This window comes from Lethenteron reissneri, chromosome 55 (genome assembly GCF_015708825.2).
Source record: "Lethenteron reissneri isolate LAM-NWPU_2019-01 chromosome 55, ASM1570882v1, whole genome shotgun sequence".
In the NCBI taxonomy this organism is placed as follows: domain Eukaryota; kingdom Metazoa; phylum Chordata; class Hyperoartia; order Petromyzontiformes; family Petromyzontidae; genus Lethenteron; species Lethenteron reissneri.
In genome coordinates, this window is record NC_083833.1 from 8,608,936 (window position 1) to 8,673,004 (window position 64,069).

The following is a 64,069-nucleotide window of genomic DNA, read 5'->3' on the forward strand; positions in this document are numbered from 1 at the left end:
ACGGAGCCAGAGGGAGCCAGAGGGAGAGCACGGAGCCATAGAGAGAGAGAGAGAGCAGAGCACGGAGCCATAGAGAGAGAGAGAGAGCAGAGCACGGAGCCATAGAGAGAGGGCAGAGCACGGAGCCATAGAGAGAGAGAGAGAGCAGAGCACGGAGCCATAGAGAGAGAGCAGAGCACGGAGCCATAGAGAGAGAGCAGAGCACGGAGCCATAGAGAGAGAGAGAGAGCAGAGCACGGAGCCATAGAGAGAGGGCAGAGCACGGAGCCATAGAGAGAGAGCAGAGCACGGAGCCATAGAGAGAGAGCAGAGCACGGAGCCATAGAGAGAGAGCAGAGCACGGAGCCATAGAGAGAGGGCAGAGCACGGAGCCATAGAGAGAGAGCAGAGCACGGAGCCATAGAGAGAGAGCAGAGCACGGAGCCATAGAGAGAGAGCAGAGCACGGAGCCATAGAGAGATAGAGCAGAGCACGGAGCCATAGAGAGAGAGCAGAGCACGGAGCCATAGAGAGAGAGCAGAGCACGGAGCCATAGAGAGATAGAGCAGAGCACGGAGCCAGAGGGAGCCAGAGAGCAGAGCACGAAGCCAGAGGGAGAGAGAGGGCAGAGCACGGAGCCATAGAGAGAGAGCAGAGCACGGAGCCAGAGGGAGCAGAGCACGGAGCCAGAGGGAGCCAGAGAGGGAGAGCACAGAGCGAGAGCTTCTCCCTGGGACGTCGTCGTCGTCGTCATCCACGTCCATGGCCGTCTCGGTGGCGGTGGCGGAACGCGCCAATGGACTTCTCGTGACGGGGCGATTCGAGGATCTGTGGGCGCTGTGCGAGGAGAACGCGAGGGGAGATGGAGCAGGAGGAGGCTGCTGTGGGTGAGACGGTCTGCACGGATCTCTTCTCTCGCCGGCAACACGAGGCGGACCTCGCTGCTGCTGCTGCTGTTGTTGGCGCAAGGATGTAGCCTTGGAGTCAACATGGGGGGGGTGGGGGGGGGTCAAATTTAATTTTTTAATTTTTTTACAATAATGTCTTATAGTGTATTGTGTTACATTGCTCGGGTTTTTTTTATTTTTATTTCTTTTTTTACAATAATGTCTAATAGTGTATTGTGTTACATTGCTATGGTTTTCTTATTTTTTTTACAATAATGTCTAATAGTGTATTGTATTATATTGCTGGGGTTTTCTTTTTTTTTTACAACAATGTCTAATAGTATATTGTATTACATTGCTCGGGTTTTCTTATTTTAATTTTATTTTTTACAATAACGTCTAATAGTGTATTGTGTTTACATTGCTTTGGTTTTATTTTTTACAATGTCTAATAGTGTATTCTATTACATTGCTATGTTTTTATTTTATTTTTTACAATAATGTCCAATAGTGTATTGTGTTACATTTCTATGTTTTTTTTTTACCTTTTCTTGTGTCATTGTAACTAATGGCAGAGATTAGGGATTAATAAAGTACAAGCATAACCACAATCATATAAACAGAAATATATTTTATAGCAATGTATTGGGGGGGGGAGGGGGCATTTTGAGCATATTTGAATATTTGGAATTTAAATCCGACTTGACTATGAATGTCGAAACCGGCCCAGGGTTTAAGACTATATATAACTATTTTTTTTGTATTTTATCAGGTAAGGCCCACTGCGCTATAACGTATAGATATTTTTGTTCAGAAGCGACATCTCATAGCCACCGTGATGATGATCATAATAGACAAATTCCAAATATTCAGGCGTTCAGGGTCGGGTTCAAACCCACGACATCCTGTATACCAGGCGAGGTAGTTAACATCTCATAGCCACCGTGACCCCACAGTTTTGAACGATAAATATTTACATACCTAGGAGAGCCCCGCTGAGTCGTAGGTGTCTCGCCTTTTTATGGCAAGTGTTGTTGACGAATGTGTCCAGTTATAACAGTTGCAGCAGCGCAGTTGACTGAATTTACACCAAACTTAATTTGGAGCTTTCGTGACTGCAGGAATTACTCTTTGGTTCTTTCGGTAAAGTCACGTATAAAGATAAATAAATAAATTAAATAATAGCATTTAAAGAGGAAAACATAAAATAAATAATAGCATACAGTATGCTATTATTTAATTTATTATTTTCACTTTAAATAATAGCATACAGTATGCTATTATTTAATTTATAATTTTCTCTGTATACGTGACTTTACCGAAAAAACCAAAGAGTGAATTTACACCGTCAATAGCGCTTGCCATGAATTACTACCAGCGCAACGAACAATGACGATTGTAACCGGCGCTCGCTGTGCCGCGGTTGGTGCCGGTCGGCGCAGGCCCCGCGCCGCGCTCTGTGCCCTGGGCGTGCAGGCCCTGGCGGAGATGGAGCGCTGGGCCGAGGTGCTGCCCTGGGTGCTGGCGCAGTACGGGTCAGCGGGGAACCTGCCGGCGCAGGTGCTCCAGCTGTGGTGAGCAGCGAGGCGCTAACAGCTTTCGGGAGGAGCCCGTGTCTGCGCGACGTCTCCCGCATCCGCCAGTAGCTTGCCCCGACTGTTTGCGGAGACGCTTGATCGTGCCTTCCGCCTCACACCCCGACTCAACGAATGCAACTCTCTCGCCTCTCCATCCGTCTCGAGACGCTTATCCGCACCTTCGTAACATTGGGCGCCGTCAAAGCCCTGATGTCCAAATGTCGTGACCAGAGTCCTCACCCGCAACCCACAAATGAGGAAACACCCACGCTGCTCAACTCTGGAACGCATAACCGTTCAGCTTGGTACCCTGTGCCGCTCAACCACGGAACTCATCACCACCTTCCACCTTCACACAATGTGCTGTTCAACTCTGGAACGCATCACCTTCCCGCCCTCACACCGTGTGCTATCTACTTGACTTTACCGAAAGTCCCAAAGAATATGAATTCCTTTCGATTTAAAGCTTTCGTGACTGCAGGGATTCATCTTCTTGGTTCTTTCTGACTCAGTCAGACTCTGTCTTCTCGACAGACCTGTTCTTCACCTGAGGATTGCTGCTTGCGTTGTGGCCGAAACGTCGTGAGAATTATTTTATTATGTTTTATTTTTATTATTTCCATTCTACGTGACTTTACCGAAATAACCAAGAAGAATATGAATTCCTGCAGTCACGAAAGCTTTAAGTCAAGATTTACCCTGTACTTGCTATACCGTGGAAGATCTCATCATCCTACTCACTCACACTTATCGTTTTTCTTTCCCTCCCACCACCACCACCCTTTCCTAACTCCGGCCACCCTCCAGCATCCTGCTCATGAGCCGGGTGGGGAAGCCCGAGATGGTGCTGGACGTGGCGCGGGCCTGGCTACACGAGCGCGTCGCCCCCCGGCGAGCCACACCGGACCCCACGGCAGATGGCGGCGGCCACAGGGCAACCCCGATGGGAGAAGGCGAGGATAATGATAACAATCTATATTTTACACCATTGGAACCTCATTTGCCAGTAAAAAATATAATTGTTTTTTTACCCTTTTATCTGGCAACAAAACTGACACCTTTTTTACGAGGAGTCATGTTTGCATTGACCACAATACCTGCAGTCATAATGCAAACAAAAAACATAACTCTGATAATGTATGCACTGCCCTAGAAGTTGGAAGCTGTCTAGGGTGTGGACCAATCAAAAAACTATACTCACAAATATAGATAGATTCTAAGCGAAGTAGAAAGCTGATAATAGCAATATCAATGACTACTCTCGAAATGCAAATTAAATTAATAACTGATAAAAGCAACTAATAATAATTGCAGAGTAATCCAATCAGACAACAGAATTGCTTTTCGAATCCTTTATATTAAGTTCGCTTGCGTGCTTGCTTACAACCGTGCAAACCTTTCGGTCGTTTTTTAACCCACTTCCCGTGATCCAATCGAGCTGACATTTTGCACACAGACTCGTTGTGCGAGACAACTGATGTTCATGAATTTTTTTTTCAAAAATTTTACACTGTTTAGGGAAAACAAATTAAATATTTAATTACCAATTGTTTAATACTGCAGACAATCATGTGACCCATAGGTGGCAGCCATCTCAAGCCAGAGGACGAGAGGACTCTAGCCGCCACGCATATAAAGGATTTATAGTGAAAAACTTTGTTTTTACGGGTTATACTTTTTACATCTCACGTTACGGATAAAGCCTGTCCAAATAGGTGAGTTTTAAGACGTGATTTAAAAAGTGACAGGTACTCGGAAATCTCAAATGGCCCAAGGAAGGGGATTCCACAATCCCGGGAGCCCTGGCTGCAGAACAGAGGTCGCAACCGGGTACCCGATACCCGTACCCTACCCGATACCCGTACCCTACCCGATACCCGTACCCTACCCGTACCCGTACCCTACCCGATACCCGTACCCTACCCGATACCCGTACCCTACCCGATACCCGTACCCTACCCGATACCCGTACCCTACCCGATACCCGTACCCTACCCGATACCCGTACCTACCCGATACCGTACCCTACCCGATACCCTACCCTACCCGATACCCGTACCCTACCCGATACCCGTACCCTCCCGATCCGATACCCGTACCCTACCGATACCCGTACCCTACCGATACCCGTACCCTACCCGATACCCGTACCCTACCCGATACCCGTACCCTACCCGATACCCGTACCCTACCCGATACCCGTACCCTACCCGATACCCGTACCCTACCCGATACCCGTACCCTACCCGATACCGTACCCTACCCGATACCCGTACCCTACCCGATACCGTACCCTACCCGATACCCGTACCCTACCCGATACCCGTACCCTACCCGATACCCGTACCCTACCCGATACCCGTACCCTACCCGATACCCGTACCCTACCCGATACCCGTACCCTACCCGATACCCGTACCCTACCCGATACCCGTACCCTACCCGATACCCGTACCCTACCCGATACCCGTACCCTACCCGATACCCGTACCCTACCCGATACCCGTACCCTACCCGATACCCGTACCCTACCCGATACCCGTACCCTACCCGATACCCGTACCCTACCCGATACCCGTACCCTACCCGATACCCGTACCCTACCCGATACCCGTACCCTACCCGATACCCGTACCCTACCCGATACCCGTACCCTACCCGATACCCGTACCCTACCCGATACCCGTACCCTACCCGATACCCGTACCCTACCCGATACCCGTACCCTACCCGATACCCGTACCCTACCCGATACCTGGCTACCCTTACCCGGCTGGGTACGGGTACCCGTTTGCGACCCTGGTGCGGCCGGGTACGGGTAGGCCGTGAGTCACTGGTGAGTAACCGTTTGTCACTCATTTCGGGTAGGGTACGGACCCTGGTGCGGCCGGGTACGGGTAAGGAATCAAAACCCGTTTGCGACCTATGGGAGACGGAGCCAGAAGGCTCCGTCTCCCATAGAACGCTATCATCACAGTCTTGTCTTTGGAATGTTGCGTAGACCAGACGCAGGATGGGTCGGCCCTCGTGGCGGAGCTTCACCTGATGTACGTGCTGCTTCCCCTGCGGCGGTGGGGAGAGGCGGAGGGGCTTTTAAGCAGGTGAGCCGATTCGGGAAAACTGTGGCGGCGAGCCAGCGCGCAACGCTGCGTGCGAGAGAGAACGGCCCGTGAATGACGTTGGATGTTGCGAGGCTACCCTGGACGTGACTTTGATTGACATCTCTATTTTTAACTCGAGGGGCACGTTTCGTGTATGCACGTATGTTGAACGTCTTTCGCACCGTACGTAGCCAACCGTGCTAATCGGAGGTGCGGGGGAAGGACAACAAACTGTGTTGAACTTCTTTCGCACCGTACGTAGCCAACCGTGCTGATCGGAGGTGCCCTGCTGCCCAGAGTCCGTCGCACGGCAAGAAAACTGCAGCAGAAATTTAGTAGAATTAAGTTAAAACTAATGCTTCTGTGTTTGTGGCATGCTTGCTATGTGTACATGGTGTGGTGTATGTCTTTGTATCTACGTGCTGTGGGGATTGGTGGGCCAGTGGTTAGTTTACTGCGCTCCGCGCCTGGCGAGCTGGGTTCCATTCCCGCTCACTGCAACGACGGTCACAAATATCTAAGCCAGTCGGGGGCATCCCTTGGGTCGGCTCGGTCTTAAGCGCATACCTGGTGCGATGTGTAAAGATCACCACTGGGGAGACAAAGGCGTCCGGGCGTGGTGCCATGGTGGCCTTAATAGTTGACGGTTAACAGATCATGCCCAACCAGTCTGTTAACGGCCATACGGGGGATCTTTTGCCTTCGTATCTGCAACGGTTGGACAAATATGTAGGATGGACAACAGGACATTTTAAAAGCGTGTTGTTCGGGGAAAAAATGGAAGGAAACAGGAAAGAGAGGAGGAAGACCTCGCAGAGAACGGCTTGACGACGACATCATAAGAGATCGGTGCCAGAAAGATGTGGTCACTACTTGAGCATGTTGGCACAAGACAGAGAGGAAAGTAGAAACAAATGACGAAATGTGCATTGGACACCTACGGGCTACCTGCCCATAGATCGTGACGATGATCTGCGTGTATGCGTTGATCTGCATGCGTTTATGCATGTCTCATCGTATGCATGTAAAGGTCTGTACGCCTGTGTGTGTTTGTTATGGTTGGTGTGTGTGCGTGTGTCTGCATGTGCGCTTGCAGCATGACCGAGGTGTGGGAGAGCTGGCGGGGAGACCGGGCCCAGGTCTTGCTGCAGGAAGCAAGAGAGAGGGCGGCTTCTATGCCCAAACAGGAGCCATGTGACCAGCAGCAGCCACCACTGCCCGCCCAGACAAATGGTACCAGCTCACCTTCCCACAACAGTGCAGAGTTATGCTTCACCGTCAAGTCGATTTCAATCGGGATAGACCATTATATTATTGCTGCCGAGGTAAAACAGGTAACACATTCCCGCGGAGGGAGCTGGTAGGAACGTTGGGTTGCTCAGTCAATGGCCAGGGTCAACGGCGGCGTGGTGTATTCCGCAAATATGCCCGACTGTGAGGGCGGGCACAAGCCGGCGTGAGTAGGTTAAACGTTGAGTTTTATAAGGGCACCACGGGGTGACCAGCCCCTCCCCACCCAGCCCCACCCCCTCCCCACCCAGCCCCACCCTTCCCACCCAGCCCCTCCTCACCCTCCCCACCCAGCCCCTCCCCACCCCACCCAGCCCCACCCTCCCCACCCAACCCCACCCTCCCCACCCAGCCCCTCCCCACCCTTCCCTCCCTCCCTCCCCACTCAGCCCCTCCCTCCCCACCCTCCCCTCCCTCCCTAGCCAGCCCCTCCCTGCATGACGGACACAATAATCCCATGTGGGCTGGTGTAACCAGGAGGTTCCTACCAGTATTATTGTGCACAGCTCTTTATCAATCCACCGCTGGATGGTCTCCGATGTTGGCGGTCGTGGGGATTGTTTGACCGTACTTGACGCCGATCAGTGCGGTTTGGTGGTGGTAGAGGTGGTGGCGCGGGGCACTCAGGACCAGTGGGGCCCACCGAAGGTCCGATTCTGCTCTCGCTCAGGAAAAGGTTTCCCCCATACCTGGCCTAGAGGATGCGATTGCAGTGACCACACAAATCAAGGAGTGGAAGACGTTCATCGTGCCTCGTCGTCGGCCGCCATGCCACAACCGATGGAATGGAGCGCGACTCTTGCTTGTTTGCTGCTCGCAGCGAGATTACGACACCCTCGGCACTCGAGGTGTCGTGGTGGTGGTGGCGGCAGTAGTGATGGTGGGGTCATCGAGGTGCGATGATGTTGGTGGCGGTGTGTTCATAATTGGGACTTGCCGATGATTACCGGTACCAGCGGGTGTCAAGGTCGGCCTTTGTGGAGGTTCGTCAAGGACGCTGCTGCTGGGGAGTTGGAGGCAGTGGCCCTCCAGCAACAACGGAGGGCACAGGAGTGACACAACAACGAGCGGCGCGCCGGGCAGATAACAGAGTTGGCACAGTGGGAAGTACAGTTGGTGCATCTGCCAGCCATCTCAGTCAGTCAACCCATGCTGCCTGGGTCTGTTCTGTGACCGCCTGCCAACGGGCCTTTCGACACTTCGCGTGGCCTCAAAGTCCACCTAGCCCGGCACAAGCGCCGTGGTGACGTTCACCGCCACTCGGTGACGGACAGCAGCTGTAAATGTTAATAACTTTGGCGGTGTTGTTCCAGGCGATGGCATTAGCAGCAGCAGCAGCATTAGCAGCAGCAGACCCGGTAACGAGCGTTGGGGCCGCGTGTGCCGGACCCTTTTGGCCGTGATGTCGGTGGCCGGAGCCCCCGTTCGCCAAGCCGCCCTCTTCCTCTTCCTCCTCTCCATGCTGCTCTTCCAACTCGACCCCGGTGAGGATTTTAACTGTCCCAACACAGGCTTCAGGGGGCAGTCGAGCCCGCGTTTCAAAGCCACTGAGTAACATTGCCTCCGAATGAAAAACCATTCCCATATGCAGTAGGGCTGCTTGCCACTGGGGATCCCCTAGGCCAGTGTTCTTCACTCATTTTCAGAGGGGGGGCCACTTTCGCCAATAAGACATCGTCAGTGTGAGGGCCGCCATACAATTGAAACCATTGGGGTTTGACAGCAGCACGATGACGATTGTTTTCACATTTTTATATTGTCGTGGGCCGCAGTAAAGGCCACCAGTGCTAACCTAAAAGTGAATTTTCTGATCAAATAAGCAATGAAGTTGTGCTCATCTCTCAACAGGCCTAAGTCAATTGTGGAAACTCAACATTGCTATGGTAGGTGCCAGTCTATCCATAGCAGAGGTCGCAACCGGGTACCCGATACCCGTACCCTACCCGATACCCGTACCCTACCCGATACCCGGCTACCCGTACCCGGCCGGGTACGGGTAGCCGTTTGCGACCCTGGTGCGGCCGGGTACGAGTAGGCGGTGAGTCACTGGTGAGTAACCGTTTGTCACTCATTTCCCAACGTCTTGTCTCTTCTCACAATTCAAGTTCCTAGAATCAACCCACCCGCGCCTGCAACATGGCTTCATCCCAGAGGTCGCAATCGGTTACCCGTACCCTACCCGATACCCGGCCGGGTACGGATAGCCGGGTATCGGGTAGGGTACGGGTATCAGGTACCCGTTTTCAACAATGGTGCGGCCGGGTACGGGTAAGGAATTAAAACCCGTTTGCGACCTCTGATCCATAGGACCACTGTTGACGTCCCCACAAAGTGGTAAATATTTTATTGGCCCCCGGAGGGATGATGTGTCGAGCGAACTCCTTGACCAGGATTTGAATTCGCAACCTTACCGCTCACCGAGTCACCTGGCCCGACTGCCACAGGGCGACGGATGCGTCGAGACGAGACGCATTGCACCGGTACCAAAGCATTCCCCAACAGCCCAATGATAAACACAATCCCTTAACCCCCTTAACGTCACGTCTGCAACGGGAGACGTTGGTTATAATTTCGAGCGTTCCGGTTTTTCCGTCGCAGCATCACCTGCCGCCCTGCGCCCCACTTCGGCCCTGGTGAGGATGCTGGTGCGGGCCTGGAGAGCCACGATGGGGCGGCTGTACCCCACGCACTGATCCCACACGCCGCGGCCGTTTAAGGACAGAGCAGCCCGCACAGTGGAGTGGCGAAGAGGCAACAATATCACCCCACCACCTAAGATAATCGTCCGCCGGATTTGGGGGAAAGCGTGACCTGGCCAATACTTTTGTCGTCGTTTCGTGCGTTGAACTTCTTTCGCACCGTACATAGCCAACCGTGCTAAATGGGAAGTGCGTGATCTATCCACGACTAGATGAAGGCTTCCCCCAAACCGTCGCCGTCGCACTCGCGGTCTCGTGAAGCATGAACACGCGAAAAGGGGGGGGGGGTCACAATTCGATACGAGCACTTCATCTCCGTTGTACATCTCGCAAGTTTTAATCTGCCGAGTTCATTCCATCTAAAGTGAATTCCTGCTACGAGCGAATGAAGCATTGCGGTGTTGCTCATTCTCATGTTTACAACCCGAGCTGGGCAGTGGTGTAAATTCCACGTTCCCAAGCCGGATGAAAACTCACAATATTCCGACTGTGAGACACTCGCTCTCCCCGACCGACGTGGCCAGCTACCCTAGATTTAATCCGGTATGTCACAATACAACTCAAGATTAAAGTGGATTATTTTGCTAATAAAACACCAAATAATAATTATCCGCGATTTACGCAATCACATTTTGCTCCTCCAGTTGAACGGGACAGACCACGCCGTACAAAAACACCGATTGCAAGATCCCGGTATTGAATCGTGAGCCAGAAGCGTGAAAATGTATCGAATCGGCAGGCGATTAAACACGCAACTGTAAATAATTTCCAAAGAGCTGTAAATAAATGCCTCTTTGCCAAAGGAACAAGCATTGGTTGTTGTCGATTAATCCTGCATTTGGCAGCCATGCCTGAAAGGTGGGTAGGGGCAACTACGGACGCCTGTAATCACCAGCACAGATGGCAGCGAGGGTTTGTAGATCACAAAACTCCCTTCCCATGAGTGTTGTGGTACAGCAAAATGTGGACTCCGCCTGTTCCATCTCTACAAGCTTGCCTCTCACACGCTTGGGTTTCCGCCATGTAACTCATTGGCTCAATACACACAAGTACATCGTGCTTAACCTTTACAGCAGCCTCACACCCTTTGGTTCTGGATTTTTAAAAAATGTGATAGGTTTGATCAAACAAAGTAGTTGTACTTACGTGCCCGTGTTCAATTTGTTTCGATGATTTACCTTCTAAACAGAATCCGGCACCCCCAGAAAGGACATCTCGCACCCCAGGTTACGAACCATTGCCCTTGTATATAGAGGACCGCAAACCTTTGGCAATTGTTGGTGCCGACTCCGTAGCTTCTGCCTTCCCCCTTACCTGTGTGTTCCTCGAGCCTCCGAGTTGCTCTCTTGAAGAGTACGAGTTGGAATGACTAAATATCGCCCGTTTTTCCAGACCGCCAGGGAAAGTGCTGTTCGCGAGCACCTATTAAGGTCAACACGGCAAACAGTAGGGTGGTGTGGCGTTCACAACGCCTGGTTCCCAACGTCTTCCCAGCTAAATTTCGATTTAAGGCTTTCGTGACTGCAGGGATTCATCTTCTTGGTTCTTTCGGTAAAGTCACGTAGAAGGGAAATAATACAAATAAAACATAATAAAATAACGACGTTTCTTTTGGTAAAGTCACGTAGAAGGTGAAATAATAAAATAAAACAATACAATAATTCTCACGTTTCAGCCACAACGCAAGCAGCCGTCCTCAGGTGAAGAACAGGTCTGTCGGAAAGACAGCTTCTGAATGACGCTGTCTTTCTGAAAGACAGCGTTATGTTTTATTTATTTTATTTTATTATTTCCCTTCTACGTGACTTTACCAAAAGAACCAAGATGTCTTCCCAGCTGTTTGCACACCGCACCAGGCCTGGTTCAGTTATTTGCACGGACATGCAACTCTTTACCTATGGGCACGGCATGGGAAGAGAGGGAGCGAGGTCAAGGATTTAACGGTTGGAATAAAAATGAATGCGAGGGATCAATGGGTACTTATAGAAAAACGAAAGACCATATGACTGGGCCAAATTGTCGGGGAAGAGGGGAGCACACAGAAGTGAGCGTGCCTTTTCAGAGGTGGTGAGGGAAGGGATTTAAAAGTGGGGGTGGGTCACACGTGACAACTTATTACAGGCGGCTAGAGCTAATTTAGACATGGTTTTTGTAGCAATCACCATTTGAAATTCAATGGATGGCTTTCGGAGACCCGGTGTATACTGGGGCTGAACGATTAAATCGATTTCAAATTGCAATTTGAAACAATGCGATTAGCAAATCACAAAGGCTGCGATTTTTAGCGATTTAAAAAGTCCTATTACTTTATTGGAATCGTTTTATTTTTTCTTATAACTTTATTTAACTTAACAATTGTTCTATGTTTGATTGTTCTATTTCGATTAGAACATTTTAAATACATTTTGGAAGCAATTCATATCTTTTAAGTGCTCATCCTTGCATTAGCATATAGAGCAGTTCATATTTTGATGGTATCATGTGGTAATGCTTCACGTTTTAAATCTATTACACAGTGAATATTGAACTGAAGCTTCAGTTTAATTTTTTTTATCGCAAATCAAATCGCAATGTCAGAAAAATCGCAGATATTTTCCCCAAAACGTTCAGCCCTTGTGTATACCGCTCGGATGCCATGTCGGTCCGGTTCTTGTCAATGAACGTGAGCTTTCGGCGCGTTCCAGCGTTGTTCACAATTTTCCGGAAGACGGTTCTCCACAGCGGTATGCGACCACCACACGGAGCGGACAGGCGACACCACCAGCCATGCAGAACAATCGTCCAGGAACAATCTTGCCAACAAGCCCACGCCATGCCCGACAGATTTGAGCAGCTTTCTCTGCTTCACCCAAAAACAGGCTCATCCTCCAGAAGACCGATTTTAAAGCAGCACGCTCCAAATAAATACCGCTTCTCGCTCAATGAGCACACGCATACGCCGTTGGAATTCATCTTCTTGGTTATTTCGGTAAAGTCACGTAGAAGGGAAATAATAAAATAAAATACAATTCTCACGACGTTTCGGGCCACAAGGCAAGCAGCCGTCCTCGGGTGAAGAACAGGTCTGTCGGAAAGACAGCGTCTGAATGAACACCAAGCTTGGCAGTGTATATTTAAGCTGGGTTAGGGGGGGAAGGGTGCCTTGACAAAGGAATTTGCATATCAGAGGAATTTAGCATATTTATGGAAAATTGAATTCTTATTAAAGATCGCCCGTATTGCCAGACTTTCTCCCGATTATAAAAGACTTCATGAAAAATACCCCAAAATGTAAGGTGTGCCTGAACAATCCGGAGAATATGGTGTCAAATTCACTGCCGGCGTGATTCACGGCCAAGAGTAGAACTCGAGTCACCAGGTTCCAATAGCAGAGCACAAACCACTGCCGTCACCCACGCAAACTCAAAAATATTAACCCGTAAAAACAAAGTTTTTCACTATAAATCCTTTATATGCGTGGCATCGGTTTTATTTTATTATTCATTTCTGTTTTTCTTGAGTAGGAGTTTCATTTTTATCACATTGGTATTTGAAACGGGCGGCTAGAGTCCTCTCGTCCTCTGGCTTGAGATGGCTGCCACCTATGGGTCAGATGATTGTCTGCCACCATTAAGCAATTGGTAATTAAATATAAAAAATAATTCCTATAAAGTGTAAAATGTAGGAAAAAATTTTTCACGAAAATAAATTGTCACGCACAACGAGTCTGTGTGCAAAATGTCAGCTCGATTGGATCACGGGAAGTGGGTTAAAAAACGACCGAAAGATTTGCACGGTCGTAAGCAAGCGAACTTAATATAAAGGATTTAAAACAAGTATAACCCGTAAAACAAAGTTTTTCACTATAAATCCTTTATATGCGTGGCGGCTCGAGTCCTCTCGTCCTCTGGCTTGAGATGGCTGCCACCTATGGGTCAGATGATTGCATTGCACCATTAAGCAATTGGTAATTAAATATATTTTTGTCCTAAAAAGTGTAAAATTTTGGAAAAAAAATGTCACAAACATTGTCACGCACAACGAGTCTGTGTGGAAATTGTCAGCTCGATTGGATCAAGGGAAGTGAGTTAAAAAACGACCGAAAGATTTGCACGGTCGTAAGCAAGTGAACTTAATATAAAGGATTTAAAAAATGGACGCGCATGCGAGTGCACCAAATCCCCTTCCTCCTGCAGTTTTATTGACAAGTACAGTTCAAATAAAGCGCTACAAACAAGGAACTAGTCTTTTATACTTAACTCATCATTCGTTTAAAAAAAGTTTTCCCCTCTTCTCAATTTGCCATGATGTAACCAAAGCTAAGTTGTTCCTTATGGAGGTTCCAAATAATACAAAATGTCCGAGGCAATTAAATATTTCATTTCTGGGACACTTTTTTTTCCAGGGGTGTACTTAACTCCGTGACTGGGGGTACCAATCAATCCGAAATCGGTGCTACTCAGCGATGTCGAAATGCAGCGAGGACGATTGCGCTGAAACCCTGAACGTTCACACGCACCATCGTGCACGTCTCGTCGAGATGAGTCGATTGCCGCATCGCCGACCGTCGACAGCCTAAAAATGACTGCATCACGGACATTATGCGAGAGCCGGGGTACCGCCATAAGGTTCAGTTGTACAAAAATAACGCTCGCCGAACTTCGGCGAAGTGATCGAATCGATACGACACCACCACTGGCACAAGTGAGGCCCACGCTTCGCGGTGTTCGTGTGCGCGCGGTGCACCGCCACCCATCGCTGTGATGCCTCCTCCCGGTTTGGAGCTGCTTGCTCTGGAAGCTGATAAAGTAACATTGTGTACCTTTGTAAAAAAAAGCTTGTTTCTCTGGTCCATGCTGCCATCCAATGGTCACTTGGTTCACGTCGCAACAGTTAGGAATTGCCTTTGGGGCCAAAGAACGTTCCGCATGTTGAACTTCTTTCGCTCCGTGCCAAGCGGAGGTATGCAGAGTTGAAAAGGATTTGAACTTCCAAGGGGAGGGCAGTTAAAACGGTCTCTGAGCTGGACGCATTTGGTTCCTTTTTGCCAAATAACTCTATGACTCCCCCCCCCCGCTGCCACCCTCTGCGAGGTGGTTGCCCAGCCGATCCCTCCCTTCCCGTGTCGATGGTTGTCCCCTTTGGCTGCACCGTTGAGCTGAACGCCGTCATCGGCAGTGCAGAGGTCACGGAGCCGCTCCATCGTCTCAATTGTACTACCCCATCCCCCCACGGTCATCTTGATAAACGTGGCGTGCTCAACCGCCGGCGCGATTGCAACGCAAAAGCCTTAACTGGCAAAACACAGCAATCGCTCGCTGCGGCCGCGACCGTAAAGAGGCAAAGCACACCTTGGCTCGCGCTGAAACACGTGGCACAAACGTGAATCGTCATCGCTCGCCGGGCCCGCGATCCACGTCGCCAAGTGATTTTTTTCCCACCACGCTAGTGTCGCTTACGTACAGCGTCCTGTGCAAAAGCACGAGGAGCGGGGGAGCCTAACCCCGAGACTTTCACATGCGGGATTATAACCACGAGGTGTACGGCAATATATTTATCGCGCTCGTTAAGGAGCATAACACTAAAAAAAGGTATGTTACTTGCCTGGAGGCTCAAACTCATTTTTCTTAATTTTAGGCGGTGGATAAAACGATTTTTCAACTCGCTCCCAAGATGCAGAAAAAACCGTGAGGCTCATGGGTAGTGGGCGGGGGAAGTTGGGTGGCAGGGGTGGGCAATATCCAAACCTCTCTGCATCGCGTTCCGTGGCCCCAACGGGAATTGTCAAGATAAAACCAAGTGACCAGTGGCGTGGACGCAGAGAAAACTCCTGCTGTAGTCTGCACCGCCCACTCCAGCCAGATCGTACGCATAAACCGCACACCACCCCTCTCTTCTGTGGGATCCTAACCCATCCCACAGTTTCTGCTCAGAACCCACATCTGGTATGGTCACAATTCTGGATAAAAACCGATATGGTTGAGGATCCACGTCTGGTATGAATGTGCATCCACTGCAAATCATTTTAACATGTGAACCCATGTTCTGTTTAGAACCTACATCAGGAATAGCGGACACTCCAAGGTCAAAACCTATTTGGCTGGAAGCCCCGTCCCTATCTGAAACCACATCTGTTCAGAATCCCACTCCACATCATCAGGACCCTATGTATCCTGAACCTATTTAGCCACATCCGTTCAGAACTGACATTCGTTCAGAACCGACATCTGTTTCAGTACGCAACGCCTGGTCAAAAACCAGTTTGGCGTTAAACCCAAATCCATTCTGAACCCATGCCTGGTCAGAGCCTCGTTGGCCTGAACCCAGATCCATTTTGAACTGCCATCCGTTCAGAACTTTCTGATCTGAAACCACATCTGTCCAGAACTTCCATGATCTGAACCCACATCTGTTCAGAGCCCACGCCTGGTCAGGACCCATCTTGGCCCGAACCCACGCCCTAGCTTGGTTCTACGGCGTGGCCGGGCCTGCAAGCACAACCCGCGCTCCCCGTTACTGCTGCTGCTGCTGCTGCTCCAATGGAGACCTGTGTGAGAAAAAGACGGAGAGGTGCCCGCCCGCTGACGGCGCTTCTCTGGTTGAGACGGCACCAAAGTGGTGGGGAGGGACGGAGGGAGGGAGGGAGGGAGGGAGGGGGCCCACGAGCAGGGAGCCGAAGCGAGGGAGGGGCGCGTCACACGGGGTTAACCACATCGTCTCCCATCTCCCTGCTGATCCCTCGAATAGACACCCACGCCACCTCCCGAGAGACACATCAAACACAACCATTAAAGCCCCAGAAAGGAGGAAAAGGGAGTGGGGGTGGGGAGGGGGGTCTTACGCTTTCGTAATTGTTTTTTCATCGTTGAAGTAAATTTAATATAGCACACACCTCTACCAAGCTAAACAAAGGGGGGGGGGTTAGGGCCGGTAAACTCGGTGGGAAAAAGAAAGAAAAGCTCAAAAACAGCAGCCCGTTCCTCCTCCTCCTCCTCCGCGCGGTTTATCCACTGGCGGCGACACTTGCGTGCGCCCCCCTCCCCCCCGAACTCTTTCCCCCGCCTCGTTGGGGGCGAGAGAGTGGGGGCGGGGGCGGGCGGGACGGGAGGGGCGGCCCCGGCTGCTCTTCTCAGGCCGTGGCCTCGATGGAGCAGTCCCGCGCCAGGTGTCCCGCCTCTCCACAGCGGTAGCAGTTCACCTCGCTCGCCTTGCTGCAGTTGATGGCCACGTGGCCAGTCTCGCCGCACCTGACACAGACAGAGATCGCAACCCGCACACCGTACACTTCAACAGGCTGTCGTCGTTGGGGGAAGTTCTGTACGCGAGCAGCACCTATGAATATTCTTAGGTTTTTTCGGTAAAGTCACGTAGGTTAAAAATTAAAATTAATAAAAGTAAAATAAATAAAATTAATTTATTTTACTTTTATTAATTTAAAATTTTAATAAAAGTTAAATAAAAATAAAATTATTTTATTTTTATTTTACTTTTATTAATTTTATTTTTTTACCTAGGTGACTTTATCGAAAAAAACCTAAGAATATGAATCCTTGCAGTCACGAAAGCTTCAAATCTAGAAGCACCTATAAAGGCCGGTACGGCGCACGAGCTAGTGGGGGGGGGAGTGTGTGGCCGGCACGAACCCCGGCCGCCTTTGTCTCCCCAGTTGCTGATGTTTACACACCGTGCCAGGTACTCATTTTAAGGCCGTCAATCCAAGGGCAGTGGTTCTCAACCGGGGGATACGTGAACCCAGGGGGGTACGTGAAGCAATTTATGTGTGAAATTATATTGCACATAATAGTCATTGATTTTTAAATAATCACATATGAATCTGCCAATATAAAAAAACTATGATAGATTTTACATCCATATGTTGGGTCAAGCAAGGGGGTACTCGGCTGAAACAAGGTACTCATTTGAAGGCCGTCAATCCAAGGGCAGTGGTTCTCAACCGGGGGATACGTGGACCCAGGGGGGGTACGTGAAGCAATTTGTAAATGTGTGAAATTATATCGCACATAAGTCATTGATTGGTAAATAATCACGTATGAATCTGCCAATATAGAATAACTGATACATTTTACATCCATATGGTTAACCTAGAACCATGTTGGGTCAAGCAAGGGGGTACTCGGTTGAAACAAATCAATAGAAGGGGAACAGTAGCAACAACAACAAAAAGTATGAGAACCACGAATCTCGGGGAGGTCCAGCACCAGTTCAGATAATGGCCGTCACGTTGATGTTGGCTGCGAGCTGGAATCGAACTCTGCTCGCCTGGTTCGTGGCCCAACGCGGAACAAAAAAATCGGTGCACCGCCGCTCCCCACACACGCGTACGTGAACAAGCACCGATGAATACACGCGCAAATGTGGACACACGATGCGGTGTGTGTGACCTTCCAGCGGTGCAGAAAACCCTACAAGTGGAGTCCCGCACCTAAATAACTGGTTGGTTACCCGCAATCGAATCGCACGGATGTCTCCACAACCGGTTGTGAGCAGCTGCGCAACTCGGTGCTCACAGTAGAGACCGACTCGACTTCTCAAACTTCGAGATGCTCAGCGATTTGTAGCAGAGGTAGTCCGTCACCACGCAAAACATTTGCTCAGCTACGATCGGCCGTTCCGATCCCGTGGGTCGCGGGGTGGCGCTACTATAGAGGGGCTGTCTGGCCAGACACCGACAGTTCTCCTTCTTGGTTCTTTCGGTAAAGTCACGTAGAAGGGAAGTAATAAAATAATAAAAATAAAACATAATAAAATAATTCTCACGACGTTTCGGCCACAACGCAAGCAGCCGTCCTCAGGTGAAGACCAGGTCTGTCGGGGAGACAGCGTCTGAATCCCTGCAGTCACGAAAGCTTTAAAACGACGGTCATCGTCGTACAACTACTCACTCGGATGCTAACAAAGCGGTCGCAAGCGACGACGAAAGCCGCGGTGACGGTTTCGGGAAAGTATTCCTCCGGCGCACGTCCCGGTCTGGGGCCGCGACCCCGCGACCCCGCGCCCCAACCTACCGGTAGCACTTGACCTTGGTGCACTCCTTCTGGATGTGGCCGAAGCCACCACAGGTGTAGCACTTGTGCTCGTCGGCGTGTTCGCAGTCACGTGCCAGGTGGCCCGGCTTGCCGCAGTTGTAGCAGCACTGCTCGCGCTCCTTGCGCGGAGCGCTGCAGTCCTTGGCGATGTGGCCGCTCTTGCCGCAGTTGTAGCAAGCTGGGGGGGTTAGGGGTGGCAGGCGGGAGAGGCGGGAGGGGGGTGGGGAACAAAGATGAGGGTGACTGCTTGCTGCTGCTGCTCGTCGCAGAAGATGCGAGTCTCCCTAGCCAATGGCGGAGCCAGGATTGTCAGGTAGGAGGGCAAACCCTCCAGCAATGAAAAGCGATAGTTGTTAGTAAATAAGGACTGGTCCCTTGGTTTTTATTCGACGCGTGTGCGGCGATGGCGCAGCCATCGATCGAGGCTCGAATTCGAACCGCGTTGTGTGATCGGCATCGCCCTCCCTGAAGGTGTTTGCTTTCAGGGAAGTCGTGTGGACTGTATACGCAACTGCGCACAATTACGTGAACCAATTATAACTGCTGCTTTGCCGTTACTTATTGCTAATTATGGACTCAGACTATTGTTCGATCATCTCAAGAGTCCCTGGCACGTAATAATATGCTACACAGTGGCAGTGGGGGTCGCAAAACGCCGATTTATCTATTACTGATAAACCCCAATGATCCGATCGAAATTAGGGATTTTGATCAGATCATTGGGGGGGCATGTGCCACCCCACCTCCCCCCCCATTGGCTCCGCCAGTGTCCCTCGCCCCTCTTACAATGAAATAAGTTCAACATACATACGTGTATACACTAACATTGCTCATAGACTAGGTTTGCCTATTTACTAACATTGCCCATAGGCTACCATTTCCCACCGACTTACATTGCTCAAAGACTAACCAACTCAAAGACTACTTACATTTCCCAAAGACTAATATTGCCCATAAACTAAGTTTGCCCATAGAGTAACATTGCCCATATCGATTTGGCTCGTATGCATGCTGAACTTCTTTCACACCGTACTTAGCCAACCGTGTTCATCGGAGGTGTGGGGAAAGGACAAACTAAACACAAATGAGTTTTAAATCTAGATTTAAAAGTACGTACAGTCTGCCACTCCAAGGTAATACTGGGGATCATTACCTCGTGTGTTCAATCAAGACTGGCCAATGTGGAGGAGGCTCGTGAAAGATTTTACTGGGCAGGTGGAGGCATTCGCCACCCTCCAAAAACAAAAGACAGAAGTGACGTTCACGAGTGGAGCGCCGGGTGGCTAAGACGCAGCAAGGTGGCACAGTGCATTTGCCGGTTATCTCAGTTAACCTCGAGCAGCACCTCGGCCTGTCACATGACCTCCTACGACATTTCACATGGCCTCACAGGGCACTTAGTGTGACACAAGCTCCGTAGTGGCTAACGGCGGCTGTAGCTGCTGCTGTTGCGTGCAGTTGTATGCATGCGTGTGCATGATTGTACCATCTTCCTGCAGCTCGCAGTCCTTCGCCAGGTGGCCCGACTCTCCACAGCGGTAGCAGTTATCTGCGAGCACAGGTGAACGAAGTCAGTCAAGAGACACCGCCAACCCAAACACCGCACGCATTTCCACAGGGACCAAGAGACCCTCCCCCCACACCAGTACCGAACACTGGGCCCCCTACACAGAAAAAAAAAACAGAGATTATGCCACCCATAAGAATACAGTAAAACCTTGGATTGCGAGCATAATTAGTTCTGGAAACGTGTTTGTAATCCAAAGCACTCGTATATCAAAGCACTCGGAGATCAGTTGTGATCACGTGACGCTCGGCAGACAAAGCGTATGCACGCACTACTCGTATTGCAAGACCTCGCTCGTTTATCAAATTAATATTTATTTAAAAAATTTGCTCGTCTTGCAAAACACTCGTAGACCAAGATAATTGGTTCTTTACCCTTCTATCTGGCAACAAAACTGACACCTTTTTGCAAGGAGTCATGTTTGCATAGACCGCAATACCTGCAGTCATAAATACAAACAAAAGACATAACTCTGATAATGTGCACTGTCCTTGAAGTTGATCGGTCCACACCCGAGACAGCTTTCCTTCGAGCCTAGTCTCATATGGGTTGGACCAGATGACGCCGAAAGGCGCACAACTATGGGGTCCCCATAGTGTAGATGCTTGCCCCGAGCTCTCATACTCTGATGGTGCATTGTCCTTGAGTTGTGCGCCTTTTGGCGTCATCTGGTCCAACCCATATGAGACTAGGCTCGAAGGAAAGCTGTCTCGGGTGTGGACCAATCAACTTCAAGGACAGTGCACATTATCAGAGTTATGTCTTTTGTTTGTATTTATGACTGCAGGTATTGCGGTCTATGCAAACATGACTCCTTGCAAAAAGGTGTCAGTTTTGTTGCCAGATAGAAGGGTAAAGAACCAATTATCATATTTTTTACTGGCAAATGAGGTCCCCATAGTGTACTCGTAGACCAAGTTGCTCGCAATCCAAGGTTTTACTGTATGGCTGCTGGGTGGATTGTGACATCGCAGGATCGTGTGAGGTGGTGGCGGCCAGAAGTGGCGGCCTGGGGAAGCCTTCATCCTGCAGTGGATCAACCATGGCCCATGTCGGGAATCGGATTAGGACTTGCGGCTGGTGAAAAACTGTAACCAGGTGTATAATAGCACACACACACATATATAATTAATTTACATGCGTATAATTAACACGTTCCTTCGGAGTGGGCAGGTAGGAACTTAGTTGGACGGCGCATTCGTGCAATCCGTGTAACGCGGCGCAAGCTGCGTGGGGCGGCGCGTCACGTGGTGCTGAGCCAGCCCGAAGCGCTCTATCAAATACAAATCGAGAGCGTGGCTATGCACGACAGACAAATAATCCCTGGTGGGCAGTGTGGAACTGTTGTTCCTACCTGTATTACACACATAAATATAAATACGATAGATATTATTGAGAAAGTATTTCTCCATTATGTTCAGGAATACGTATGATTAGAACAATCCAAAAAAGTCAAACTATGCGGTTAGGGTACATTCTCCGCAAATAAGAATGTGAGAAGTTCTAGAAGGATGATGGTCATGATGCTGTGTGTGACGACAACCGATGATGGTGTGATGATGCTTCGGAACGGTCAAGAGATGTGGTTAGTGGACACATCCTCCGAAGATGACAGCTTGATGCAGGAAGTTCTGGAAGGAAGCTGGGATTAAGCCCAAGAGACGGAAAAAGATGCTGCTTGACAATATAAAACAATGGAAACTCACATCAATGACGTTTCAGGCAATGATCCGTCCTCATATCAGATCAATAACGGTTGGAACGGAGCAGTCCGAGCCAAGGACCTGCTATTAGGCCGAGGACGACAGAAGAACACGCTCGTTCTAGATTTGAAGCTTTCGTGACTGCAAGGATTCATACTCTTTGGTTTTGTCGGTAACGACACGTAGGTAAAACAATAAATAAAATAAAACTAAATGAAATCACGACGTTTCGGATGAAGGAAGTTTGTGTTGCCTCCGAAACGTCGTGATTTAATTTAGTTATTTTATTTATTGTTTTACCTACGTGACTTTACCGAAAAAACCAAAGAGTATTACAGACAAAGACCCCCCATATAGCCTTAACAGACTGTAGGGGCAAGTGCTGTTAGCGAGCACCTATGAAGGCCGCAACGGTACACGAGGGGGTGGGTGGCCAGCACCACGCCCGACCGCCTTTGTCTCCCTAGTGGCGATGTTTACACACCGCACAAGGTACTCATTTGAGGCTGAGTCTACCTAGGGGAGGCCCAGGACCGGTTCGGATAATCGCCACTGGTGTTGGCCGTGAGCGGGAATCGAACTCGGGTCGCCGGGTTCATAGCGCAGCGCGCTGACTGCTACACTACCGCTCCTCAGTATAACACACACTCGCTCGCACACAGCAAGACCATCGCCCGCAAGTTCTCACCTCGTCCGCCAGCGAAGCCTCCTCTCCCGCCACGATTCCTCCCACGTCCACGGCCCCCCCCAATGGGGCCCGGCCCGGGTGCCCCGGGTCCCCCGGCAACCCCGGTACCCCCGGTACCCCCGGCTGTGGGACACTCACGGGCCCAGTGGCCTGTGCGGCCACATTTGAAACACTCGTTACTGCTCATGCCCCTCGCCTGCCGCTCTCCCTTCACTCCCGCTCCTCTCCTCACCGCCCCTCACCACTCCTCCTCCTCCTCCCCTCACCACTCCTCTCCACTCCTCCTCCCCTCACCACTCCTCCGCCCGCACCTGCCCTGTGTGGGGAGCGATAGTAGCAATGTCACACTCGCAATATTCCGCACGTGCGCTTGCGACTCTAAGCCGATACATGCAGCCACTCGCACAACACTCCACGTGTGTACCCAGGCACACGTGCGCCACTCTTAAACACTTCATGCGCACACCTCGGTACAGATACTACACCAGTTACACACAACTTCACTACACATTCAGCCACACCAGCACCACGCATGCAAACAACACATACATCACCCACTCACACAGTACAATGCAGACATCCAGATAACGCATATACAAGTAGCACTAACACATGTGTAGGGGTGTTACGGAGGGCCTGTTATACATAGGATCACACGGGAAACAAACACAGTGGGCGGGGCTACGTGAGTGCACGGGGGGGTGCTCTCAACGACGTCCGCACCGGGCAGCCTGGCCCCACCCCTCAGTGGGGGGTTTTGGTATATAAGGAGATGAGCCGGAGGGCTCGGGGAGATAATGTTAAAGCTAAACCAGTGAAGACCGAAGACCGTCTAGATAGGGCCCTGGACTCCCCTGGATCGCCGCCCTTATCAGGGCCGAACAGTGTCGGGCTAGATAGCCTCCCCTAGCCCGATAGTGGAGGACGAGGAGGTAGGCTAGACGTAGCTAGCAAGTGTATCCCCAGCTAGACGGGTGAGGGGGCCGATACCCCCTCCAGTGTTGTATGCCCCCGATTGTGCTGTGCTGAATAAATACGTGTGCCTCCAACTCCGGCGTCCAAGAGTCAAGTATATTACACATGCAACACACACCAGCCCCATTCGTTCAGCCACACTTACACCAATCATTCACGAAGCCACACAAACACCACTCCAGGCACACTCGCTAAACACTGCCCATACCACCAGCCATTACACACACCACTTCCACACAGAAAAGTCGGCTACAACCACTCGTACACTCAGCAAAATAGACCACTTCACACACACACCGAACACGCGCGCACACTCTCCACCCCACAAATACAACTGGCAAATACGCACACTCCACTCAGCCACAGATACACCACTCAATCACGCCCACACCACTCCACGCTTACACGCAGCTTCATGTGTAGCGCATACGGATAGGGTTGACTAGTACTAACTGTACGTATAAAATGGTCTGCATGTACTGTGTACTATATTTAGGTAATGCACAGTGCATCGTCTGTATGCGCATGGTTTATATACTGTCTCTAATGCATGTCTACAGTATGTACTCAATATAATTGTATACTATAGATACCTATATACTGTATGTCTATAGTATATGTGTATGGATGTCTGTGTACTGTACGTCTATTTTATGTGTATATTTACGTACGATGTGTCTATGTACTGTTTGTATCGATGTGATGTTTATGTATAGGTAGTGTGTACGCAATGTGTATGTTGATGTACGTGTCTACGTAATGGATTTATGTATGGTGCCTATGTATTGTGTATCTATGTAATGTATGTTTATAAACAGCAAAACCTTGGATTGCGAGTAACTTGGTCTGCGAGTGTTTTGCAAGACGAGCAAAATGTTTAAGTAAATATTAATTTGATAAACGAGCGAGGTCTTGCAATACGTACGTATACGCTTTGTCTGCCGAGCGTCACGTGATCACAACTGATATACGAGTGCTTGATATACGAGTGCTTTGGATTACAAACACGTTTCCGGAACAAATTATGCTCGCAATCAAAGGTTTTACTGTACTGTGTCTGTGTGTATTACAGTTCATTAATTGACCAATCTGGAGATCTGTGAAATACTGGAGATCTGTGAAAAAGAGCTTAATAGCTCAGCAGATCCCTCCGGTATAAATACGGATTCTGATTCAAACACCCCAATGGAGCTGGACCCTCATGCAAGAGCCTTGAGCCTCAGGTTGTTCATGGGCATCATTATTACGATCAATGGGCCAGTAGAGGGTATAGCAGAGGTCGCAACCGGGTACCCGATACCCGTACCCTACCCGATACCCGGCTACCCGTACCCAGCCGGGTACGGGTACCCGTTTGCGACCCTGGTGCGGCCGGGTACGGGTAGACCGTGAGTCACTGGTCAGTAACTGGTTGTCACTCATTTCCCAACGTCTTGTCTCTTCTCACAATTCAAGTTCCTAGAATCAACCCACCCACGCCTGCAACATGGCTTCATCCCAGAGGTCGCAATCAGGTACCCGATACCCGTACCCTACCCGGCCGGGTACGGGTAGGGTACGTGTACGGCCGGGTACGGGTACCCGTTTGCGACCCTGGTGCGGCCGGGTATGGGTAAGGAATCAAAACCTGTTTGAGACCTCTGGGGTATGGCAATGGGGTGAAGGTGGTTAGGTGATGATGCGAGTGATGCGGTGAATGACGGTGATTGTGACGCGGGTCATGATCGCGTTATGTTGATGTGATGAGTGTGATGAGGGGTCAGATGTGATGAAGTGATGGAGACGAGACGAATAGACGATAACGATGGGATGGGTGAGTGATGAGGTGAATGACGGTGAGTGTGACAGGGGGGTTATGATCGCGCGATGTTGATGTAATGAAATATTATCAGAGCATGTTTAATATTTGCATGTTCACCACAAGTACGTGTGGTTAATGCAGACAGGATTCCTTGAAAAAGGATTCGGTTTGGCGTTTTGATATCTAAACACCTGTTTTGCTGCCAGAACGGGTAAAACCTATTGTTATATTTTGATGTAATGAGTGTGATGAGGGTGAGGAGTGATGAGATGAAGTTACGGAGGCGAGACGAATCGACAATAACGATGGCATGGGCGAGTGATGAGGTGAATGACGGCGATTGTGACAGAGGGTTATGATCGCGTTGTGTCGATGCAAATGAGTGTGATGAGGGTGAGGAGTGATTAGATCGATAAGACGAGGTTATGATCGCGTTATGTTGATGCAAATGAGTGTGGTGAGGGTGAGGAGTGATTATATCGATGAGGCGATGTTATGATCGCGTTGTGTTGATGCAAATGAGTGTGATGAGTGAGGAGTGATTAGATCGACGAGGCGATGTTATGATCGCGTTGTGTTGATGCAAATGAGTGAGATGATGGTGAGGAGTGATTAGATCGATAAGACGAGGTTATGATCGCGTTGTGTTGATGCAAATCAGTGTGATGAGGGTGAGGAGTGATTATATCGATGAGACGAGGTTATAATCGCGTTATGTTGATGCAAATGAGTGTGGTGAGGGTGAGGAGTGATGAGATCGATGAGACGAATCGACAATAACGATGGGAATGAGGGGAACGCGATTATTAGATGGCACGGCGCCGAGCCAAATCGTTCCAACGAAGAGGAGGGAATGGGCGACTGTGGGAAACACACGACGAATCGAAGAGGACGCCGAGTAAGATCATTACATGGCAGGGAGCCGTGGCGATGTTTACCTGCGTTAATCAAGGCTGCGTTGCTGTACTGTACTGACGGTACAGTATTGGGTTCGGTCACGTGGTTCCGAGCGTGCCCCCCCCCCCGCGCCCCCCTCACGGAAATCTCGCGAGATCTTGGCCGAGGGCTCGCGGCTTCATCAAAAGAGCGGCCGCCGCGGCCTTCCAAGTCTCGCGAGATTTCACGCCTTTTCCGACTGCGCCACAACCGGACACCCTAGAGACCCCTCTCGAATTCAGGGACCCAAAGTTACTCCAAGACCCCGACACGGGGACCCATAGACCCCCTTGAATACAGGGGCCCAAAGTTACTCCAAGACCCCTACACGGGGACCCATAGACCCCCTCAAATTCAGGGGCCCAAAGTTACTCCAAGACCCCTACACGGGGACCCATAGACCCCCTCGAATTCAGGGACCCAAAGTTACTCCAAGACCCCTACACGGGGACCCATAGACCCCCTTGAATACAGGGACCCAAAGTTACTCCAAGACCCCTACACGGGGACCCATAGACCCCCTCAAATTCAGGGGCCCAAAGTTACTCCAAGACCCCTACAGGGGGACCCATAGACCCCCTCGAATTCAGGGACCCAAAGTTACTCCAAGACCCCTACACGGGGACCCATAGACCCCCTTGAATACAGGGACCCAAAGTTACTCCAAGACCCCTACACGGGGACCCATAGACCCCCTCGAATTCAGGGACCCAAAGTTACTCCAAGACCCCTACATGGGGACCCATAGACCCCCTTGAATACAGGGACCCAAAGTTACTCCAAGACCCCTACACGGGGACCCATAGATCCCCTTGAATTCAGGGACCCAAAGTTTCTCCAAGACCCCTACATGGGGACCCATAGACCCCCTTGAATACAGGGACCCAAAGTTACTCCAAGACCCCTACACGGGGACCCATAGACCCCCTCGAATTCAGGGACCCAAAGTTACTCCAAGACCCCTACATGGGGACCCATAGACCCCCTTGAATACAGGGACCCAAAGTTACTCCAAGACCCCTACACGGGGACCCATAGACCCCCTCGAATTCAGGGACCCAAAGTTACTCCAAGACCCCTACACGGGGACCCATAGACCCCCTTGAATACAGGGACCCAAAGTTACTCCAAGACCCCTACACGGGGACCCATAGACCCCCTTGAATACAGGGGCCCAAAGTTACTCCAAGACCCCTACACGGGGACCCATAGATCCCCTTGAATTCAGGGACCCAAAGTTTCTCCAAGACCCCTACATGGGGACCCATAGACCCCCTTGAATACAGGGACCCAAAGTTACTCCAAGACCCGTTCACATTAACCCATAACCCCCCCCCCCAGTCCCGAACACCGGCCCCCCTACACAGACGATGCCTCTTACACGTGAACGCTTCCCAACAGGGGCCCAAAGACCCCTACACAGGGAACCCTTTTGAACCCCCATACACAGGGGACCCACGCGACACCCATACACGGATCCCTCAGTCCTTGCACGGGGACCCAGTAGGGCATCCACAGTTACCGAGAACCCCAGTGACCCGATATACAGAACCCATTAGCAGGTAGCTCGGAATCCCTCGGCACCTACACAGGGAACCACACTACAGCATCCCGAGACCCCCTTACAAAGAACAAGGCCACCTGGACCCCCCCCCCCTAAGCGACCACTTCATAGACGCCCATCCCTAGATGCCCAAGACCCATAACGCAGTGGGGACTATGGGACCAGGCGAACCACCAGGGTCCATGGACTCAAAAAGTATCCCCCCCTCTCGCTTCCTCGCCGGGATTCGGTCACCACCCACCACATTCGCACCTCCGATTAGCACGGATGTCTACGTGCGGTGCGAAAGAAGTTCAACAGATACACACACACAAGTCAGTCATTCCCCCTTGGCCCCACTCCCCCCCTGTCTCTCCACGCCGCTGGTCTATTTTTAGCCCGGGGCAGCAATCCACGCCCTGTGAAGGCTCGCAAGGGGAGGGGTGGAGAAAGGGGACCCCCCCCCCAAGGGGAGGGGTGGAGAAAGGGGACCCCCCCCTCTCTCAAGGGGAGGGGTGGAGAAAGGGACCCCCCCCCTCTCAAGGGGAGGGGTGGAGAAAGGGGACCCCCCCCTCTCAAGGGGAGGGGTGGAGAAAGGGGACCCCCCCCCTCTCAAGGGGAGGGGTGGAGAAAGGAGACCCCCCCCCAAGGGGAGGGGTGGAGAAAGGGGACCCCCCCCCCCTCTCAAGGGGAGGGGTGGAGAAAGGGGACCCCCCCCTCTCAAGGGGAGGGGTGGAGAAAGGGGACCCCCCCCCCAGGGGAGGGGTGGAGAAAGGGGACCCCCCCTCTCAAGGGGAGGGGTGGAGAAAGGGGACCCCCCCTCGCAAGGGGAGGGGTGGAGAAAGGGGACCCCCCCCAAGGGGAGGGGTGGAGAAAGGGGACCCCCCCCCTCTCAAGGGGAGGGGTGGAGAAAGGGGACCCCCCCCCTCTCAAGGGGAGGGGTGGAGAAAGGGGAGGGGTGGAGAAAGGGGACCCCCCCCCTCTCAAGGGGAGGGGTGGAGAAAGGGGAGGGGTGGAGAAAGGGGACCCCCCCCTCTCAAGGGGAGGGGTGGAGAAAGGGGACCCCCCCCTCTCAAGGGGAGGGGTGGAGAAAGAGGGGTGGAGAAAGGGGACCCCCCCCTCTCAAGGGGTGGAGAAAGGGGAGGGGTGGAGAAAGGGGACCCCCCCCCCCTCTCAAGGGGAGGGGTGGAGAAAGAGGAGGGATGGAGAAAGGGGACCCCCCCCCCTCTCAAGGGGAGGGGTGGAGAAAGGGGAGGGGTGGAGAAAGGGGACCCCCCCTCTCTCAAGGGGAGGGGTGGAGAAAGGGGACCCCCCCCCCTCTCAAGGGGAGGGGTGGAGAAAGGGGAGGGGGAGGGATGGAGAAAGGGGAGGGGTGGAGAAAGGGGACCCCCCCCCCTCTCAAGGGGAGGGGTGGAGAAAGGGGAGGGGTGGAGAAAGGGGACCCCCCCTCTCAAGGGGAGGGGTGGAGAAAGGGGAGGGGTGGAGAAAGGGGAGGGATGGAGAAAGGGGACCCCCCCCCCCTCTCAAGGGGAGGGGTGGAGAAAGGGGACCCCCCCTCCCACGACTAAAGACGGCGCGTTAACATCGAAAGCGGTCCTGGGTTAAGTGCATAGAAAGCAACGGCAAAATCCCCACGATTAAGTCAGCTGTAGTAGCAGCAGCTGCAACACTGGGACACCTCCAACCCGGTTCCTCCCCACCCCCTCCGCGAACCCCTGTAGCTCGAACCCCTGCAGCTCGAACCCTGTAGCTCGAACCCCTGTATCTCGAACCACTGAATCTCGAACCCCTGTAGCTCGAACCCCCGTATCTCGAACCCCCGTATCTCGAACCCCTGTATCTCGAACCCCTATAGCTCGAACCCCTGTAGCTCGAACCCCCACCCCCGGCAGGAGGCCCAGACACTGCAGGGCCACTTACGCGGCGGAGACAGCCGCCTCTGCATAGCTGCACAGGGACACCCCGGACCCCTAGCGTAAGGAACCACGAGACCCACCCACCCACACACCTCCCCCCTAACGCCCAGGAACCTAGAAACGCCACACACCCGAGCCCCCGACAAGGGGAACCCACAGACGAGGCGACCCAATGCCATATCAGAAAGCCCGAGGCCTAGGATACCCCCACGTGCTGTCAAGGGATCCGGGCCTGCAGGCCTCAGCGAGGGTAAGCACGGCGTGGTAAGAGGGTAACACAGCGGTGGTGTGGAACGCCCCCACCCCAAGTCCGAGGGGGGGTCCATCTACTCCCACCAAGACCTGCTGCCCCCTTCAGAGCCCCCCACCACCACCTGGAGGTGAGACCCCCTTAAAGAACCCCCGTTTTGGACCCCTACGCGGGACCCACCTGAGCCACACGGAGCCGCGCAGTGTCTGAGTCAATGGACGAACACGTGATTTGCACACGGCGCGCGGCTTTGCACACGGCACGGCGGGGAGGGGGGGTGGGGCGAGGGGGCGGGGCTGCCACAGTGCCGTGCGCAAAGCCACAGGCCCAGAGGATTTCCATAGCGGGCAACGATTTCTAATCTCTATGGCGTCTATTTATATGCCATGTGGAAGGGTCGTTCACCCGAAACGTCGCCCATTAATATATTTTTCTTTTCTTTAAGGTCGCGCAGTGTTATTGGCCAATGTGTTGCCACATCTGTCAACCCTTTACCAGAGCCGAGCTTATTACAGACCAATTCAGAGCTGATTGGGTCACCCTGTGCCCTGACAAACCTCAACGTTCATCCTACAAAGTCCTATCGCAGGGGAGAAACACAAACATATAGACAAAAATTAACCCGTAAAAACAAAGTTTTTCACTATAAATCCTTTATATGCGTGGCGGCTAGAGTCCTCTCGTCCTCTGGCTTGAGATGGCTGCCACCTATGGGTCAGATGATTGCCTGCCACCATTAAGCAATTGGTAATTAAATATAAAAAAAATTTCCTAAAAAGTGTAACATTTTGGGGAAAAAATTTCACGAAAATAAATTGTCACGCACAACGAGTCTGTGTGCAAAATGTCAGCTCGATTGGATCACGGGAAGTGGGTTAAAAAACGACCGAAAGATTTGCACGGTCGTAAGCAAGCAAGTGAACTTAATATAAAGGATTCAAAAACAAGTTTGTGTGCCCTATTGAAACGTCTGTATATGCCGTATGGACCTGAAAACTACATTTCCCTGTACATGAATACGGCTAAGGGGCCATCCATAAATGACGTCACACGATTTTGGATGATTTTTGACCCCCCCCCCCCCTCGTCACGTGGCGTCACAAAAAGTCAGACCCCCCCCCTCAAATATGACGTCACAAAGCTCTGCCCCCCCCCCCAAAAATAAAAACGTGCTTCAAATCGCTTTAAACTATTGTCATTGTAGTGCGCATTTAATGTGGCGCTGCACTCTGATGTTGTAGGAGAACACATTTATTAAAAAGTCTATTAAATTAAGTAGAACGTGTTGTCTATATTTATTTAAAGTTGCGCATTTTGATATGACGTCACATTTCTCAAACCCCGCACCCCCCCCCCCCTCGTCACACATCGTCACAAATGTCTGACCTCTCCCTAGGTGCGTGACGTCATTTATGGACGGCCCCAAAACCGTATGAATTGACAGGTATGCGTTGACAGCGGTGAGAAAGCACAATTAGGAAAAACAAACTCAACATGCTCATCAAGAGCAGTGTCTGTGTGGCCTTGTTGACGTTTCAGGCAATGGTCCTTAAGAGAAAAAGACATGTAATCATGAAAGGGACTTGCAAATCTATTATGAAAGCCCGGCGTTCCGTGTGTCCGTCAACTAAATAATGAGAGCTTTTCAGAATGCCTGAATCTACAAGTTATAGAAAGTGGATGCCCCCCCCCCCCCCCCCACTAAATGTAAAAAGTTTATCCAACAGGTTTACAACAATTGTCGACCCCCCCCCCCCAAAAAAAATACATTTTGGAGGCATATATACCTACACATCCTACATACAATAGTCAGTAGTATCTACTGACTTTATATATGCTTACCCTAAATACAAGTCAGTCGTATCTACTGACTTTATATATACTTACACACAAGTCAGTATCTACTGATTCTATATGCCTACACACCCTACATACAATAGTCAGTAGTATCTACTGACTTTATACTGGTAGGAACCCACTGGTTCCACCAGCCCACAGGGGATTATTGTGTCCGTCCGTTGTGCAGGGAGGGGCTGGGTGGGGAGGGTGGGGAGGGGCTGATTGGGGATGGTGGGGCTGGGTGGGTAGGGGCTGGGTGGGGAGGGTGGGGCTGGGTGGGGGGTGGGAGGGGTGGGGCTGGGTGGAGAGGGGAGGGGCTGGTCACCCCGTGGTGCCCTTATAAAACTCAACGTTTAACCTACTCACGCCGGCTTGTGCCCGCCCTCACAGTCGGGCATATTTGCGGAATACACCACGCCGCCGTTGACCCTGGCCATTGACCAAGCAACCCAACGTTCCTACCAGCTCCCTCCGCAGGAATGTGTTGTATACTTACACACAAGTCAGTATCTACTGACTCTATATGCCTGCACACCCGACATACAATAGTCAGTAGCATCTGGACACATGGGGAGTGGGGAGAAGAGGGCATCAGTGGGGACGAGGCATGAAGCGTTGAGAAGCCCTCCCCAGGAGGTAGCATTTCAGTTGCCCCAGATGCTCCATAAAACCCCTAGTTTCATGGAGTATCATTTTCAGCATTACAGTTCTAATTTGATTGACAAATCCAATTTTTGTACGTTAACAAATGCGTGTTACGATATATTGCACCGTATAGGGCGAGGGTTAGTCGTGTTTGTTGAACGCTCAATAAAGATACGGTCTCGTACTGTGCACATATCTGTGTATTGTAGTGCGCACTACAGGAATACAAATCGTGCGGCTGAACTTCACTGCAACCTTCGCGGAGGCTGGAAACACCAAGTGAACTGAAAACCGCGATGGCCCAACTTGAAAGACAAGTTGGAGAGAGACGAGAGGGCGCCACGTGTTCTTCCGCGGCAGCAGCAGCAGAAGCATCATCACGGGCAGCACAGTTGCGATGGGCACAGGAATTTTGCAGTGAACCCACGAGTCTTCGAGCCACAGAAATCTCGCAATTGGCGACCTCGATACGCTTGGCGCAAACAACCGCAATGGCTAAAGCAGCGAGGGGGCACGGGTTTAGCCGGTACCGTAATGTCACCGAGCCCTTGCCCGCTCTGCGAGTGCGGCGACGTCGTCCAACCGTCATTCGGACCCGCGTGGTGACGTCACAATAGCGAAGGCACATGTTTATTTATTTATTGAGGCAATGTGCGGGTCCCATTACATCGCGATGTGACGCACGGACACACCGTCAACATAAACTACACCGGTTATATCTATTACAAAAGCAGGGGATAGAAAAACGGTTGTACCAATAAATGCCGAGCCTTTCCGGAAGATTTCGGCTACCACTGGTTGGGATCAGGGCGATGTTTTTCATTCTTTGGGGCACTAAATTCCATTAACTGGGAAAGGCAACAATTTCGTGGGAATGTCCTCGCCAGAGGAGAAACTTTTCGCTTCCACATTTGTTTTCCATCCGACGTCCCGTTGGCGAGATCCAGAGCGTGACAGATTGACGCTTGTGCCTTCATATGGAGTGGGTCTCCTTTCCTTTTTAAATCCTTTATATTAAGTTCGCTTGCTTGCTTGCGTGCTTGCGTGCTTGCTTGTTTACGACCGTGCAAATCTTTCGGTCGTTTTTTTAACCCACTTCCCGTGATCCAATCGAGCTGACATTTTGCACACAGACTCGTTGTGCGAGACAATTAATGTTCGTGAAATTTTTTTCCCACAATTTTACACTGTTTAGGGAAAACAAATTAAATATTTAATTACCAATTGCTTAATACTGGCAGACAATCATCTGACCCATAGGTGGCAGCCATCTCAAGCCAGAGGACGAGAGAACTCTAGCCGCCACGCATATAAAGGATTTATAGTGAAAAACTTTGTTTTTACGGGTTAATTTTTTCTGGTCTCATTCTCACCACAGGTGAAGGCAGAGCCACGCACCGACGTGTCAATGGGGCCACGGTCCCCACCGTTGAAGTGACGGTGCCACGGGTTCTACGACCTCTATGCATGTGTAATAAAAGACTTCGTCACACACTGCTGGTCTCCGTTGCTCTTTTATTCAGCTTCTTGCTCGCATCCCGCTGGTCCTGACAGCGGACCAGCGTCTCCTCACGCGCGCCCCAGCGTCTCCTCACGCGCGCCCCGCACGCGCTCCCTCGTCAGTCCTTCCGCTCCCCCACTCCGCACACCGCTGGCCGACGGTGTGCCGAAGCTCCTCCAGCCACGTGGCCGATGGCGAGGATCCCCTCCGGCCACCCAACGTGGTTCAGCTTCCTCACTCCAACAACTGACCTGGAGCCCTTCCGGACTCCCACCTGTATCCCCTTTACCACGTGATCCTGTCTCCTCCCCTTCCGGACCGTCAAATCCGGCCTTCCCATAGCGCCCTGCTGGCTCCACCCCCATTCACCTCGCTTCCGATTGGACCCGAGGTGAACGGCGGCCCCTCCCACACGCCCCCTATACCGGGCTCCGCCCCCAATACCCCGGGCCGTATGATTGGGCCAGAGCCCAGCAGCAAACCCCGTTTCTGCTCGCATTACACATGTGCCATGTTGAAGGGCCATTGCACAAAACATCGCCCGTCATATATTTCCTTCTCAAGGCAGCGTCATTGAAGAACTTGTGAAACATACTGTAGCATATACAAATGCTGTTGTCTTCATATATTATATATTCCATTAAAATAAACATGAAATGCATGACATTCATAACTCTCAATAACCAAACTTGTATTTTATGAACACACTTGCACGAGCAAAATATCCCAATGTAGTCGAACCCCTCCGATCAGAGAACATGCAAACTCCAAATAAACAGCCGTCGGGATTGAACCCGCGACCTCCTGTATACCAGGCGAGGCAGTTAACATCTCGCCACCGCGATGCCCCAAGGTGAATAGGCACGAGCCTTCGAGTAGGTATTATTAGTCTGCCAGCAGGGGGTGATGATTCCAGATTTCAGTTTCAATAGAAACTGAAATCAATAGAAACTGAAATCTGGAATCATCACCCCCTGCTGGCAGACTAATAATACCTACTCGAAGGCTCGTGCCTATTCACCTTGGGGCATCGCGGTGGCGAGATGTTAACTGCCTCGCCTGGTATACAGGAGGTCGCGGGTTCAATCCCGACGGCTATTTGGAGTTTGCATGTTCTCCCCGTGACCGAGTGGATTTTTCTCTGGGTCCTTCGGTTTTTCCCTCCACATTTAGAAACATGCGTTTAAGAGTATTTGGCTGCTATAAATCCCCACGTGACAAGCCACTTCATTGGGCTTTCATTTGTCGCCAGGTCGCTTCTTAAAAAAAGCTCAGTGGGCCTTACCTGGTAAAATAAAAATAGATTCGTTTTATTAGTTTAGTTTGTGCCACACGGAGACAGCTGGGGCGGGGGGGGGAAAGAGGGAGAATGTCTATTCAAATGGTCGAGACGATATGTGACGCAAGGCGCTTGTGACTTCCAAAAAATATTATTTATTTTGACAGGTTTTCACATACAAACATCCTGGGTAGCACTGAAGCCAAGAGCTCCCACCCGAGGTGCGTAGCTACGAGAGTGGTGCTGTACACGGCGACACGCCACTTTCTCCATCTGCCTGACTTTTTACTTAAATAAATGTTAATGTTTCATTTTGTTTATGCGTGTAGGTTTGTGTGCCCCGTTTGGCGAGTGGTGGTGCAGCGGTTAGTGGACTTCACTACGAACCCAGCCATCGGACTTCAATTCCCGCTCACAGCCATTAAGAGTGGCGAATATATGATAGCGGTCATGGGCCTCCCAGAGTTTTATTCAGTCATAAATGAGTACGTGGTGTGGTGTGTATAACATCGCAAAACTGGGGAAACAAAGGCAGGCAGACGTGGGGCTGGCCACCCACCCACTTCTGTGCCATGCCGGCCTTCATAGGCGCGACCCGCTAACAGCACTTGCCCCAGCAATCTGTTAACAGCTATACGGGGTCTGTGTGCGACACGTGTGACGATGTGCATGCTATGTGTGTGATAAATGTACATCCGCAATGTGTGTGTGTGATGCGTATGATGCGCGTGTGTGACGAGGGTTGGCACAGCGATTCACGCACTGCCCTATCCACACACGACGACCTCTCAACGCCTCGGCGTAGAGCGCCGCCAGGTTCGACTCCAACTCCGGGGTTCCAGGGACAAACCCCCCCACCGCCCCTCCCCCCGCGGTGTTGGGGGGGGGGGGAAGTCGCCCCCCTCCCTCACTCCACGCTCAGGAACTTCCTCTTCTTCGCCGTGTTCATGTACGGTCGCCAGCGCCACTCCACCTCGGCGGTGGCCGCGTTGTCCAGCGTGCCCAGTTTAATCTCGTACACTGCGCGACACACAAAGACAAAGATCCCCCCCCCGTGTAGCCTTTAACAGACCGTTTGGGAATAGCGCTGTTCGTGAGTTAGCACGTAGGAAGGCCAGCACGGCACACGAAGGGGTGGGTGGCAGAGGTCGCAAACGGGTTTTGATTCCTTACCCGTACCCGGCCGCACCAGGGTCGCAAATGGGTACCCGTACCCAGCCGGGTACGGGTACCCGTTCCCTACCCGTACCCTACCCGAAATGAGCGACAAACGGTTACTCACCAGTGACTCACGGCCTACCCGTACCCATACCCAGCCGCGCCAGGGTCGCAAACGGCTACCCGTACCTGGCCGGGCACGGCTAGCCGGGTATCGGGTAGGGTACGGGTATCGGGTACCCGGTTGCGACCTCTGGTGGGTGGCCAGCATTGCGCCCGGTCATCTTTGAATTCACAGATCGTACCAGGGGTGGCGGGGTACGGGTCAGGTCACGGAACAGCGAACGCGACCAGAGCCGCGACCCCAACGACTCAAGTTCCGACCCGTTCTGCGCATTACCCGCGGGCCGCCCGGCCCGACGCTCGACTCTTACATTCAAGCCCATCACCCTCCCCGGGGTTGAAAAAAGTGGAGCAACCACTTCGTAGGGAAATCACAAGGAATGTGGAATTTCCACATTCCTTGAGACAAGCAGCAACATGTCAAGCAGACTTACGCTTCATCTCGAACCGCGGTCCCACCTCCTTCAACTCGATGTCTTTGCCGTCGCGCTTGTAGACGTGGTGCCTGTTGGGGGGGGTGGGCACAGAGGTCACGGGAGGGGTCGCGGCAAATCACACGGACGGCGTTGAACCGTCATTGCGCGTCCTTGCAGACGTTTGCCAGTTAGAGGACAGCGGCCGCCCCGGTTAATACTGCGGATGCATTAAGAAATTAACAACATTACGCGCCGTCAGCTTCAGTGCAGGCGTTAAATAAACTCCGTGCCATTGTTCGAAAGCTAAAGTTAAACGAAACAATATTTTATTTTACCACCGAGCAACGTAGCTCTTTTTCAGAAGTGACCTAGTTCTCACAAATTATAGCTGAACGAAGTGGCTTATCAGCACGTGAAAATTGATAGCAGCCAAATACTCTAAAAGCACGTTTCTAAATGTGGAGGGGAAAACCTGGAGGAGCCGGAGAAAAATCAAAGTGACCACCGGGAGAATATGCAAACTCCGAATATACAAAAGCATCAGGGTCGGGATCGAACCCACGACCTCCCGCATATCAGGCGAAGTGGTTAACATCTCGCCACCGTGGCATGCTGGCGTCACGGTGCAAATTTACCATCTCGCAAATGACCTAGTTGGGTCAAATCACATCGCAACATTGCCCGGTGCGTCAATTCTATCAAAATAGTTTAGCTTCACATTTGTGCATTTTCGGGGGCCGCACTAGTTTCAGTTTAACCCTGTGAGCCATTCGGCTCTTGATTCGGGTGCAACCGCAACAAGCGATAAAATTACAAGATACATTTAAAATGTACTGTACGCAAATTGAAACATCCCCTACAAAAACAATAAAATATTCCAGAAAAAGCACCCATTTGTTTATGCTGCGTACAAAAATGTGCAAAAAAAATTCCATTTTGATGTTAAATCAAAGGCCACCAGGGGCCCGCGGGGGGCCTTGCAATGAAGAATGCTGCGGCAGACCCATCAGCGGACGACGACGAAAACCGAGATGTTGCGAGGAGGCGCGTCAGCGGCGCACCTGAACGAGATGTAGTCGTCGTCGTTGGCAAGTGTGATGATGCGCCGGCTGTCCTCCTTGGGCACGGGGAACAGGTACCGGAGGATGTCCGACACCTGCTCTCGCCACGAGAGAGAGACGGGGGGAAACACGCCGAGGGTAACCATCGGGCACGCGCGCGGAGATTCCTCTTCCTTCCCCCCCCCCCCCCACCGGCACCTCCGATTAGCACGGTTGGTCTACGTACGGTGCGAAAGAAGTTCAACGGGGGTCTCTATGGGTCTCTTTGCTTCTATACGAGTCTCTGGATGTCTGTGGGTATCTGTGGATATCTTCCTTCCGATATTAGGAACACACTAGGAGCTACGCGCTTTAAAATCTAGATTGAACGCTCATTTCTTTAGAAATGCTTTTTGCGTTCAGTTTGTCGTCCTTCCCCTGCACCAACTCGCGTGGATTTTTCTCCAGGTCCTCCGGCTTTTGCCTCCACGTTTAGAATCAGTCAGGCGTTTTAGAGTATTCGGCTGCTATAAATGTCCACTTGATGATGATGAGCCACTTCGTTGAGCTATCGTTTTGTCATAGCGAGGTCGCTTCTGAAAGAGCTACGCGGCTCAGCGACGCGCGTCTCGTCGCGAGACAAAGTCGCGCCTGATGACGACGGCGGTGATGGTGGTGCCGAGCCCCTACCGGCAACGCGACTTTACACTCCGGCTTCGTCCATACCGGATCATCTCTACGCAAGTCCTCGTGATGACCACCCGTTACAGATAGACGGGGGTGTGGGGGGGGGCAGACAGCACCTGGCACAAAAGTCTGTTCACCCCTTCCCATTCCGAGACATCTGCAAGTTGCCGGGTGCTAGGTGTCCCGTTCACCGCTGAATTTCGGCACGCATGAGCGGCACAGCGTTAATTTTACTTAGAGGTGTAGCGCTGCTGTTATTTAGAGGCGTTGCACTCACTGCAGAGAACCGTAGTGACACGACCGGCACACTCTATGGAGCAAAACTGTGCCACACGCCCTCCCGCATGGCCTTATGGGAGTCTCGGTACGTCTTCAGGTCGGAAGACATACGCGAGTTTTTCTTACGGTTCCGTTTCGACGACGTATTTGAGCGTCATCGAAATGATGAAGGGTTATAGGCTATACGAGGCATCTTTGTGTTTGGGGGGAGGGAGGAAGATGTGGGTGAGACTGGCACGCTGCCCGCACGCACCCTCTTGCCGAGTCGCGACGTGAAGTTGTGCATCACGAGGTGCGGGAACGCCTCGGACATCGTGCCCACGTCCGGGATGTCATGCCGCATCACCACGCTCGAGAGAGTGAAGTACGCCGTGGGGCCCAGCGGCAGGTGACACACCACCATCCCATCTGTGGCATCATACCACACGTCACACAGACAGCACGCCAGAGTGTTAGACACCACCATCCCGTCTGTGGCATCATACCACACGTCACACGGACAGCACGCCGGAGAGTTAGACACACCACCATCCCGTCTGTGGCATCATACCACGCGTCACACGGACAGCACGCCGGAGAGTTAGACACAGCACCATCCCGTCTGTGGCATCATACCACACGTCACACGGACAGTACGCCGGAGAGTTAGACACACCACCATCCCGTCTGTGGCATCATACCACACGTCACACGGACAGCACGCCGGAGAGTTAGGCACACCACCATCCCGTCTGTGGCATCATACCACACGTCACACGGACAGCACGCCGGAGAGTTAGACACACTACCATCCCGTCTGTGGCATCATACCACGCGTCACACGGACAACACGCCCGAGAGTTAGACACACCACCATCCCGTCTGTGGCATCATACCACACGTCACACGGACAGCACGCCGGAGAGTTAGGCACACCACCATCCCGTCTGTGGCATCATACCACACGTCACACGGACAGCACGCCGGAGAGTTAGACACACTACCATCCCGTCTGTGGCATCATACCACGCGTCACACGGACAGCACGCCGGAGAGTTAGACACAGCACCATCCCGTCTGTGGCATCATACCACACGTCACACGGACAGCACGCCGGAGAGTTAGACACACCACCATCCCGTCTGTGGCATCATACCACGCGTCACACGGACAGCACGCCAGAGAGTTAGACACACCACATGCGTCACACGGACAGTGTACTGGACAGTTAGACACACTGCCATTCCATCTGTGGCGTCATACCACATCACACTCCACACAGTTAAGACACCGCAATCCATCTGCAGCGTCAGACTACACCACACCGCACACGCACAGTTAAATACACCGCCATCCCCCGTCTGTTGTACCACATCACATACACGTCACGCCGGGGAGCGGTAGCAAAGTGGCTACACTACGAACCCGGTGACCCGAGTTCGAGCATCGACAGCGGGAAGACAAAGAGGGCCAGACGCGGCAATGACAACACCATGCACCCCGCCGTGTGCCGTGCCGGCCTTCGTAGGTCGCTCGCCAAACGGCACTTGCCCCGACAGCCTGTTAGAGGCTACACGGGGGAGCTTTGTCTCCTGCGGTGCGTGCGCGTGCCTGGCATGCCGCGGTGCTCGTGCAGGACGATGAAGTCGGTGACGGCGTTGGCGCGGCACGCCCGCACCAGCGCCTCCAGCTCGTGGCCTCCGCGGTTCATCCGCTGAGCGTTCGGCAGGATCAGCTTTATCTCCTGCGGTGGTGACGGGAGGGTGGTGGTGGTGGTGGTGGGGTAACACGACGGCAAGGGGTCACGCGCCGAGCCCGCTCGTCCCACCGGCGTCCTTCCCGGCCATGCTGCTTTCACCCCCTCCCCACCTGCCCGCCCCCCCACCGCATCCGACTTGGGTTGTGTTATTCTTAGGTGTTTTCGGTAAAGTCACGTAGGTAAAAATTAATAAAAATAATAAAATAAAGATCACGACGTTTATTTTTATTTTATTATTTTTATTAATTTTTACCTACGTGACTTTACCGAAAACACCTAAGAATATGATTCCTTGCAGTCACGAAAGCTTCAAGTCTAGAATTGGGTTGTGTTGTTTGTTTTTTCCATTGCGGAAGCCGAGCCGTGCCGGTATACAGGGTCGCTAACCCCCGTGTTGGCACAACTCGGATGTGCCAATGGAAAAACTCAACTATTTATATTTGTGCGCCTTTTGGCGTCATCTGGTCGAACACTATATGAGACTAGGCTCCAAAGAAAGCTGTCTCTGGTGTGGACCAATCAGTTTCAAAGACAATGCTTAAATTATCAGAGTATTGTTTTTTGTTTGCATTTGACTGCAAGTATTGTGGTTAATGTAAGCATGATTCCTTGCAAAAGGTGTCAGTTTTGTTGCCAGAAAAAAGGGGAAAAACCCTATTAGTATATTTATATTTTACCAGGTAAGGTTCACTGAGCTATGCAGCTCTTTTCCAGAAGCGACCTGGCCACAAATGATAGCTCAACGAAGTGGCTTATCATCACGTGGACATTGATAGCAGCCAAATACTCTAAACACGTGATGTCGATTCTAAATGCGGAGGGACAAAATGATTGCCTAGTGTGGCGTGTCAACATCACCACTACAGAGAAAAAATGAACTATAAATCCTTTATATGCGTGGCGGCTAGAGTCCTCTCGTCCTCTGGCTTGAGATGGCTGCCACCTATGGGTCAGATGATTGCCTGCCACCATTAAGCAATTGGTAATTAAATATCTTTTTTTTTTTCCTAAAAAGTGTAAAATTTTGGAGAAAAAAAATTCACGAAAATTAATTGTCACGCACAACGAGTCTGTGTGCAAAATGTCAGCTCGATTGGATCGCGGGAAGTGGGTTAAAAAACGACCGAAAGATTTGCACGGTCGTAAGCGCGCAAGCAAGCACGCAAGCAAGTGAACTTAATAAAAAGGATTTAAAAAGGCGGCCGGACGCGGTGCTGGCCACCCACCCCTCACAAACAGCACCTGCCCCAAGAGCCTGCTAAGGCTATATGGGGGACCTGTGTCTTTGCGTGCTTGTACACACGCAATACACGGGGACCCACATCCCTCGCACGCCACCCGACCCCGAACCCTACGGCCCCCGTCAGCGCGAGCCGGCACCTTGGCAAACTGCTTGAGGCGGGAGCTGGGGTCGCGCGAGGTCGTCACCATGATGCGCGGGTCCTCTACGCCGGCCCAGCGGTACTCGTCATCTATGTGGCTGCTCACTCCTACCGGCACCGGCGGGGGGGGGGGTAGACACAGAGGGTGATCATTTGTCATACTTCACCGTGCGGGTTGAACGTTTCACAAGATCACTCGGCAGTGATCGCGTTGAGTTTGTGCGGTCGGCTGAGAACTTATGAGACCAGGATGAGTCAATTGCAAGAGTGAGTGAGTGGCTGACTCATCCACTGGGAGTGGGTGGGATGGCGAGTGAGTGGGTAAATTGAGTAAAATGATGAGTGAGTGAATGAGGGTCGGTGTATGTTGAACCTCTTTCGTACAGTACGTCGCCAACCGTGCTAATCGGAGGTGTCACAAACCACAAAAAAGCAGTTCTCAAGAAATGAGTTTGTCCATTTCGACGATGATTTCAAAGTGCAACGCTCCATTAGCTTCCTAATATTGGAAGGAAGAGCGCTGCAGACGATGGCCGCAAAAGCGCACGTGATGCGGTGACCACCGCCTTCATTCGACGGACGACCAAAATTGACGCCAGCCACCACACACACACACTTCCGCGTTCACGCCACGAGATCTTTCAACGCCGACCCGGCGTGTCTAGCGGGCGGAGACTCGCGGACGCTTCTCCCCCTGCCCCCGGAGTCTCACGGGAAGGGAGAGAGACGCGAGGAGACGCGACGATCAGCGCCGCGGCGACGTGAGCTCACCCTCTCCTCCCTGGTCGTCGAACTCCGCGGCCTTCTGGAGTTCAAGCGCCTCCCGCCGCAGGTCCGTGGGCAGCACGAGGTTCTCTACGGTGACGACGTCAGGGGACGGGGGAGGGGGGCGGGCGGGGGGAGAGAATTAACAAGGAAGAAAAATCATGCGCACGCATGGATTCATTCGGGAACGCTTGTGTCGTCTGTGTCGTTTGCGTCGTCTGTACGGTCTGCAGGGCCCGTCCGCCCCTCTCTCGTCTGTAGCACCAGGACGATTAGTTCCATCTACAGCCAATGTCCCGTCTCTCTGCCTCTAGTCCGTATCGTCCCGTCCTGCAACGTCCCGTTGCCTCTCGTCCGTCTGGAAGGAAGAGCGCGTCTCAGTGTCTCTAGATCCGTCTCTCTGCCTCTTGTCCGTCTCGTGTGTCTCAGTGTCTCTCGTCCGTCTTGTCATGTCTCAGTGTCTCTAGATCCGTCTCGCTGCCTCTCGTCCGTCTTGTCGTCGTCGCGAGTCCGTCTCGAGGTCCGTCCCGCGTGTCTCAGTGTCTCTAGGTCCGTCCCGCGTGTCTCAGTGTCTCTAGATCTGTCTCTCTGCATCTCGTCCGTCCCGCGTGTCTCAGTGTCTCTAGATCCGTCTTGTCGTCGTCGCGAGCCCGTCTCGAGGTCCGCCTCGCCGCCCGTTACCGTCGAGCGCCCTCTTGAGCCGCGCCTTCTTCTCCTCCACGAGGCTCTTCTTGGCCTCGTGCGCCTTGCGGTAGAGGTACTCGCGGCGCAGTCGCGCCTGCCTCCTCAGCTGCACCACCACACAAAACACAAAGATCACCCCACCCCCCGTGTAGCCTTGGGTGCAAGTGCTGTTAGCGAGCAGCACTTTTGATACACGAAGGGGGGTGCGGTGGCCAGCATCACGCCCCCCAGTGCTAGCATCCCCCCCAGTGCTAGCGATGTTGACCACACAGCGCTACACTCAGGTACTCATTTGAGGCCGAGTCGACCTAGGGGAGGCCCAGGACCGGTTCAGATAATCGTCAACGGTGTTGGCCGTGAGCGGGAATCGAACTCGGGTGGCCGGGTTCGTAGTGCAGCGTAGCGCTGACCGCGAGACGACCATCAACAACAACAACCGCCATTGGTCACCAAGTGGCGGTGACGTCACCACGGCACTCGTGCCAGGCTACGTGCACGTTAAGGCCACGTGAAAAGCGTCGAACTCCCGCTGGCAGCAGGAGGTCACGGACAGACAGACCCAGGTTGCCATTGGTTGCCTGACTGAGACGACTGGCCGATGCACCACCTGTGCCCCCTACTGTGCTGTAGCACCACCGCTCCCACCTACCAGAGGTCGCAACCGGGTACCCGATACCCGTACCCTACCCGATACCCGGCTACCCGTACCCGGCCCCGTTTGCGACCCTGGTGCGGCCGGGTACGGGTAGGCCGCGAGTCACTGGTGTGTAATTGTTTGTCACTCATTTCCCAACGTCTTGTCTCTTCTCACAATTCAAGTTCCTAGAATCAACCCACCCGCGCCTGCAACATGGCTTCATCCCAGAGGTCGCAAACGGGTTTTGATTCACTATGGGGACCTCATTTGCCAGTAAAAATATGATAATTGGTTCTTTACCCTTCTACCTGGCAACAAAACTGACACCTTTTTACAAGGAGTCATGTTTGCATAGACCGCAATACCTGCAGTCATAAATACAAACAAAAGACATAACTCTGATGTCTTGTGTTTGTTTGTATTTATGACTGCAGGTATTGCGGTCTATGCAAACATGACTCCTTGTAAAAAGGTGTCAGTTTTGTTGCCAGGTAGAAGGGTAAAGAACCAATTATCATATTTTTACTGGCAAATGAGGTCCCCATAGTGTAGATGCTTGCCCCGAGCTCTCATACTCTGATGGTGCATTGTCTTTGAGTTGTGCGCCTTTTGGCGTCTTCTGGTCCAACCCATGTGAGACTAGGCTCGAAGGAAAGCTGTCTCGGGTGTGGACCAATCAACTTCAAGGACAGTGCACATTATCAGAGTTATGTCTTTTGTTTGTATTTATGACTGCAGGTATTGCGGTCTATGCAAACATGACTCCTTGTAAAAAGGTGTCAGTTGTGTTGCCAGGTAGAAGGGTAAAGAACCAATTATCGGGTTTTGATTCCTTACCCGTACCCTGCCCGATACCCGGCCGGGTACGGGTAGCCGGGTATCGGGTAGGGTACGGGTATCGAGTACCCGTTTGCGACCCTGGTGTGGCCGGGGCCGGGTACGGATAAGACATTAAAACCCGTTTGCGACCTCTGCCACCTACACACACACACTCCATTGGGCTACCATCATTGGTGATGGGCTGGTGGCCTCGGATTAAAATACAAAGCTACACAGTTCAGTGGGGGCCTTACGTGGTCAAGGTAGAAGTGCAGCTTAACAGTTTAGTTTGTAGTGTTTCAACATCAGCCGGCGTGCGACACGTGCGTCCGCACGACACGAAGACGCGAACACACCTACCATGATGGCTTGTTCCTTGGATTTCTTTCGCACCGTACGCAGCAGCAGCAACAAACCACGAGCTTGCACCACGATGCACCTCGCGACGCCGCCGATTAATCTCTGTAATTGATATCGATGGTGAATGTCTGTAATTTGTATCGATGGTGGATGTCTGTAATTGAAACAAGCGAGTAGGCCCAAGCCTCTGAGACTATCACCACCAACAGGAACCACGTGTGGCCCAAGTTACCGGCAGTGATGAGTGGAATCGATTCCAATGGTTTAGATTCAGCAACATCGATTCCAACATATTCGATTCCTACGACAATGGATCCACAAAAAAAATCGATTTTACTAGATTCGATTCTACGGGAATAGATTCACAAGATTCACAAGAATCGAATCGACGATAAAGTTCGTAAAGTTACTAAAGTGCATATACTCGTCTTCTTGGTTCTTTCGGTAAAGTCACGTAGAATGGAAATAATAAAATAATAAAAATAAAACATTATAAATTATTCTCACGAAGTTTATCATGTTTTATTTTTATTATTTTATTATGTTTTATTTTTATTATTTTATTATTTCCATTCTACGTGACTTTACCGAAGGAACCAAGAAGATCAATCCCTGCAGTCACGAAAGCTTTAAATCGAAAGTGCATGTACTCTTTAGTACTCTTAGGTTTTTTCGGTAAAGTCACGTAGGTAAAAAATAGTAATAGAAATAAAATAATAAATCAAATCTAGAACTTCGTAAAGTGCTTTCGCTAAGTTGTCCCTACCTGAAGAAGGACGCTTGTGTTGCGCCCGAAACGTGAGTTAATTTATGTAAAAATTTCACCCACGTGACTTTACCGAAAAAAACTGAATATGAATCCTTGCAGTCACGAAAACTTCAAATCTAGAATTACAGCATTTAAATTTGTGTGCATAGTAATTGTGCATTGCTTCGTATTTGAATGCTTTTATGATGTACTATATATTTGTTGTATACCCCCAAAGCGTTTGATTAACATTCAGGTTCCCGCAAAATGTGCAGTGCCTTCAGTGAACGATGTTTGTTCTTCTGTGCGTGCTGCAGTTCGTTTTGAAACCGCGACAACTCTCGAATCGTTCCTCCTGCAACAACAACAAGAATCTTCTTGGTTCTTTCGGTAAAGTCATCACGTAGAAGGGAAGTAATAAAATAATGAAAATAAAACATAATAAAATAATATAATAAAATGTAATAATATAATAAAATAATATACTATTATATTATTATATTTCGATTTCAAGCTTCTTTCGTGACTGCAGGGATTCATCTTCTTGGTTCTTTCGGTAAAGTCACGTAGAAGGGAAGTAATAAAAAAATAAAATAAAATTAATTCTCACGACGTTTCGGCCACAACGCAAGCAGCCGTCCTCAGGTGAAGAACAGGTCTGTCGGGGAGACAGCATCTGAATGACAGACCTGGTCTCCACCTGAGGACGGCTGCTTGCGTTGTGGCCGAAACGTCGTGAGAATTATTTTATTATGTTTTATTTTTATTATTTTATTATTTCCCTTCTACGTGACTTTACCGAAAGAACCAAGAAGATGAATCCCTGCAGTCACGAAAGCTTTAAATCGAAATATAATATAATATTATTTTATTTTATTATATTTTATTATATTAGAAGAAAATATTACAATATTATTTTATTATATTATTATATATTATTATATTATTATATTTTATTATATTATTTTATTATGTCTTATTTTTATTATTTTATTACTTCCCTTCTACGTGACTTTACCGAAAGAACCAAGAAGATGAATCCCTGCAGTCACGAAAGAAGCTTGAAATCGAAACAACAAGAATCATGCATCGCAAAACTTGACGCTCTGAGGAATCTAAATCAGAATCGATAACATTTTAATTCGATTCCAGTCGGCGAACCGTTGCTCGCGATGACGTCATGTCACCTGCTTCCACGCGCACATCTAAATAATTGGTGATGACGTCATGTCACCTGCTTCTTCGCACATATCTAAATAATCGGTGATGACGTCATGTGGCCTGCTTCCACGCGCACATCTAAATAATCGGTGATGACGTCATGTCACCTGCTTCCACGCGCTCATCTAAATAATCGGTGATGACGTCATGAGACCTGCTTCACAGGCGCACATCTAAATAATCGGTGATGACGTCATGAGACCTGCTTCACAGGCGCACATCTAAATAATCGGTGATGACGTCATACAACAATCCACGTTAAAACGTCACGTAAAACGGGGCTGTCCATAAATGACGTCACGCACCTGGGTGGGGTGGGGGTCAGATATTTGTGACGATGTGTGACGAGGGGGGTGGGGAGGGGGTGAGAAATGTGACGTCACATCAAAATGCGCAACTTTAAATAAATATGGACAACACGTTCTACTTAGTTAAATAGACTTTTTCATAAATGTTTTCTCCTACAACATCAGAGTGCAGCGCCACATTAAATACGCACTACAATGACAATAGTTTAAAGCGATTTGAAGCAAGTTTTTTTGGGGGGGGGGCAGAGCTTTGTGACGTCATATTTGAGGGGGGGTCTGACTTTTTGTGACGCCGCGTGACGAGGGGGGGGGGGGGTCAAAAATCGTCCAAAAACGCATGACGTCATTTATGGACGGCCCTTGGGTATATATACTCTCCTTTAAGACCACACACACAAACAGTTATTCAAGTGTATCGCCAACTCTTGAAAAGGTACACAACTGTATAAAGGTGGAGTAGGCGACGTTTCGGGCAATGAACCTTCTTCATAGCAATGCCATTAACATCTCGCCACGGTGGCTAGGAGATGTTAACTACCTCGCCTGGTCTGCAGGAGGTCGTGGATTGGATCCCGACCCTGACGCCTGTTGCTGTGTATTTGGAGTTTGCGTGTTTCTCTCACTCATCATCATCACGGTGGCTAGGAGATGTTAACTACCTCGCCTGGTCTGCAGGAGGTCGTGGGTTGGATCCCGACCCTGACGCCTGCTGCTGTATATTTGGAGTTTGCGTGTCTCTCTCTCTCTCACAATCATCACGGTGGCTAGGAGATGTTAACTACCTCGCCTGGTGTACAGGAGGTCGTGGATTGGATCCCGACCCTGACGCCTGTTGCTGTGTATTTGTAGTTTGCGTGTTTCTCTCTCTCTCATCATCATCACGGTGGCTAGGAGATGTTAACTACCTCGCCTGGTCTGCAGGAGGTCGTGGGTTGGATCCCCACCCTGATACCTGCTGCTGTATATTTGGAGTTTGTGTGTTTCTCTCTCTCATCATCATCACGGTGGCTAGAAGATGTTAACTACCTCGCCTGGTGTGCAGGAGGTCGTGGGTTGGATCCCCACCCTGATACCTGCTGCTGTATATTTTGAGTTTTGTGTGTCTCTCTCCACGTGGTCGCATGGATTTTTCTCCGGCTCCTCCGGTTTTTCCCTCCACATTTTAGAATCAACTTCACCACGCGTTTAGAACACATTGTCCTGCGGAGGGAGCTGGTAGGAACGTTGGGTTGCTCGGTCAATGGACAGGGTCAACGGCGGCGTGGTGTATTCCGCAAATATTGCCGACCCACCCCCTCCTCGTGTACTCTTGGAGCGATCAGAGTCGCTGCCGATGCTACTCGCTAACAGCACTCCAGAGGGTATTTGGTCTACTCTTCCACGCTGAGTCAGAAGTGTAGTAACAAGGTGGGCGTACCCACGCTTTACCCCACTACCACCACACCACCCTCTCACCACCACTCTCACCACATCCCTCTCACCAACAATACACCACCACCACTCAACCACCACCCATCCAACCACCCCCCCACCACCACCCAACCATCACCACTCCACCACCTCCCCACCACCACCCCCCCACCACCACCCCACCACCAACCACCACCACCAACCACCACCCCCCCCCCACCTACCCCACCACACCACCACCCAACCACCAACCCCCCCCACCACCAACCACCACCAACCACCACCACCCTCCCCCCACCATCCTCTCACCACCACCACCACCCCCACCACCACCACCCCACCACCACCACACACCACCACCACCCCCTCCACACCACCACCACCACCACCCCACCACCACCACCACCCCACCACCACCCCACCACAACCACACCACCACCACCCCACCACCCCCACCACTACCACCACCCCACCACCACCACCACCCCACCACCACCCCACCACAACCACACCACCACCACCCCCACCACCACCACCACCCCACCACCACCCCACCACAACCACAACACCACCACCCCCACCACCACCCCACCACAACCACCCCCAACACTCCCACCACCACCCCCCTCCACCACCCCACCACGTTGGCCGTGAGCGGGAGTCGAACTCGGGTGGCTTCGTAGCGCAGCTGGGAGCCACCCACGTGGGGTTGTGACTCTCCACGTGGATGGCCGATGGCTGATGATGGACGGACTGAAGGTTGAGCCGAAATTATGTCTCGCTCGACGCTGCGAGCAACTTCAAGCTCGGATCGGTGAGAGTGAGTGAGGAAGGGAGACGCGCGAGTGTGTGTCTGTGTGTGTGTTTGTCTCTGTGTGTTTGTGTGTGTGTCTGTGTGTGTCTTTCTGTGTGTGTCCGTCTGTATGTGTGTCTCTGTGTGTGTATGTCTGTGTGTGTCTGTCTGTGTGTGTCTGTGTGTGTCTCTCTGTGTGTGTGGTGTCTGTGTGTGTGTGTCTGTCTGTGTGTTTGTCTGTGTGTGTGTCTGTCTGTGTGTGTCTGTCTGTGTGTGTCTGTGTGTGTCTGTCTGTGTGTGTGTCTGTGTGTGTGTCTGTCTGTGTGTGTGTCTGTGTGTGTGTCTGTGTGTGTGTCTGTCTGTGTGTGTGTCTGTGTGTGTGTCTGTGTGTCTGTGTCTGTCTGTCTGTGTGTTTGTGTGTGTCTGTGTGTGTGTGTGTTTAGATTTGAAGTTTTCGTGACTGCGAGGATTCACTTGATACAGTAATGTTGCTGTGGCGGTTCCACCTGAAGACGGAAGCTTGTGTTGCCTCCGAAACGTCGTGAATTAATTTATTTAAAAATGTACCTACGTGACTCTTATGAATCACCTCACGGACACACTTGGACATTGCCACGTGTACCCCCAGGGGTCCACCTACCCCCCAGGGGTCCACCTACCCCCCCAGGGGTCCACCTACCCCTCAGGGGTCCCACCTACCCCTCAGGGGTCCCACCTACCCCCCAGGGGTCCACGTACTCCCCCAGGGGTCCACCTACCCCCAGGGGTCCTCCTACCCCCCAGGGGTCCACCTACCCCCCAGGGGTCCACCTACCCCCCAGGGATCCACCTACCCCCCGAGGGGTCCTCCTACCCCCCAGGGGTCCTCCTACCCCCCAGGGATCCACCTACCCCCCGAGGGGTCCTCCTACCCCCCAGGGGTCCTCCTACCCCCCAGGGGTCCACCTACCCCCAGGGGTCCTCCTACCCCCCAGGGGTCCACCTACCCCCAGGGGTCCTCCTACCCCCCAAGGGTCCACCTACCCCCAGGGGTCCACCTACCCCCAGGGGTCCACCTACCCCCCAGGGGTCCACCTACCCCCCAGGGGTCCACCTACCCCCCAGGGGTCCACCTACCCTCCAGGGGTGCCGGTACTGCCCGGTTGAGAGCCGCTGCTGCGGTGTCGGCCGTGACGGCTGCGTGCCGTTGTTTGGCACTGACCCCGTTGGCTGCGCAGTGAACTCGGATCAGTGGTGGCAAGGTCGGCTCTGACAAAGTCACAGCACGGGGTTTAGCTTCGGCGTGGGTCGCGTGTGCGTGTGTGCGTGTGTGTCAATGTGTGTGTGTGCGTGCATGTGTGTGTGCGTGTGTGTGTGCGTGTGTGTGTATGTGTGTGCGTGTGTGTGTGCGTGTGTGTGTGTGCGTGTGTGCGTGTGTGTGCGTGTGTGTGTGCATGTGTGCGTGCGTCGTGTGTGTGTGCGTGTGTGTGTGCGTATGGGTCTGCCCCGTGACCTCCTGCCAGCGGGCGTTCGACACTTCACGTGGCCTCAAGGTGCACATGGCCTGGCACAAGAGTCGTGGTGACGTCACCGCCACTTAGTGGCGAATGGCGGTTGTTGTTGTTTTGTGTGTGCGCGAGTGTTTACGTCTTCGTGTTGACGTGGGTGGTTGTGTGCCTTTGTTGGGCACCTACCCCCTCGTGTGCCGTGCCGGCCTTCATAGGTGCTCGCTAACAGCACTTGCCCCTACAGCCTGTTAAGGCTACACGGGGGGGGGGGTCTTTGTCTTTGTACGGGGAGCGGTGGCACAGACTCGGCCATACACCTGGTGCCTGTGTGCGTAAACATCGCTACTGGGGAGACAAAGGCGGGCCGGGCGTGGTGTTGGCCACCCACCCCCTCGTGTGCCGTGCCGGCCTTCATAGGTGCTCGCTCGCAGCACGTGCAGCCTGTGGCTGCATAAGCGCGTCTAGAGAGGGGGTGTGTGGCTGGGATGAATGCCCTGCCACCTTTGTATCTCTGAAAGCCGATTACTCAATGGGCAGTCTCGTCGACGCAGTCCACGACGAGCGGTGGACAGAGGTCGCAAACGGGTTTTGATTCCTTACCCGTACCCGGCCGCACCAGGGTCGCAAATGGGTACCCGTACTCGTAACCGGCCGGGTACGGGTTCCCGTTCCCTACCCGTACCCTACCCAAAATGAGTGACAAACGGTGACTCACCGGTGACTCACGGTCTACCCGTACCCGGCCGCACCAGGGTCGCAAACGGCTACCCGTACCCGGCCGGGTACGGGTAGCCGGGTATCGGGTAGGGAACGGGTATCGGGTACCCGGTTGCGACCTCTGGCGGTGGAGGACTTTGAAGAGCGACGTTCACAGCAGCAGTCGCAATCGGCATCTTCATTGTGTCCGAAGGGAATCCGGTGATCGATAGCAGCTTCTCACAGGATGTCCCAGTCGGCATTGCGCGTAGAGCGACGACGAGGGGGACGACTGCCTCCACCGTCGAGCGAGTGGCTGAGATGCAACGGTGCTGGGTCATCCTTGAACCCGACCGGGAAGGGGAGACCCAAACCCAGCGGGATTGATGCTCGCGGGCCGTGCCGCGTCTCGGCTGTTTTGACGGCGCTAATCCCGCAGGCAAAGCCCGTGCAGGTGGGGAGAGGCCGTCTCACTCCGCCGACTCCGAGAAGCAGAATCTGAGGCCCGGGGTCACGGGAAGGCAGCCCGGGGCGTGTCCTCTACCCCCCCCCCCATCATCCCTCCCTCCCCATCATCCCTCCCCCCCCCCATCATCCCCCCCCCCCCCACCATCCCTCTCTCCCCATCCTGCCTCCCTCCTCCCCCCCCCATCATCCCTTCCTTCCTCCCCCCCCATCATCCTCCCCCCCATCATCCCTCCCCCCCCATCATGCCTCCCTCCTCCCCCCCCATCATCCTCCCCCCCCCATCATCATCCCTCCCTCCCCATCATCCCTCCCCCCCCCATCATCCCCCCCCCCCACCATCCCTCTCTCCCCCCCCCCCATCATCCCTTCCTTCCTCCCCCCCCCATCATCCTCCCCCCCATCATCCCTCCCCCCCATCATCCCTCCCTCCTCCCCCCCCCATCATCCTCCCCCCCCATCATCATCCCCCCCCCCATCATCCCTCCCTCTCCCCTCCATCATCATCCCCCCCCATCATCCCTCCCCCCCATCATCCCTCCCCCCATCATCCCTTCCTCCCCCCCATCATCCCTCCCCCCCATCATCCCCCCCCCCATCATCCCTCCCCCCCATCATCCCTTCCTCCCCCCCATCATCTTCCCTCCCCATCATCCTCCCTCCCCATCATCCTCCCCTCCATCATCACCCCCCCCCCCCATCATCCCTTCCTTCATCCCCCCCCCATCATCCTCCCCCCCATCATCCCTCCCCCCCCATCATCCCTCCCTCCTCCCCCCCCCCCATCATCCCTCCCCCCCATCATCCCCCCCCCCCCATCATCCCTCCCCCCCATCATCCCTTCCTCCCCCCCATCATCCTCCCTCCCCATCATCCTCCCTCCCCATCATCCTCCCCTCCATCATCACCCCCCCATCATCATCCCTCCCTCCCCCACCCCATCATCCCCCCCCATCCTCCCTCCCCATCATCCTCCCTCCTCATCACCCTCCCTCCTCACTCCGTGGTTTGTAAGGTTTCAGATTCAAATGTTTGGTGAGATTTTGTGTTGGTAAGATCGCGGGTTGATACGGGTATGGGTTGGGGAGTGCGTGGTGGGGTTGGTGAGTGCGTGGTGTAGTTGGTGTGTGGTGTGGTGAGTGCGTAGGTTGGTGAGTGCGTGGGTTGGTGAGTGCGTGGGTTGGTGCGTTGGTGAGTTTGTTGGTTAGTGAGTGTGTGATTTGGTGAGCGGTTTGGTGAGTTTGTGTGTTGGTGAGAGTGTGGTTTGGTCAGTGTTGCGGTTAGTGGGTTGGTGAGTGCGTGTGTTAGTGGGATCGTGAGTTTGTAGGTTGGTGAGTGTGTGCCTTGTTGAGTGGCTCGGTGAGTTTGTGGGTTGGTGAGTTTGTGGATTGGTGAGTGCGTGGGTTAGTGAGTTTGTGGTTGGTGAGTTTGTGGGTTGGTGAGTTTGTGGGTTGGTGAGTTTGTGGGTTGGTGAGTTTGTGGATTGGTGAGTGCGTGGGTTAGTGAGTTTGTGGTTTGGTGAGTATGTGGATTGGTGAGTTTGTGGGTTGGTGAGTGCGTGGCTGGGTGAGTTTGTGGGTTGGTGAGTTTGTGGATTGGTGAGTGCGTGGGTTAGTGAGTTTGTGGTTTGGTGAGTATGTGGATTGGTGAGTTTGTGGGTTGGTGAGTGCGTGGCTGGGTGAGTTTGTGGGTTGGTGAGTTTGTGGGTTGGTGAGTTTGTGGTTTGGGGAGTATGTGGATTGGTGAGTTTGTGGGTTGGTGAGTGCGTGGCTGGGTGAGTTTGTGGGTTGGTGAGTTTGTGGGTTGGTGAGTTTGTGGTTTGGTGAGTTTGTGGATTGGTGAGTTTGGGGGTTGGTGAGTTTGTGGTTTGGTGAGTGCGTGGTTGGGTGAGTTTGTGGGTTGGTGAGTGAGGATGAAGGAATGGGTGGTGGTGGTGATGGAAGTTAAAGCGGCTGAAGATAAGAGGGGGTGAGATGTAGAAGGGGCTGGCGATGTAAGAGACGATGCAGAGAGCAAACATGGAGATGAGAGAGCTAGAGCGGGGAGATGATGAGAAGAGAGGAACAGGAGGAGGGGGGGGGTAGGAAGTGTGGAGAGAAGCGGGGGGGGGGGGGGGAGAAGAGTGGAGGGAGATGGAGGGGGGCGGGGGGTGGGGGGGCGGGGGGGGAAGCCGCGGGTCTTTGATGGGACCGGAGGCGCGCGGGGGGCGAGAAATCGGCGCGGAACAAATCACGACGTGGGGCAACCACAGACACACACACAGACACACACACAGACACACACACACAGACACACACACACACACACACAGACACACACACACAGACACACACACACAGACACACACAGACACACACACACACAGACACACACAGACACACACAGACACAGACACACACACAGAGACACACACAGACACACACACACACACAGAGACACACACACACAGACACACACAGACACACACATACATAAAAAGACACACACACAGACACACACAGACACACACAGACAGACACACACACAGACATACACACACATATACACACAGACACACACACATACAAAGACACACACATATACATACAGACATATACCAATACCCGCCATTCGCCACGAAGTGACGGTGACGTCACCATGGCGCCAGTGCCAGGCTAGGTGCACATTGAGGCCACGTGAAGTGTCAAAGACTCGTTGGCAGGAGGTCTCGGGTCAGACCCAGGTGCCATCGGTTGACTGACTGAGATGACTGGCCGATGCACCAGTTGTACCCCCTACTGTGCCAATTTGCTGTGTTTTATCCGCCTCGCGCTCTGCTCGTTGTTGTGAGCGTTGCTCCTCTGCCCTTCGTTGTTGCTGGAGGGCGACTGCCTCCAATTGCCCTAGTAGCATCAGCAGCGTCCTTCACGAGCCTCCTCCACAGAGGCCGATCTTGACTCCACTGGTACCAGTCGCCTCCCGTACCGGATCATTCCATATCTTCTCCAGCCGATGTTGTGCTCGTTTAGCCCCCTCTGTGTGGCCGAACAGAAGCTGCTTTGGCATGCGGTGGCTGGGCATGCGGGCTACATGACCCAGCCAACGCAGCCTTTGCCTGCCGGAGAGGCTCACCGATGGGAATGTGTCCAGATCTTTCAAGGATTTGTGAGATCCTCACACAATCCAGCCTGGTTACACCCAGGATGGGTCGTAGGGAGGCCAGCCTGAATGTTTCTAACCGGCGAAGATGTTCTATTAGGGGGGGTCCACGTTTCACAAGCATAGAGAAGGGAGGGCACGGCTGTTGCCGAGAAGACCCGAGGCTTCGTGCGGAGTGACAGACCAGGAATTGATGTAGCTTCCACACAGCGTTACGTAGCCGATGAAAAGATAATGCCGCCCGTCTGATTCGGAGCGAGACCTCCTGCCGTCAAACCGGAACTGGTCACGAGCACACCGCCCAGGTGTTGCAACAGATGGGGATTAGTCCACGCTTTGCTGTACCGCTTTCTACTGGCGAGCTCGCGGTACGGCATCCCCTCGCCGCCCACCAACGGGAAGGGAGTTTCACAGCGCCATCTGTGTGTGATTCACCAACCCTCGTGGGCGGGCAGCTACTCCCCCCCCTCCCACGGCCGCATTTCTCTCCCTGTGAATCGGATGCGTGTGTGCGAGGGTGTACACGAGTCGAGGGTGTGAACGAGTCACATCGGAAATGTAGCCTCTCCTTATCTCTCGCTTTAAACTATTTTAGTTTTTACCAGGTAAGGTGCTGTATCGCTCTTGTTCAGAAGCGACCTTGACACATGATAGTTCAACGGAGTGGCTCATCATCACGTGGACATTTATAGCAGCAGTCAAATACTCTAAACACGGGACGCTGATTATAAACGTGGAGGGGAAAGAGCCGAGGACCCGGATAAAAATCCACGCGACCACGGGGAGAGAGAGAGAGACACGCAAACTTCAAATACACAGCAGCAGGCAGTCAGGGTCGGGACCGAAAAACACGACCTCCTGTAGACCAGGCGAGGTAGTTAACATATCCTAGCCACCGTGATGATGATGATGAGAGAGAGAGACACGCAAACTCCAAATATACAGCAGGCGTTAGGGTCGGTATCAAACCCACGACCTCCTGTAGACCAGGCGAGGTAGTTAACATCTCCTAGCCACCATGATAATGATGAGAGAGAGACACACACAAACTCCAAATATACAGCAGCAGGCGTCAGGGTCGGGATCAAACCCACGACCTCCTGTAGACCAGGCGAGGTAGTTAACATCTCCTAGCCACCGTGATGATGATTATGAGAGAGAGAGACACGCAAACTCCAAATATACAGCAGCAGGCGTCAGGGTCGGGACCGAACCCACGACCTCCTGCATCTCCTAACCATCGTGATGACGATGATGAGAGAGAGACACGCCAACTTTAAACATACAGCAAGCTTCAGGGTCGGTATCAAACTCACGACCTCCTGCAGACCAGGCGAGGTAGTGAACATCTCCTAGCCACCGTGGCACCCTCTCTCTCTCCCACTCACCTCCCCCCCTCTCGTCCTCTCCATCCGTCTACCCCCATCCCTCTCGCTTCCCCTCTCCTCTCTCCTCTCTTCCCTCTCTTCCTTTCCCCCTCACCTCCACCCCCCGCCTCTGCCCCCCCCCTCTCTCTAGGAGCTGCCGGGGCCTCACGTGGCGAGGCGAGAATCACGGAGCGGGCTGAGTCAACAGCTCCCGGCTTCCGCTCAGCGGAGCCGGGCAGATGTTGAAGCGCTGTTCTGGTGGGGGCAAGGGGGGCAAGGGGGGGGGGGCGGATCTCCCCCTTCCCCCCCCTTCCCCCCCCCTTCCCACCGCCCCCCAATTGCGCGCACACCCAGCGTCTCAACCAAAGACAAAGATCCGCCCCGGTATAGACTGAACAGGCTGTCGGGGCAAGTGCTGTTAGCGAGCACCTATGAAGGCCGGAACGGCACACGAAGGGGTGGGTGGCCAGCACCACGGCCGGCCGCCTTTGTCTCCCTTAATGGCGATGTTTACTCATCATAGCACCAGGTGTGTGTTTGATGCTGAGTCAACCTAGGGGGCAAGGCTGGTTTTGCACACATTCATGAGTGTTTGGGTGGGGTGTGTGTGTAGCTGTATTCTGTATGTCTTTATGTGCGTGTCTGGAAGCAGTCAGTCGACCCGTGGCACCTGCTGGGTCTGCCCCGTGACCCTCCTGCCAGCGGGCGTTCGACACTTCACGTGGCCTCAACGTGCACCTAGCCTGGCACAGGCGCCGTGGTGACGTCACCGCCACTTAGTGGCGAATGGCGCTTGTTGTTGTGTTTGTAAGCACTGGGGAGACAAAGGCGGCCGGGCGTGGTGCTGGCCACCCACCCCCTCACGCGCCCCGCCGGTCTTCGTAGGTGCTCGCTAACAGCGAGTCTGTGAAGGCTACACGGGGGATCTTTGTCTTTGTGTGGGTGAGTGTGGGGAGCGGTGGTGCAGCGGTTAGCGCTACGCTGCGCTACGAACCCGGCGACCCGGGTTCGATTCCCGCTCACGGCCAACACCGGTGACGATTATCTGAACCGGTCCTGGGCCTCCCCTAGGTCGACTCAGCCTGAAATGAGTACCTGGTGCAGTGTGTAAACATCGCCACTGGTGAGACAAAGGCGGCCGGGCGTGGTGCTGGCCACCCACCCCCTCGTGTGCCGTGCCGGCCTTCATAGGTGCTCGCTAACAGCATTTACCCCAAAAGTCTGTTCAGGCTACACGGGGGATCTTTGTCTTTGTGTGTGTGTGTGAGGATGTGTGCGAGTGAGCAGCAGACCAGGTGTTCAGACCACCCCCCCCTCACCACCCCTCACCCGCCTCACCTCGGCCTCACCCCCCTCACCCCCCCTCACCCCCCCCCGTCACCCCCCTCACCCATTACCCGTCTCACCTCGGATGCCCTCCGCACACAAGAGACAAAGGTCCCCCGTGTAGCCCTTGACAGCCTCTTGGGGCAAGGTGTTGCTATGCGAGTCGCATCTCCGCGGGTCGGCGCGGCACGCGAGAGGGTTGGGTGGCAGAACCACGCCCGGCTGCCTTTGTCTCTCCACTCAGACGTCAGCTGCTCAGCCGACCTGGGGTTCGGTTCAGGGCATTCGCCACTGATGTTGGCCGTGAGCGGTGATCGCAGCGCCACCGCTCCCCATTCATACAAAGACTCAGACAGAGGCTCGATGCCTCTGATGATGTTGATGATGATCACGATATTGCCAATTATAACACAGCCGATGGTGATGTCAATGCCGCTGATGACACTGCAACAACTGATGATGACAATGTCAATGCCGCTGCCAATGAAGATGCTGGCGATTCTGCAGGAGTGGGCTAAAGCGATGTCTCTCTCTCCCACTCTTCCACTCTCCACCTCTTTTTTTACGATCAGTGGAAACAAGAAGATGCTCGGTGTAGTCGGCACTTTGCTTTGTTCATCATTTCGTAATTTTTTTAATGCTTTGCTTTATGTAACCCCCCCTCCCCTCTCTCCCCCACTCTCTCACACTTCTAATCTCTCTCCCCCTCCTCTCTCAGTGCGAACTCTCATCGTATCCCCCCTCTCTCATCCAACGCAGGCAGCTGTCTGCACCGCCGCAGTGTTGCTGATGATGATGAAGGGGATCCCGGTAGGGGTGGTGGGGACAGAGGGAGTGGAAGGGGGGGGCAGGGGGGGTCTTCCCCCCATCTCCTCCCCCCCACCCACCCCCTACATAGCACACGGGGTCACGTGGAAGGTCATCAAACTCAATTACGGGTGACTTAAGTGGACGGGTATTTATGTCCGTCCATCAACACAGCTGCTATCGCCGGGGTTTCCATTCGCATCACCATCGCGGCAGCGATGACGACGGTGATGGTGGTGATGGTGGTGATGGTGTTGATGGTGGTGATGGTGGTGATGGTGGTGGTGATGGTGGTGATGGTGGTGATGGTGGTGGTGATGGTGGTGATGGTGGTGGTGATGGTGTTGATGGTGGTGATGGTGTTGATGGTGTTGATGGTGGTGATAGTGGTGGTGATGGTGGTGGTGGTGATGGTGGTGGTGATGGTGGTGATGGTGGTGGTGATGGTGGTGATGGTGGTGGTGATGGTGGTGATGGTGATGGTGGTGGTGATGGTGATGTGAGTGGTGGTGATGGTGGTGATGGTGGGTGTGATTGTGGTGGTGATGGTGGTGATGGTGGTGAGGGTGGTGATGTGGGGAGCGGTCGTGTCGCGGTTAGCATTCCCCGCTCACACCAACACCGGTGACGATTATTTGAACCGGTCATGGGCCTCCCCTAGGTCTACTCTGCCTCAAATGAGGTGTGTAAATATCGCCACTAGGGAGACAAAGGCGGCCGGGCGCGGTGCTGGCCACCCACCACCCCCTCGTGTGCCGTGCGGCCTTCATGGATGCTGTTACTCGCTAACAGCACTTGCCCCAGCAGTCTGCTACATGTTACACAGTGTGGCATCTTGTCTTAATTTGATAATGATGGGGATGATGGTGGTGATGGTGATAACGTTGGTGGCATTCACATTTGAAGATTCCGAACTCGTGCGCTCGCTTCGTTGACTTGTCCACCACCACCACCACCATGGACTTGTCCACCACCACCCACCACCATCCACCACCATGGACTTGTCCCCCCACCACCACCATGGACTTGTCCACCACCACCACCACCACCACCATGGACTTGTCCACCACCACCACCACCACCATTGACTTGTCCACCACCACCACCACCACCATGGACTTGTCCACCACCACCACCACCATGGACTTGTCCACCACCACCACCACCACCATGGACTTTCCACCACCACCACCACCACCATGGACTTGTCCACCACCAACCACATGGACTTGTCCACCACCCACCACCACCACCATGGACTTGTCCCCACCACCACCACCACCACCATGGACTGTCCACCACCACCACCACCACCATGGACTTGTCCACCACCACCACCACCACCATGGACTTGTCCACCACCACCACCATGGACTTGGTCCACCACCACCACCAACCACCATGGACTTGTCCACCACCACCACCATGGACTTGTCCACCACCACCACCACCACCATGGACTTGTCACCACCACCACCACCACCACCATGGACTTGTCCACCACCACCACCACCACCATGGACTTGTCCACCACCACCACCACCACCATGGACTTGTCCACCACCACCACCACCACCATGGACTTGTCCACCACCACCACCACCACCATGGACTTGTCCACCACCACCACCATGGACTTGTCCACCACCCCACCACCACCATGGACTTGTCCACCACCACCACCACCACCATGGACTTGTCCACCACCACCACCACCACCATGGACTTGTCCACCACCACCACCATGGACTTGTCCACCACCACCACCACCACCATGGACTTGTCCACCACCACCACCACCATGGACTTGTCCACCCACCACCACCCACCATGGACTTGTCCACCACCACCACCATGGACTTGTCCACCACCACCACCACCACCATGGACTTGTCCACCACCACCACCACCACCATGGACTTGTCCACCACCACCACCACCATGGACTTGTCCACCACCACCACCACCACCATGGACTTGTCCACCACCACCACCACCACCATGGACTTGTCCACCACCACCACCATGGACTTGTCCACCACCACCACCACCACCATGGACTTGTCCACCACCACCACCACCACCATGGACTTGTCCACCACCACCACCACCACCATGGACTTGTCCACCACCACCACCACCACCATGGACTTGTCCACCACCACCACCATGGACTTGTCCACCACCACCACCACCACCATGGACTTGTCCACCACCACCACCATGGACTTGTCCACCACCACCACCACCACCATGGACTTGTCCACCACCACCACCACCACCACCATGGACTTGTCCACCACCACCACCACCACCATGGACTTGTCCACCACCACCACCACCACCATGGACTTGTCCACCACCACCACCACCACCATGGACTTGTCCACCACCACCACCACCACCATGGACTTGTCCACCACCACCACCATGGACTTGTCCACCACCACCACCACCACCATGGACTTGTCCACCACCACCACCACCACCATGGACTTGTCCACCACCACCACCACCACCATGGACTTGTCCACCACCACCACCATGGACTTGTCCACCACCACCACCACCCCATGGACTTGTCCACCACCACACCACCATGGACTTGTCCACCACCACCACCACCACCATGGACTTGTCCACCACCACCACCATGGACTTGTCCACCACCACCACCACCACCATGGACTTGTCCACCACCCCACCATGGACTTGTCCACCACCACCACCACCACCATGGACTTGTCCACCACCACCACCATGGACTTGTCCACCACCACCACCACCACCATGGACTTGTCCACCACCACCACCACCATGGACTTGTCCACCACCACCACCACCATGGACTTGTCCACCACCACCACCACCATGGACTTGTCCACCACCACCACCACCCATGGACTTGTCCACCACCACCACCACCACCATGGACTTGTCCACCACCACCACCACCACCATGGACTTGTCCACCACCACCACCACCATGGACTTGTCCACCACCACCACCACCACCATGGACTTGTCCACCACCACCACCCACCATGGACTTGTCCACCACCACCACCACCACCATGGACTTGTCCACCACCACCACCACCATGGACTTGTCCACCACCACCACCACCACGGACTTGTCCACCACCACCACCATGGACTTGTCCACCACCACCACCACCACCATGGACTTGTCCACCACCACCACCACCACCATGGACTTGTCCACCACCACCACCACCATGGACTTGTCCACCACCACCACCATGCTTGTCCACCACCACCACCACCATGGACTTGTCCACCACCACCACCACCATGGACTTGTCCACCACCACCCCACCACCATGGACTTGTCCACACACCACCACCATGGACTTGTCCACCACCACCCACCACCATGGACTTGTCCACCACCACCACCACCATGGACTTGTCCACCACCACCACCACCATGGACTTGTCCACCACCACCACTACCACCACCATGGACTTGTCCACCACCCACCACCACCACCATGGACTTGTCCACCACCACCACCACCACCACCACCATGGACTTGACCACCACCACCACACCATGGACTTGTCCACCACCACCACTACCACCACCATAGAGATCGTGGTGGGGGGGGGGGCTAACACCAGGAACGAGATCCCGTTGGCAGTCACTCTGGTCGAGCACCAATAGGGTCGAGGCTCAAAAGAAGCCGTCCCTTGGTGTGGACCGAGTCTCGAACGTCGGACGAAGAGTTCCTTCTGACCCTGACGCGTCCTGGGCCCAATGGCCTCTCAAAGTTTCTGAGCCCTCGAGATGACGTCTCGGACTTTGGTCTCTCATCCACGCGTCCCTCTCGATGCGAGCGTGAAGCGTCGTGGTCTGTCACTGCTCGGGAAGATCATTGCGATGTCTTGTCTCCCCACTCAGGCGCTCGCTGCTCAAGCCGACCTGGGGTCGGTTCACGGCATTCGCCACTGATGTTGGCCGTGAGCGGGGATCGCAGCGCCACCGCTCCCCCATTCATACAAAGACTCAGACAGAGGCTCGATGCCACTGATGATGATGATCACGATAATGCCAATTATAATACAGTCGATGGTGATGTCAATGCCGCTGATGATACTGCAGCACTGATGATGACAATGTCAATGCCGCTGCCAATGAAGATGCTGGCGATTCTGCAGGAGTGGGCTAAAGCGATGTCTCTCTTCTCCCACTCTTCCTCTCTTCATCTCTCTCACCCCCCTCACTCTCTCCCCCACTCTCTCACACTCTCTGTCGTGTCTAAGTCATCTCATCCACGCGTCTCTCTCGGTGTCATCCCAAGCGTGGAGCATCGTGGTCTGTCCACTGCTGGATAAATATTTGTGAGCACTTTATGAGCTCTCGGCCCACGTTCTCTGTCAGTGATCCCGTTTCGATCCACACACGCGACTGGTCACTCTGGCAAACGTCACTCCTAGCCTCGTGTCCAGGGTTCTCTCTCCGGTTAAATAAAATCGCGTGAAGCTATTATCATGATCGCCGTCATGTATGTATGTGTTGAACTTCTTTCGCACCGTACGTAGCCAACCGTGATAATCGGGATGCGCGGGGGGAAGGAGGGGAAACGAAAGACAATACGTAGTTCCAACGTCATGGTTGTTCAATCTATATCATTAGACCTCCTTTGCCAGTACCAAATATATAATAGGGGTTTTCCCCTTTTCTCTGGCAACAAAACCGAAACCTTTTTACGCGGATTCATGTTACTGCATTAACCACAATACTTGCGGTCAAAATAGAAACAAAACACACACTCTGATAATATATGATAGTGCAGCATCGTCTGTGAGCTGTGGACGCCTTTTGGCGTCCTCTGGTCGAGCACCAATTGGGTCGAGGCTCAAAAGAAAGCCGTCCCTTGGTGTGGACCGATCAGCTTCAAGGACAGTGCACAAGCACAGTTCACAAGTAGTACTAATCGCACATCTGCATTTCCCATAAATATGCTAAATTCCTCTTGATATGCAAAT

The 64,069-nt window shown here is 52.8% G+C and overlaps 3 protein-coding genes across 4 annotated transcripts; 1 reads left to right on the top strand and 2 right to left on the bottom strand.

Annotated features, from left to right (window-relative positions):
* Nucleotides 1-237: 237 nt before the first annotated feature.
* PEX26 (peroxisomal biogenesis factor 26) lies at nt 238-10,177 on the top strand. Its single transcript, XM_061574546.1, has 7 exons — nt 238-866; nt 2,309-2,440; nt 3,251-3,396; nt 5,445-5,544; nt 6,641-6,777; nt 8,148-8,318; nt 9,433-10,177. Exons 1-7 carry the CDS (start codon nt 742-744, stop codon nt 9,525-9,527), a joined length of 906 nt encoding a protein of 301 aa, XP_061430530.1. The 5' UTR covers nt 238-741; the 3' UTR covers nt 9,528-10,177.
* Nucleotides 10,178-16,492: 6,315 nt separating this feature from the next.
* CNBP (CCHC-type zinc finger nucleic acid binding protein) lies at nt 16,493-30,196 on the bottom strand. The gene is made up of 5 exons (XM_061574550.1): nt 30,119-30,196; nt 22,518-22,833; nt 20,046-20,108; nt 18,539-18,737; nt 16,493-16,759 (listed from the first exon to the last, which is right to left on the bottom strand). The coding sequence occupies exons 2-5, from the start codon at nt 22,702-22,704 to the stop codon at nt 16,642-16,644; spliced, it is 567 nt and encodes a 188-aa protein (XP_061430534.1). The 5' UTR covers nt 22,705-22,833; nt 30,119-30,196; the 3' UTR covers nt 16,493-16,641.
* A 5,290-nt stretch (nt 30,197-35,486) lies between these two features.
* On the bottom strand, nt 35,487-45,549 carry IMP4 (IMP U3 small nucleolar ribonucleoprotein 4). 2 transcript variants are annotated; one of them, XM_061574548.1, is made up of 10 exons: nt 45,291-45,549; nt 43,472-43,580; nt 42,797-42,880; nt 42,024-42,133; nt 40,496-40,628; nt 39,619-39,636; nt 39,159-39,295; nt 37,961-38,055; nt 36,918-36,988; nt 35,487-36,222 (listed from the first exon to the last, which is right to left on the bottom strand). In XM_061574548.1, exons 1-10 carry the CDS (start codon nt 45,291-45,293, stop codon nt 36,110-36,112), a joined length of 873 nt encoding a protein of 290 aa, XP_061430532.1. In that variant the 5' UTR covers nt 45,294-45,549; the 3' UTR covers nt 35,487-36,109. The 2 variants fall into 2 exon arrangements, with proteins under 2 accessions (XP_061430532.1, XP_061430531.1); XM_061574547.1 differs by lacking the exon at nt 39,619-39,636 and having other exon boundaries at nt 39,159-39,313.
* Between the last annotated feature and the right edge of the window lie 18,520 nt (nt 45,550-64,069).

What these genes read in the sequence shown, in the direction of transcription:
- PEX26 (XM_061574546.1), top strand. Translation starts at nt 742, where the DNA reads ATGGCCGTCTCGGTGGCGGTGGCGGAACGCGCCAATGGACTTCTCGTG. An exon ending in GCGCAGGTGCTCCAGCTGTG is followed by an intron (nt 2,441 to 3,250) that starts GTGAGCAGCGAG and finishes GCCACCCTCCAG; the next exon opens with CATCCTGCTCATGAGCCGGG. An exon ending in ACTGCCCGCCCAGACAAATG is followed by an intron (nt 6,778 to 8,147) that starts GTACCAGCTCAC and finishes GTGTTGTTCCAG; the next exon opens with GCGATGGCATTAGCAGCAGC.
- CNBP (XM_061574550.1), bottom strand. Translation starts at nt 22,704, where the DNA reads ATGAGCAGTAACGAGTGTTTCAAATGTGGCCGCACAGGCCACTGGGCC. An exon ending in CTGCGAGCTGCAGGAAGATG is followed by an intron (nt 18,738 to 20,045) that starts GTACAATCATGC and finishes TAACCCCCCCAG; the next exon opens with CTTGCTACAACTGCGGCAAG. An exon ending in ACCAAGGTCAAGTGCTACCG is followed by an intron (nt 16,760 to 18,538) that starts GTAGGTTGGGGC and finishes TGTCTGTGTCAG; the next exon opens with GTGCGGCGAGACTGGCCACG.
- IMP4 (XM_061574547.1), bottom strand. An exon ending in CGACGACCAGGGAGGAGAGG is followed by an intron (nt 42,134 to 42,796) that starts GTGAGCTCACGT and finishes CGGTGCCGGTAG; the next exon opens with GAGTGAGCAGCCACATAGAT. An exon ending in CGTCGCGACTCGGCAAGAGG is followed by an intron (nt 38,056 to 39,158) that starts GTGCGTGCGGGC and finishes TGGCGAGAGCAG; the next exon opens with GTGTCGGACATCCTCCGGTA.